This window comes from Triticum urartu, chromosome 3 (genome assembly GCF_003073215.2).
Source record: "Triticum urartu cultivar G1812 chromosome 3, Tu2.1, whole genome shotgun sequence".
Taxonomy (NCBI): Eukaryota; Viridiplantae; Streptophyta; class Magnoliopsida; order Poales; family Poaceae; genus Triticum; species Triticum urartu.
Window position 1 is genome coordinate 400,539,343 of NC_053024.1, and position 72,089 is coordinate 400,611,431.

Sequence of the window (72,089 nt, forward strand, 5' to 3'; positions counted from 1 at the left end):
TGCGCTGCTATTTCGTCTGTAGCGACGACTGCTACTGCCGCACCGTGCACCCTCCCCTGGTCACCGCTCACCGACCGAGCCTGCTCGCGCCCGCCTGCTGTCGCTAATGCCACCAGCTGTTGCTCCGCCGCTATGCTTCTACTGCTGCTTTCGCGGCCGCCGCACGACTCGTCTTGGCCATCGTCTCCGGCCAGCCCACGAACCCCACGGGCTTCCCTAGATGCGAGCGAGCAAGGGCAACCATCTGGTGCCCTTGACTCGTCCCACTACTGCCTCCAGCACTGCTCCAGCGAGCCTCTACCGCACATGGTGGCCGCCGCCGTTTAGCCGCCGACTAATCTACTGATTAGCCACTAATAACATTGCTAATTACCCCCTCGTCCTATGACATATGGGCCCACCGTACAGAACGTTTCAGAAAAAAGAGGATTTAAAAAACAAATAAATAAATAACAAAATTAATTAACTTAATTAATTGTGTTTAATTAACCTAATTAATCTAATTAACTAATGTTAATTAATGACATGCGGGACCCACACGTGAGTGACCCAGTCAACGCCCTGTTGACTGCTGACATCATCATGATGTCAACATACACTATTCTGGATAATGTTGATTTAAAATAATTAAATAAATTCTAAAAATGATTAAATCTTTTAAAATTAATATAAAATAAACCGTAGCTCGGACGGAAAAACTTTGTACATGAAAGTTGCTCAGAATGACGAGACGGATCCGAATACGCAGCCCGTTCATCCACCACCCATCCGTAGCATAGCAAACACGCAACTTTGCCCCTCCGGTTCATCTGTCCAAAAATGCGAAACACCAGGGATACTTTCCCGGATGTTTCCTCCCTTCACCGGTATCACCTCCTACCATGTTAGGGCACGCCTAACACCGTTCGCTGTCATGTCATGCATCTGTTTGCATTATATTCATTATTTCTTCCCCCCTCTTCTCTCCGCTAGACTACGAGACTGACGCCGCTGCTAGTGCCCCGATCGACTACGTTGTTGACGACCCCTCCTTGCCAGAGCAACCAGGCAAGCCCCCCTTGATCACCAAATATCGTCTATTCTTCTCTTTACTGCTTGCATTAGAGTAGTGTAGCATGTTACTGCTTTCCATTTATCCTATCCTGATGCATAGCATGTCCTTGCTACTACTGTTGTTACCTTTACCTGCAATCCTAAATGCTTAGTATAGGATGGTAGTTTACCATCAGTGGCCTTACACTCTTGTCTGTCTGCCATGCTATACTACTGGGCCATGATTACTTTGGGAGGTGATCAAGGGTACATATACTATATACTTTTACATACTTATGTTACTGTTCGGAGATGGGGGCTGAAGGGGCAGGTGGTTCCATCCAGGTAGTGATGGGCCTGGGTTCCCAACAGCCCCCTGATGGTTACTTTGTGGTGGAGGGACAGGACAGGTTGAGACCACCTAGGAGAGAGGTGGGCCTGGCCCTGGTCGGTGTCCGTGGTTAATTCAATTAACACGCTTAAAACGATCTTGGTATTCGATATGAGTCTGGCCATTGGCCTATACGCACTAACCAACTACGCAGGAACAGTTATGGGCACTCGACGTCGTGGTATCAGCCGAAGCCTTCGTGATGTCAGCGACTGAGCGGCGTGCGCCGGATAGGACTTGAACGCCTGCTCTTGTATTAGGGAGGCTAGGTCTGTTTCCGGCTGCCCTCACAACGTGTAGGTGTGCAATGGGCATGGGCCCAGACCCCTGTGCCGTAGGATTTAGACCGGCGTGCTGACCTCTGTTGTGCCTAGGTAGGGCTGTGACGTGTTGATCTTCCGAGGCTGGGATGACCTAGGAAAGTGTGTCCGACCAAAGGGGATCGAGCATGTTGGGAAATGTGGTGCACCCCTACAAGGAAGTTTATATATTCGAATAGCCATGTCCCTCGGTAAAAGGTCGACCCGGATTTGTACCTTGACCTTATGACAACTAGAACCGGATACTTAATAAAATTCACCCTTCCAAGTGCCAGATACAACCCGGTGATCGCTCTCTCACAGGGCGACGAGGGGAGGATCGCCGGGTAGGATTATGCTATGCGATGATACTTGGTGAACTTACCATCTACTCTCTTCTACATGCTACAAGATGGAGGCTGTCATAAGCGTAGTCTTCGACAGAACTAGCTATCCCCCTCTTATTCTGGCATTCTGCAGTTTAGTCCACATGTACTACCGCTTTCATTGATACCAATGCATATGTAGTGTATCTCCTTGCTTGCGAGTACTTTGGATGAGTACTCATGGTTGCTTTGCTCCCCCTTTTTTCCCCTTTCTATACTCGGTTGTTGCGACCAGGCGTTGGAGTCTAGGATCCAAACGCCACCGTCAACGATGACTCCTACTACACTGGAGGTGCCTACTACTACGTGCAGGCCACTGACGACAACCATGAGTAGTTTAGGAGGATCCCAGGCAGGAGGCATGCGCCTCTTTCGATCTGTATCCCAGTTTCTGCTAGCCATGTTATGGCAACTTGTTTAACTTATGTCGGTACTCAGATATTGTTGCTTCCGCTGACTCGTCTATGATCGAGTTCTTGTATTCGAGCCCTCGAGGCCCCTGGCTTGTAATATGATGCTTGTATGACTTATTTTATTTATAGAGTTGTGTTGTGATATCTTCCTGTGAGTCCATGATCTTGATCGTACACGTTTGCGTGTATGATTAGTGTACGGTCAAATTGGGGCGTCACAATCACGGAAGTGTCTTTTCTTGTAGTGATGCAAGTTCTTTTAATAAAGCATGCATGACTATTTATGGAATACATGCCTACATTATATCGATGAACTGGAGCTAGTGCCGTATCTCCCTAGGTTATAACTGTCTCATGATGAATATCATCCAACAAGTCACCAATCCAATGCCTACGAACTTTTCCATATTGTTTCTGCTAAGTTACTACTGCTATCATCACTGTTACACTTGCTACAAAATTACTGCTATCACTGTTACTGTTACTATTGTTGTTGTCACTACTATAAAAAGTATCAAACTACTTTGCTACTGATCACTTTGCTGCAGATAATTAATCTCCAGCTGTGGTTGAATTGACAACTCAACTGCTAATACCTTCAAATATTCTTTGGCTCCCCTTGTGTTGAATCTATAAATTTGGGTTGAATACTCTACCCTCGAAAACTGTTGCGATCCCCTATACTTGTGGGTTATCAGAGTCCGACCAGGTCGCTACGGTGTTCATTACCCCATACGGGTCTTTCATAACCCACAAGTATAGGGGGTCGCAACAGCTTTCGAGGGTAGAGTATTCAACCCAAATTTATTGATTCGACACAAGGGGAGTCAAAGAATATTCTCAAGTATTAGCAGCTGAGTTGTCAATTCAACCACACCTGGAAACTTAGTATCTACAGCAAAGTGTTTAGTAGCAAAGTAATATGATAGTGGTGGTAACAGTAATAAAAGAGTAATGAAAGCAAAGTAATATTTTTGGTATTATGTAGTGATTGTAACAATAGCAACGGGAAAGTAAATAAGCGTAAACCAGTATATGGAAAGCTCGTAGGCATCGGATCAGTGATGGATAATTATGCCGGATGTGGTTCATCATGTAACAGTCATAACATAGGGTGACACAGAACTAGCTCCAGTTCATTGATGTAATGTAGGCATGTATTCCGAATATAGTCATACGTGCTTATGGAAAAGAACTTGTAATGTAGGCATGTATTCCGTGGCAGTGGGGTCCTAATGGAAACTAAGGGATATTAAGGCCTCCTTTTAATAGAGAACCAGAACAAAGCATTAGCACATAGTGAATACATGAAGTCCTCAAACTACGGTCATCATCGGTAAGTATCCCGATTATTGTCATTTCGGGGTTAATGGATCATAACACATAATAGGTGACTATAGACTGGCAAGATAGGATCAAGAACTCTCATATATTGATGAAAACATAATAGGTTCAGATCTGAAATCATGGCACTCGGGCCCTAGTGACAAGCATTAAGCATAGCAAATTCATAGCAACATCAATCTCAGAACATAGTGGATACTAGGGATCAAACCCTAACAAAACTAACTCGATTACATGGTAAATCTCATCCAACCCATCACCGTCCAGCAAGCCTACGCTGGAATTACTCATGCACGGCGGTGAGCATCATGAAATTGGTGATGGAGGATGGTTGATGACGACGACGGCGACGAATCCCCCTCTCCGGAGCCCCGAATAGACTCCAGATCAGCCCTCCCGAGAGGTTTTAGGGCTTGGCGGTGGCTCCGTGTCGTAAAACGCGATGAAATCTTCTCTTTTATTTTTTTCTCCCTGAAAGCAGATATATAGAGTTGGAGTTGGAGTCGGGAGGTCTCTAGGGGGCCCACGAGGTAGGGGGCGCACCCTAGGTGGGCGCCCCCACCCTCGTGGACAGGGTGTGGGCCCCCTGGTCTTCATCTTTGACGAGAATTTTTTGTTATTTATTTTAATATATTCTGTGGAGTTTCAGGTCATTCCGAGAACTTTTGTTTTCTGCACATAAAACAACATCATGGCAATTCTGCTAAAAACAGCGTCAGTCCGGGTTAGTTCCATTCAAATCATACAAGTTAGAGTCCAAAACAAGGGCAAAAGTGTTTGGAAAAGTAGATATGATGGAGACGTATCAACTCCCCCAAGCTTAACCCCTTGCTTGTTCGCAAGCAATTCAGTTGACAAACTGAAAGAAATAAAGAAAAACTTTTACAAACTCTGTTTGCTCTTGTTGTTATAAATATGTCAAGCTAGCATTCAAGTTTTCAGCAAAGATTATAACTAACCACATTTGCAATAACGCATAGGTCTCAAGTTTACTCATATCAATAGCATAATCAACTAGTGAGCCATAATAATAAATCTCGGGTGACAACACTTTCTCAAAACAATCATAATATGATATAACAAGATGGTATCTCGCTAGCCCTTTCTGAGACCGCAAAACATAAATGCAGAGCACCTTTAAAGATCAAGAACTGACTAGACATTGTAATTCTGGTAAAAGAGATCCAATCATAGTCACACCCAATATAAATTAACAGTAATGAATGCAAATGACAGCTGCGCTCTCCAGCTAGTGCTTTTAATAAGAGGGTGATGACTCAACATAAAAGTAAATAGATAGGCCCTTCGCAGAGGGAAGCAGGGATTTGTAGAGGTGCCAGAGCTCGTTTTTGAAATAGAGGTGACTAATATTTTGAGCGGTATACTTTCATTGTAAACATAACAAACAAGAGATGGCGATATCTTCCATGCTACACACATTATAGGCGGTTCCCAAACATAATGGTAAAGTTTATACTCCCTCCTTCCGAAAACTGACTGTCACAATAAGCGTAAACTGGTCAGCGATCCTATGACTGTGTTAAATGACGGGCCATTCATAACATTGGCCGAAGTGTTTACGGCTTGACCTCGACTGTCGTCGAACACTACCAAGGGCTAGTAACTGGCCTCCCAAACTAAATCCTCAATATTTTTCTCTTACATTAGGGCTGAGGTTTCATGATCATGCTTAGCATGACAACCCAAAGAAAGGAACCAATAGCGGGACTATTTTCTATGGAAGACATTTCTTATGTTAAACAGTAATATAACATATCTCTCTGCGTACCTTTGTTTATAAAACCGTATGGCCAGATTGCCTTGTTTGTCGTAAATCTTTGCCCTCATAAAGGATTTAAAAAGTAGGACAAACACTCCTCGGCTACTGGCCGAGGAGGTGGAAGCCGATGGTCGGTCACCAAAGTTTTTGTACAATGCGGATCCGAGCGTTAATGACGAAAAGTCATTACACATAATTTGTGATTTTACTATGGATATCGATCCTTAATTCGGCCACCCGTGCCCGCATTAAGGCCCGGAGGCTACTGGGCTTCGGGCTTATTATTTACAAATATTAAAGGGGCACATCGATCCCCTGATCTGGTGTTGCCACCCGACCAGTGTCTCGGGGGCTACTGCATTGCCTATCCAATGCAGAAAATTTTAAGTACAGTAAAGTTTCTGAGGAGATTATGATCCTCAGGTTGGTCGGCCGCACCCAACCTGAGTCTCGAGGACTGAGCACACCGCCTTTTGTGTCCCGAAGTATTCTGCCAAGCTAGGACTTGATCCTCAGGCCGATTTTGCAAATCAACCTGAGTCTCAGCGGCTACTGGGATCAGCGGTCTTACGTCATCCTTCAAGTGCATCTTGGGTTTTAAACCGATACACGCCTTGAGGGCTACTGGCTATATATGTCGGCAGAGAATAAATTGCACCAATCAAAAATATTGACAAAAATTGGCCCATAGTCGGGGTGGTGCACCACCTCGGAAGCAGTCCGGCATAAAGCTCGAGCGCTAGTGGCTGGCTCCATAGAGGGTATTTCCAGCATTAAGCTCGCCTAAACTCCTTCAACTTTTTTGAACCAAGGTGATATGACACCTCGGATATAGTCCGACGTTGGAGCCCAGATACAGTCCGGCGTTGGAGTTTGGACATAGTCCGGCGTTGGAGCTCGGATACATTCCGGCGCTGGAGCTCGGAAAGCGGTTCGGCGTTGGTGCTCGGCTGCAAAAGATACCTCGAATGCAGTCCGGCGTTAGAGCTCGGACGCAAGAGGACACTGCCTCCTGGGAATAACTTCAAACTCGAGGTGTGGCATAAAAATAACAAGGCATTGATAAAGGCCGGAAACTTAAAGGGGCTCCTCGGATACCCAACGTCTAAACTCGTCGAATGCATTTCGGTGATCCTCAAGATCGAAGATGAGAAGATTTGTTGAACCAGTTTTCAAGACCGACAACCGAAGATGAAAAACAGTTCGGAAGAATCAAGGAGCGTCCCTAACTTGAAGACCGGTTCAGGGGGCTACTGACGGTGTCCTAGACTAGGGGGTACTCACCACATCGTCTCCCGATCTGTTAGATTGGGCCGAGGACCCCCGTGGCCGTATACTCATGGGCCAGTTCGGACAGCGGCCGCATACATGGAAGATTCCACAAGACTTAGTGATCAAGACAATGACTCCTCCCCACTGGCGTATTCGGCTAGGACTGTTGTTATCCTAGGCCTCTGGTGCATTATATAAACCAAAGCCAGGCTAGTCGATAGATATATATATACAACAATCATACCATAGGCTAGCTTCTAGGGTTTTAGCCTCTACGATCTCGTGGTAGATCAACTCTTGTAATACTCATATCATCAATATCAATCAAGCAGGACGTAGGGTATTACCTCCATCAAGAGGGCCCGAACCTGGGTAAACATCGTGTCCCCTGCCTCCTGTTACCATCGATCCTAAACGCACAGTTCGGGACCCCCTACCCGAGATCCGCCGGTTTTGACACCGACACTCCCCCTCCACCAACAAACATCAATCCATGGCTTGCTCGAAACAACGAGTGCCTCCAACTAACAATAGTCCTAGGGGGAGTTTTGTTTTGCAATTATTTTGATTTAGTTTGCATAAAGCATGGGACTGGGCATCCCGAAGACCAGCCATTTTCTCGTGAGTGAGGAGCGGAGTCCACTCCTCTTGAGAATAACCCGCCTAACATGGAAGATACGGACAGCCCTAGTTGATACATGAGCTATTCGAGCATACAAAACAGGATGATTATTTGAAGGTTTAGAGTTTGGCACATACAAATTTACTTGGAACGGAAGGTAGATGCCGCATATAGGAAGGTATAGTGGACTCATCTGGAATAACTTTGGGGTTTAAGGGATTGGATGCACAAGCAGTATTCCCGCTTAGTACAGGTGAAGGCTAGCAAAAGACTGGGAAGCGACCAACTAGAGAGCGACAACAGCCATGTACATGCATTAAAATCAATAAACATTGGATGCAAGCATGAGTAGGATATAATCCACCATGAACATAAATATCGTGAAGGCTATGTTGATTTGTTTCAACTACATGCATGAACATGTGCCAAGTCAAGTCACTTAAATCATTCAGAGGAGGATACCACCCTATCATACCACATCATAACCATTTTAATAGCATGTTGGCACGCAAGGTAAACCATTATAACTCATAGATAATAAAGCATGGCACAAGCAACTATGATCTCTAATTGTCATTGCAAACATGTTTATTCATAACAAGCTGAATCAAGAACGATGAACTCATCTTATTTACAGAAATAAAAGAGGTCGAGTTCATACCAGCTTTTCTCATCTCAGTCAGTCCATCAGATTGCCTTTCACTTGCACGACCGAATGATGTGAATAATAATAAGAGTGCACGTGCATTGGACTAAGCTAGAATATGCGAGCATTCAATAAACAGGAGAGGACAAAGCAATATGGGCTCTTGGTTAAATCAACAATAAAGCATATAAGAGCCACTTCAACAATTTAATCATGGTCTTCTCCTACTGACCCCCCAAAAAAGAAACAAAACTATTTACACGGGAAAGCTCCCAACAGGCAAAAGAAGAACGGGAAATATTTTTGGGTTTTCTTTTTAATTATTACTGCAGCAAGAAAAGTAAACTACTACTAATTTTTTTGGTTTTTCTTAAGGTTTATCAAACACACAAGAAGAAAGCATAAAAGGAAATAAACTAGCATGGATGATACAATGAAAAAGTATGAGCACCGACATCTAGCAATGAGTGTGTGTGAACATAAATGTAATGTCGGTGAGAAATACGTACTCCACCAAGCTTAGGCTTTTGGCCTAAGTTGGTCTATGGCCACAGCTGGCCTGGCTGATATCCATAATAATAGTTGTTAGGGTCATACTGTGATGCAGCGGCTATCGCCTCCTAAGCTGCAGTGTGGCGACGAGCGGCCTCCGCCCTCCTCTCGTACTAATCTGCCTCCTCTCTGGTAATAGTATATCCTCCTCTTGCCTGATAATCAAAGAAGGCAGGAGCAGGGAGAGTAATACGGACAGCACGGCATCTGTCAAAGATTAGTCGATACTGGAGAGGTGATTCGTTCCTCTCGACAAACTGGTGGTGAACCGTAGCATTAAAATCTAGATAGGCAGGAGGTAATTCAATATCATCTTCGCGCACATCTATACCAAGAAAATTAGCTACGCGGGTTGCATAAATTCCACCAAAGAAATCTCCATTGCGTCTATTAAGATGCAACCTACATGCAACAATGGCTCCCAAATTATATGACTTGTCTCCTAACACATCACTCCTAAGAATACTAAGACCAGGGACACACATGTGACATGCCTCATCTTTACCATTTATGCATCTACCTATAAATAGAGCAAAATAATGTATAGCAGGAAAGTGGATGCTCCCTATGGTAGCTTGTGTAATATCTCTAGATTCTCCCATAGTTATATTAGCAAGAAAATCTCTAAATTCAGATTTGCGAGGATCCCTTATACTACCCCATTGTGGAAGTTTGCATGCAGTGGTAAAATCCTCTAAGTCCATGGTATAAGATTTATCATAAAGATCAAACAGGACAGTTGGAGAATTACGTGAAGTGGAAAATTCAAACCTCCTCACAAAGGAACTAGTGAGGTTATGATACTGACTGCACTTCTCTTCCTCGAAGCTCACAAGATCAGCATTACGCAAATATGCATTGAATTCTTCTTTTATTCCCGCTCGATCCATAAAATTTTCAGAAGGCCACTCACAAGGACGCACTGGAGCGTCTCTTGGTGGCTCTTCGTTAGCATCACACATTGCAAGCCTGGGTCCTTACTTCTTTGAAGAACCACCTTGGAACATCTTCCTAAGCATTTTCTTCCTCTGAAAAATTCTGAAATTTTTAGTAACTTCAAAATAAAAGTAAACCAAACTCAATAATATTGATAGTAACTACTCCTACAAGTGCCTAGAGCCTATATCATGCATCAAAACTACTTTTGACCATATAAATTTGACATGCAAGCTCAAGAACAGGGTCACCTAAGCAGCAAAGATTTGCAATGAGTAAAGCACTAGAACAAAAACTAATGGGACCAATGGAGGAGTCACATACCAAGGAACAATCTCCCCAAGCAGTTTTGTGAGAGGTGCTTTGAGCAAGGAGATCGAAAATGGCAGCAAAGAGGGCTGGAACTTGTGCTTGAGTTGGGTTTTCGTGTTTGTGGGAGGAAGAAGAAGAGGATGGGTGCAGGAATAAGTGGAGGAGGGCCACCGTGGGCCCACGAGGGAGGGGGTGCGCCCTAGAGGGGTAGGCGCGCCCTCCACCCTCATGGCAAGGTGGCTGGCCCCCCTAGTGTGTTCTTTGTTCCATAAATCCTCAAATATTCTAGAAAAAATCATATTTAGTTTTCAGGGCATTTGAGAACTTTTATTTTCGAGGTATTTTTATATTGCACGGATAATCAGATAACAGACAGAAAATTATTTGTTTTTACTTTATTTCAACTAAATAACAGAAAGTATAGAGAGGGTACAGAAGGTTGTACTTCTAGTTTCATCCATCTCATGATCATCAAAAGGAATCCACTAACAAGGTTGATCAATTCTTGTTAACAAACTCATTCCGATTAACATGAAACCGGAGAAATTTCGAATAACACTAGGTTCCCTCAATGGGGATATGCACATCCCCAATAATAAGTATATCATATTTCTTCTTGACAGTAGGAAGAGGAAATTCAAAACCTCCAAATATAATCGATGGAATTTTTCCGATAGAATTGATACTATGAACTTGAGGTTGTTTCCTCGGAAAATGTATCGTATGCTCATTACCATTAACATGAAAAGTGACATTGCCTTTAGTGCAATCAATAACAGCCCCTACAGTATTCAGAAAAGGTCTTCCAAGAATAATAGACATACTATCGTCCTCGGGAATATCAAGAATAACAAAGTTCGTTAAAATAGTAACGTTTGCAACCACAACAGGCACATCCTCACAAATACCGACAGGTATAGCAGTTGATTTATCAGCCATTTGCAAAGATATTTCAGTAGGTGTCAACTTATTCAAGTCAAGTCTATGATATAAAGAAAGAGGCATAACACTAACACCGGCTCCAAGATCACATAAAGCAGTTTTACCATAGTTTCCTTTAATGGAGCATGGTATAGTAGGTACTGCTGGATCTCCAAGTTTCTTTGGTATTCCACCCTTAATAGTATAATTAGCAGGCATGGTCGAAATTTCTGCTTCTGGTATCTTTCTTTTATTTGTAACAATATCTTCCATGCACTTAGCATAAGGATTCATTTTGAGCATATCAGTCAATCGCATACGCAAAAAGATAGGTCTAATCATTTCAGCAAAGCGCTCAAAATCCTCATCATCCTTTTTCTTGGATGGTTTGGGAGGAAAAGGCATGGGTTTCTGAACCCAAGGCTCTATTTCTTTACCATGTTTCCTAGCAACAAAGTCTTTCTTATCATAACGTTGATTGTTTGATTGTGGGTTATCAAGATCAACAGCAGGTTCAATTTCTACATCATTATCATTACTAGGTTGAGCATCATTATGAACATCATCATTAACTTTTTCATTAGGTTCATGTTTAGTGTCAGATTGTGTTTCAGCATCACACATAGAGATATCATTTGGATTATCAGGTGGTTCAGCAATAGGTTCACTAGAAGTTTGCACAGTTCTATCATTTTTCTTTTTCTTATTTTTAGAAGAACTAGGTGCATCAATTTTATTTCACTGAGAATCTTGCTCAATTCTCTTAGGGTGGCCTTCAGGATACAAAGGTTCCTGAGTCATTCTACCAGTTCTAGTCGCCACTTTAACATCATAATTATTTTTCTTAATATTCATCTCATTGAGCAATTCCTTTTGAGGTTTAAGTACTTGTTCTACTTGAGTGGTAACCATAGAAGCATGTTTGCTAACAAGTTTAAGTTCACCTCTAATATTAGCCATATAATCACCCAAGTATTTAATCATATCAGCATCTTGTTTTAATTGTCAACCAAAATAAGCATTGAAGTCTTCTTGCTTAAACATAAAATTATCAAACTCATCCAAGCACTGACTAGCAATTCTAGTAGGAGGGATTTCAGCTTTATCGTATCTATAGAGAGAATTTACCTTTACTACCTGTGTTGGGTTATTAAGGTCTGGAGGTTCTTCAATAAATAAAGGATTAAGATCATATGTTTCTTCAATAGGCGGTAAATTAAGACCATGTATTTCTTCAATAGGAGGTAAATTCTTAACATCTTCAGCTTTAATACCTTTTTCTTTCATAGATTTCTTTGCCTCTTGCATATCTTCGGGACTGAGAAATAGAACACCTCTCTTCTTCGGAGTTGGTTTAGGAATAGGATCATTAATTGGAGCAGGAGCTGGCTCAGGAGGTGCCCAATTATTTTCATTTGTCAACATATTATTCAATAAGATTTCAGCTTCATCCGGTGTTCTTTCCATGAAAAGAGAACCAACACAACTATCCAGGTAATCTTTGGAAGCATCGGTTAGTCCATTATAAAAGATATCAAGTATTTCGTTTTTCTTAAGAGGATGATCAAGCAAAGCATTAAGTAACTTGAGAAGCCTCCCCCAAGCTTGTGGGAGACTCTCTTCTTTAATTTGCACAAAGTTGTATATTTCCTTTAAAGCAGCTTGTTTCTTATGAGCAGGGAAATATTTAGCAGAGGAGTAGTAAATCATATATTGGGGGCTACGCACACAACCAGGATCAAGAGAATTAAACCATATCTTAGCATCACCCTTTAATGAGAATGGAAATATTTTAAGGATATAAAAGTAGCGAGATCTCTCATCATTAGTGAACATGGTGGCTATATCATTTAATTTAGTAAGATGTGCCACAACAGTTTCAGATTCATAGCCATGAAAAGGATCAGATTCAACCAAAGTAATTATATCAGGATCAACAGAGAATTCATAATCCTTATCAGTAACACAGATAGGTGAAGTAGCAAAAGTAGGGTCAGGTTTCATCCTGGCATTTGGAGATTGTTTATTCCATTTAGCTAATAATCTTTTGAGTTCATATCTATCTTTGCAAGCTAAAATAGCTAAAGAAGCTTCTTGATCTAATAAATAACCCTCAGGAATAAGAAGTGATTCTTCATTGTCACTTTCATCATCATAATCAGATTCAATATTTTCAATCTCTCTAGCCGTAGCAAGTCGTTCCTCAAGAAAATCACTAAGTGGCATAGTAGTATCAGGCATAGAGGTAGTTTCATCATAAGTATCATGTATAGCAGAAGTAGCATCATCAATAACATGCGACATATCAGAACGAATAGCAGAAGCAGGTTTAGGTGTCGCAAGCTCACTCATAACAGAAGGTGAATCAAGTGCAGAGCTAGATGGAAGTTCCTTACCTCCCCTCGTAGTTGAGGGATAGATTGTTGTCTTAGCGTCTTTCAAATTCTTCATAGTGTCCAGCAGATATAAATCCCAAGTGACTCAAAGAATAGAGCTATGCTCCCCGGCAACGGTGCCAGAAATTGGTCTTGATAACCCACAAGTATAGGGGATCGCAACAGCTTTCGAGGGTAGAGTATTCAACCCAAATTTATTGATTCGACACAAGGGGAGCCAAAGAATATTCTCAAGTATTAGCAGCTGAGTTGTCAATTCCACCACACATGGAAACTTAGTATCTGCAGCAAAGTGTTTAGTAGCAAAGTAATATGATAGTGGTGGTAATGGTAATAAAAGAGTAATGAAAGCAAAGTAATATTTTTGGTATTATGTAGTGATTGTAACAATAGCAATGGGAAAGTAAATAAGCGTAAACCAGTATATGGAAAGCTCATAGGCATCGGATTAGTGATGGATAATTATGCCGGATGTGGTTCATCATGTAACAGTCATAACATAGGGTGACACAGAACTAGCTCCAGTTCACTGATGTAATGTAGGCATGTATTCTGAATATGGTCATACGTGCTTATGGAAAAGAACTTGCATGACATCTTTTGTCCTACCCTCCCGTGGCAGCGGGGTTGTCGTGCTTTTGTCACGGCAGATGTCCTAGAGAAAGGACTTAGTCGTGGAGCCATCGCGACGGGTTAGCTTGAAGGGGTTAAAGCGGACACAAGGACACAAGAGAGTTTATACTAGTTCGGCCCCTTCGATGAAGGTAAAAGCCTACGTCTAGTTGTGATGGAATTGATGGGTGTTTCGATGACTAGGGAGCAAACAAGCTTCGCCTATATCTCGAGTTGTTGTCTGTTGTTTTTTGAACCGCCGCCGGGTCATCCCCTTATATACATGGGTGACGCCCGTCGGTTTACAGAGTCCCAACACCGGCTCATAGATGTGTCCGGTTTGGTCTCTACTTATTCCTAACTTACAATACAAGTTACATATTGACGCCGGTTTACGGCTACAGGCTCTCAACCGATTATGGGTCTTGAGCCCTCATCTATCTTCATGGGCTTTAACATACTTAACTACTGATGAAGTTAACCCGGCCCAGATAGGCCGGTTTACGCCCAGTAGTAATATCCCCAACATTAGGCCCCAGATTGATTTGAACAGGTTCATGTCAATCCTTAGCAAAAACTTCATCTTCAACATCTTCTTGTAGTTTGGTGAACCGCCGTGATGTCATCTTCTCTGATTGCTGTAAACCGGCGTGACGTCATCTGTCATAAAGAAACTATCCATGATACCTTCTTGTTTAATAGATCTGCGATAATCGAGGCAACAGCTCTGTTTCCAAACTTGCAGCCCCTTGATTTTCGCGCCTGACCCATGTCCCTTGCTTTATAAATAGGACCGAAGGGTCATTCCTTTTTCCCCTTCGTGCCCTTCTGCTTCGTCTTCCTCGCATCGCCCCGCCTCGGAGCTCCGCCGCCGCCGTCGACCTCTGCACCAACTTTGGCCGCTGCATCAACCTGAGCATACTAGAGCACCGCGGTGACCTTCCGCTCCTTCCTCAGCTCCGGTAAGTCTTCTATCCTTTTCGTCATAGATCTGTTCTAGGGTTTCCATGTTCTCTAGCGTTCATCGCTTGCTTCTTGTTCATATGATAGATCCTTAGACGAGTCTGTGAATCTTCGCTCTGTGTAGCAGTAGTGTTTATCCTCCGTTTTCACTTTCGCATATTAAGGCCATAGATCTTATCCATACCTCTGCTTATTGATTCGGCACTGCTCCTTTTGGTCCTTGAATATTTATCTCCTTTATGAACATGTTCCAGATCCAAAGCTGTAGTATAATCTTGTGAAATCTGTTTTTGCATACTTACTCATCTGCAGTCTTGATTGTTCAATGCTTAGATCAGGCGGTTTAACTTTGTAGAAAAATTTGACAAACCGGTATATACCATTAGTCCCCTTGTTGAACCACCAGATGTTGGTTGCTTCATGAAACTCCGGTTCAGATAGTTCTATCTCCGGTTTAATAGTGCCCATACCAACGTACCTTGATCAAATGCATTTTTGAACCAGGATCTTCTACCTTGTAGATTCCATCATGGCCAAGCAAGTATATGAGTGCAATTGGGTCCCTTCTCGCGTCACAGAGGATCAACTAGACGATTTAGTCCTGATCGGCGCCTTGGGCAGCAAAGATACCATCCATTGGAGGGCTCCTGGCAAAGAATGCCCCCCAAACCTCGAGAAGGAGAGGTTGTTGTTTTCGTAGATCACTTAGCCCGGGGCTTTAAGCCACCCGGTTCTAAATTTTACCGGGTTGTTTTAGCCGATTTCCAACTCCATCCGCAAGACACTGGCCCCAACTCTGTTACAAATATGTGCCACTTCCAAGTGCTCTGTGAGGTGTTCTTTCAAGAGGAGCCCATAATGGAATTATTCAGAGATCTTTTCCATCTAAACCGCCGTACTGAGTTTACTGATGGCTCTAATACGGAGTTGGGTGGCATGGCGATTCAAAAAAGGAAAGAGGTCACATACCCTCACGCCAAGCTGCACAGTCATCCCAAGGAGTGGAATCAGACATGGTTCTACTGCAAAGACACCTCCCCTGCTGGCGAGAATCCCTTGCCTGGCTTTCGTCCGGAGCGGCTCAGCAACACACACCCTTTTCCTCAAATATTGACTGCCCAGGAGAGAAGCAAATATGCTCCCCAGCTGTCAAAGCTCAGAGCCTTTATGGCCAATGGTTTAACAGGGGTTGATCTCGCTCACTGTTGGATATCATGGAGCATACTGCCCCTTAGTCAACACTCCGGTTTGATGTGCGAGTATACTGATAGCGTTGATGACCCACTGCGACATTCAAAACTCCAGCTCTCCGGTGAAGAAATCACAGAGGCTGTGCGTAAGATACTGAATGAACCGGAACACGTCTGCGCTAGAACCAGCCTGCTTCCCTTCTGTGCCACCAACAAACCGCCAGCTGTAAGACTTTGATTTTTCTCTTTACTGACTCTGTTATTGATATGTCTGGTCATTGTTTTTAATATCAATGTCTGCATAATCAGGGCGATGATCCGTTTTGGAGAAAAAAGCTGCCGCAGGAGAAACCAGAGAAAACAGACAAACTGGAAAGAGCAACCCGGCAAAAGACTAAAGTTGTGAAGAAGACTGCCCATTGGAAAAGAACCACTGCATCTTCTAATCTGGCCCCTGATGGTGAGGTGGATAATCCGGACTTTGAAGTAGAGCTTGACTCACTTGGCTTATTTTTCATGCGTCTTATTGATGATGATATTTGTCAGGATGATGCCGAAGCCAGCCACGCGGATGTTGCAGAGGTAATTATTCTCTCTTCCGATTCAGAAACTTTGCCTTCACAAAAAATCCGTCAGGCAAACCGGAAAGTTAAATTTTCTCATCCTCTTGCTTATTTGGATCCTAAACTTCTTATGAAGACTCAACAACACGAAGCTCGCCGCACCACCCGGCACAGCGGCCAGGTAGTTACCTCCGCCGGTTTACCGAACAGTCCGGTTCAGAAACGTCATTCCGAGGTCTCTAATTTGCTTGTCAGTGCTTGTCCTAAAGCGGGCTGCTTTCGTCAACCTCTTAATCCGTCTGACTCCGATTACCAGGTTATTTCCCACTCATCTTCTGGCGAGTCATCGGCTACTCAGCTCCCACCGCTCAAAATGGTGCTTGGGTAAGCTATCTTTATTGTGATGTTTGCAGTACATTGCCTTAGAGCATATGTTGTATTTAATTTTGTTATTCTTCTCAGGGCCAAACCTAGGCCAAGCAAGAAGGCCCGCCTGGACAAAGCGGCCGAAGAAGATGTCATTCTTGAACCAGGCAAGACACCCAATCTTGAAGCGGCTATCTCTGAGGATATTCCCAACAATCCACCGCAGCCAGATGATGATCTTATTGCTGAAGAGAGACCTACTGATACCTCAGGTCCTATCCATCAGCCCACAGGTTCCATCCGGATTGAAAGCTCCACCGGTCCAGCAAAACCTACTGACAAGCCAACACCTCCAGTGCAAACCGGCGGTACCAAGGATGATGAGGTTGTCATTACTGGCACTGGCCATACTGAGCCAAGCAATCCTGTCGCTTTATCCAAACATTCTGCCAAGGAAGAATTTGCTGCTTTTGGCAAAGGCAAGTGGAATGCTGATCTGACGACTTACGCTGCTCTGAACGCCCAAGATATCCATTCCGGCTATCTGAACCGGCTGTATACCAGCCATGACTACGAAGCCGGTCTGGTTAATATGATGAAAGATAAATATGAGGTAACTTCCATATGCTCCTTCCTGCTTGTATGCTTCCATTCTTGCTGACTCTCCTAGCCCCCAAGGGCCGGTTTGAACTATTCTTTCAAACCGGGACTTAATAATATAAATCTTGATGCTTTGAAATTTGCTGATGTAGCCCCCAAGGGCCGGTTCAACTTAGCGTAGTTAAACCGGTACTTTAAGTAATTGAAACTGCCACATCAGAATCCATATGATCAAATAGCCATTAGCCCCCAAGTGCCAAGTTGAATGCTTGTATTGATCTTGGGACTTTGTAAACAATTGAAAGATGAAAATCAAATACGCATTAGCCCCCAAGTGCTAAGCGCATAACTTGTTATGTGGTTGGTACTTGAATCCTTCTCCCGATTTGTTGAAACATATATCTGTATGCCTGCAGGCGGAGCTGAAGGCGAAAGAAAACCAAGTCGTCGATCTTCAAGAAAACTTGAAAACCCAACAGGCTGAAACCTCCAAAGCAAAAGAGGAATTGGCCAGTGCCTTAAGTGCCATGGAACAACTTAAGGAGAACTTCAAGAAGAAACGGGCAGATTGGGCCACTGAAAAGTCCGCTTTGATCAAACGAGCAGAGGATGCCGAGGCTGCACTAAAACCAGTAACAGATGAACTGACCAGCATAAAGTGGCACGTTCATGCCATGACCACTGCTATCTTTGGTAAGCCAGCTTGCCTTCTGAATTGGTTCTGCCTTCTTAAAGAATCGCCGGTTTATTAACCCTTTATGGTATTTCAGGGACACGCATTGGTCACTTGGGGTCAGATGTGCGGAAGAAATTGAAAGCCGCCTATACATTGGTTGAACAATTGTATACTGGTGCCCAGCGGCTCATCTGTACCACGTCTCATAACAAACCGGCGCCCACTTTGATTCAAGATACTCTGATGAAACTGTCAGTGCTTCCTGCCCGGGTTGAAGAGCTGAAGAAATCTGCTGCTCGAACCGGTGCAATCAATGCTTTAATCCGAGCAAAAGCCTGGGTGCCGGATTTTGATCCTATTGAAGCGGCTCAGGGCTATCCCAGCTTGAAGGAAGACGGGTTAGAATTTGGTGAAGCCTAGCTTCTCAACTGGCTGAGGAAGTAGACTTGTCTCATTATCAAGCCCAATATGACAGTCAGAACAAGCGAATAGCTGCACCAATCCATGAATCGAAAAATCTGATTCCTCCAATCTGTAAGCATACTTACTCTCCCGATATTGACCCGTCATTGCTAATCCATGATGAGGTTGTTTTTCAAGCATTAATGGGAATCGACTGGACAACTGTGGATTTCCAGCCACTTGGTAGAGAAACGAAAGCTGAAGCGGCGCAAGATGACCCACAACCATCCGGCCAGGCTGGTGGCCAAGCTTAAACCGGAAGCCGGTTTAAAAACTGCCTCTCCTTTGTGAAAAACAATTATGTTATTATGGGCACCATGTTGCCTTGTAATAGGCTAGCTGATACCTTTGATGTTGATATGCCTTCGTGCATAACTTGTTCTTCCTGCAGTAATGAACTTTCCAAAACACTTTCTGAAATAAGAAATTTGTGAAGTGCCACCGCGGTTGTACCGTCAGGCGGAGTATGATGTCTGTATATATAAAATCAAAACATCCAAAACAAAATTTTAAGTATATGATCAAATTTTTGAGATACATAATACCTGCCATCGTTGAGTGTGAAGTTGGCTTGGCCAACCTTGAAGCGGAGTTTTGCAAACCCACACTGTTGGAGGAAATAACAACTCCTGTATATGACGCTATTTATCATGTAAACCGTGCCGGGTTATAATAAACACCGTGTTACTCCATAAGAGGATGTTAACAACAAGGATCAAACCGGACAAATAGTCTCCGGATTGACGTGGACTGTGTTCCATCAATTGATTGGTTTAAAAAACTTTGTCGGTTTAAAAACACAATGAAAAGCAAAAAAACCCCTTCAAAGAAAAGTATGATGCAAAAGCAACGACAAAAACGTTTGCCAAAAAAGATCTATTTAAGTTGATCAAATGGTGTTACCATGGCCAAACACGACCAAGCTCCCGTTAGGTGTAACTATGGTTCTAGTCAGCCAGGTCCCCAAGTGATTCTGTGGCATTTATGCCGACCAAATGGCGTGGTCATGGTTCGGGTTCGACCAAGCCCCCAAGTGATTCTGTGGCCTTAGGCCGATCAAGAGGCATGACTGGTTCAGACATGACCAAGTCCCCAAGTGATCTGGTGGCTCTCGCCTATCAAGAGGCATGGTATTGGTTCGGACACGACCAATCCTCCAAGTGATATAACACGATGCTTTTAGCAAAGCGAACTCAAGGGGTAAACCGGAGGCCGCTTTAGAGCAACTCCGTGTAACCTCACATGATGTAAAAGAACAGATACCCCGCTTTAGCTGAGGTTCCGGTTTATTATATTTAATCATAATGTATACATTGTCGTAATATGTACATAAGTATAGCCAATGGCTCAGGTATAGTAAGGCCGAAGATGAGCTATATTCCGCGGCCTGTTAGTCTCCTCTTCTGATGTACGTGAGTCCTTATGCTCTCGAATATCGATCAGATAGTACGACCCGTTGTGCAGATTCTTGCTGACCACGAAAGGCCCCTCCCAAGGTGGGGATAGCTTATGCATATCAGTCTGATCTTGGATGAGCCGAAGCACCAAATCTCCTTCCTGAAAGGCTCTGGTTGTGACTCGGCGACTGTGATAACGAAGAAGATCCTGCTGGTAAATCGCCGATCGGGCGGCTGCGATGTCACGCTCTTCATCCAACCGGTCCAAAGCATCTTGCCGTGTTGTCTCGTTGTCCGCTTCAATATAAGCCATGACACGAGGTGAATCATGACGGATATCACTGGGGAGAACCGCCTCCGCTCCATAAACCATGAAGAACGGTGTGCATCCTGTTGATCTGTTGGGTGTCGTATTGATGCTCCATAACACAGATGGTAATTCTTCTACCCAACAACCCGGCGTTCTCTGCAAAGGAACCATGAGCCGGGTCTTGATGCCTCTCAAGATCTCTTGATTAGCTCTTTCTGCTTGACCATTGGAAACTGTGGATGTGCCACTGATGAAACGTCGAGCCGGATGTGCTCCCGTTCGCAGAACTCCTTCATAGCACCTTTGGACAAATTGGTACCATTATCTGTGATAATACTGTGCGGAAAGCCAAACCGGAAAATCACCTTTTTGATGAACTGAACCGCCGTAGCCGCATCACACTTGCTAACAGGTTCTGCCTCCACCCACTTTGTAAACTTGTCAACCGCCACCAGGAGGTGGGTCTTCTTATCTTTGGACCTTTTGAAAGGCCCAACCATATCCAGCCCCCAAGTCACAAACGGCCAAGTAATTGGAATCATTCTCAATTCTTGAGCCGGTACATGAGCACGTCTTGAAAACCTTTGGCAACCATCACATCATCTGACCAGATCCTCTGCATCAGCATGAGCAGTTAACCAATAGAAACCATGGCGAAACGCTTTAGCCACCAGAGACTTTGAACCGGCGTGGTGACCACAATCTCCTTCGTGGATCTCACGCAAAATTTCACGGCCTTCTTCAGGAGACACGCAACGTTGAAAAGCTCCTGATACACTGCAATGATGCAACTCACTGTTGATGACAGCCATGGATTTGGATCGCCGGATTATCTGCCGGGCCAGAATCTCATCTTCTGGCAACTCGCCCCGGTTCTTGTATGCCAGGTAAGGAAGCGTCCAATCCAGAATAATATGAAGAACTGCAACCAATTGAGCCTCCGGATCAGGAATAGCCAAATCCTCTTCACCAAGGATCTTCACCGACGGGTTGTGCAGCACATCCAGAAAAACATTGGGCGGGACCGGTTTGCGCTGAGAGCCCAGCCGGCTTAAAGCGTCCGCCGCTTCATTTTTCCGCCGGTCCACATGGTCCACCTGATAGCCTATGAAATGACTTGCAACAATATCCACCTCACGACGATATGCTGCCATAAGTGGGTCCTTGGAGTCCCAAGTGCCAGACACTTGCTGAGCCACAAGGCCCGAGTCACCAAAGCACTTAACTCGACTTAGATTCATCTCCTTAGCCATCCGGAGACCATGGAGCAAGGCTTCATACTCAGCTGCATTGTTAGTACAAGGGAACATTAAACGGAGAACATAACAAAACTTATCACCTCGTGGGGAAGTTAATACGACTCCAGCCCCCGAGCCTTCCAACTGCCTGGATCCGTCAAAATGGATGGTCCAATACGTATGATCCGGCTTTTCTTCAGGTGCTTGCATTTTCGTCCAATCATTGATGAAATCAACAAGTGGTTGAGACTTAACCGCTGTCCGAGGCACATACTTCAAACCGTACGGCCCCAGCTCTATGGCCCACTTTGCAATCCGGCCAGTTGCTTCCCGGTTCTGGATGATATCTCCCAAAGGAGCAGAACTGACTACCGTAATTGAGTGTCCTTGGAAATATTGTTTAAGCTTCCGGCTTGCCATAAAAACTCCATACACCAGCTTCTGCCAATGCGGATACCTTTTCTTGGACTCAATGAGCACCTCGCTGATATAATAGACCGGACGTTGAACCGGATGCTCTTTACCTGCCTCTTTTCGCTCCACCACAATAGCTACGCTGACCGCCCGAACATTAGCAGCAACATATAGCAGTAACGACTCCTTGTCAACGGGAGCGGCGAGCACAGGCGGATTGGCCAATTGCCGCTTTAAGTCCTCAAATGCTTCATCAGCAGCAGAACTCCAGATAAACTGATCCGTCTTTTTCAACATCTGATACAAAGGGATTGCCTTCTCACCCAGGCGACTGATAAACCGGCTTAGCGCAGCAATCCGTCCTGCCAGGCGTTGAACATCGTTGATACACTTCGGTTTAGCCAGGGAGGTGATAGCCGTGATCTTCTCCGGATTAGCCTCAATTCCCCTGTTGGACACTAGAAAACCCAATAGCTTGCCCGCCGGTACACCAAAGACACACTTGTCCGGATTAAGCATCATCTTGTATGTTCTCAGGTTATCAAAGGTTTCTCTCAAATCATCAATCAGAGTCTCCATCTCCCTGGATTTAACCACGATATCATCCATGTAAGCATGTACATTACGGCCAATCTGCTTGTGAAGACAATTTTGTACACACCGTTGGTAAGTTGACTGGGCACTCTTGAGCCCGAAGGGCATCGACACATAGCAGAAGGCTCCAAAGGGAGTTATAAATGCTGTCTTTTCCTGGTCCTTAACTGCCATTTTGATCTGATGGTAGCCAGAATACGCATCCAAAAAACTTAAACGCTCACAACCCGCCGTGGCATCAATAATTTGATCAATACGGGGGAGGGCAAAAGGATCTGCTGGACAAGCTTTATTGAGATCTGTGTAATCCACACACATGCGCCAGGTGCCGTTTTTCTTGAGGACCAGCACCGGATTGGCTAGCCACTCGGGGTGAAAAACTTCAACAATAAAGTCAGCTGCTAAGAGCCTGGCTACCTCTTCTCCAATCGCCTTGCGTCTTTCTTTGTGAAACCGGCGGAGGAACTGTTTCACCGGTTTATATTTAGGATCCACATTAAGTGTGTGCTCAGCGAGTTGCCTCGGTACACCTGGCATGTCGGATGGCTTCCATGCAAAAATGTCCCATTTCTCACGGATGAACTCGATGAGCGTGCTTTCCTATTTCAGATCCAAGTTGGCACTGATGCTAAACTGCTTGGACGAATCACCAGGTACGAAGTCAACAAGCTTAGTTTATGCTACCGATTTGAACTTCAGCGCCGGATCATGCTCCGTAGTTGGCTTCTTCAACGGAGTCATGTCCGCTGGATCAACATTGTCTTTATAGTACTTCAACTCCTCGGTGGCACAAACCGACTCTGCATAAGCCACATCTCCTTCCTCGCATTCCAAAGCGATTTTGTGGCTTCCGTGAACCGTTATTGTCCCTTTGTGACCCGGCATCTTGAGCTGCAAATACACATAACGGGGCCGAGCCATAAACTTGGCGTATGCCGGTCGCCCAAACAGGGCATGATATGGACTTTGGATTTTCACCACTTCAAACGTCAATGTCTCTGACCTGGAATAATGATCATCCCCAAACGCCACTTCGAGAGCTATCTTACCAACGGGATATGCTGATCTGCCAGGCACTACACCGTGGAATACTGTATTAGACGGTTTGAGATTCTTATCTGTTAGTCCCATGCGACGGAAGGTCTCATAGTACAGGATGTTAATGCTGCTCCCTCCATCCATGAGCACCTTGGTGAACTTATAACCTCCCACCTAAGGCGCCACCACCAAAGCCAACTGACCCGGATTATCGACCTGGGGTGGGTGATCCTCTCTGCTCCATATGATTGGCTGTTCAGACCAACGTAGATAACGGGGTATGGCCGGTTCAACAGAGTTGACTGCCCGCCTCTGAACCTTCCGGTCTCGCTTGTCCAATCTAGTGGTGAAGACATCGTAGTGCCCACTACTCAACTGCTTTGGGTTGCTCTAGTAACCTGACTGTTGCTGCTGTTGGTTGTAACCACCCTGGTTGTTCTGACTATTTTGACCATTATGTCCGCCCGGATTACCATTAAATCCTGAACCGGAACTTCCTCCACCATAACCCGGCCTGGACCCTGAGCCACCGCCAGATCCGTGATCATACCGGAAATTATTAGAATTCTTGAACTCCTTCATAATAAAGCAATCTTTCCAAAGGTGGTTTGCTGGCTCCTCCTTCGTCCCATGTCTTGGACAGGGCTGGCTTAGCAAATAGTTCAGGCGGTTTGGGTGCTCCACTACGATTTTTCGGCCTACCCTTGCGTCGCTGGCCATTGTCCTGTGCGTTAGTATTAGCCACAAAATCCATGTTACCATCCGCTTTACGCTTGCCTCCTCTGCCATTGCCTACCCAGTGATGCAGCTGACCTTTGGAGCTGCTGTTCTTCTTCCCTTTCCCTTTCTTGTCATCATCAGATTCAGGATCCTTGGTACTATCAGAATCAGCATATTTTACCAAAGCGGCCATGAGGGTCCCCATGTCGGTGCAATGACGCTTCATCCGCCCCAATTTCAACTTCAGGGGCCCAAACCGGCAGTTGCCTTCTAGGGTTAATACTGCGGTGTCAGCGTTGATGCGGTCTGAGGAGTGCAACACTTGTGAAACCCGACGCACCCAATGAGTCGTTGATTCTCCTTCCTCCTGGACACATGCAGCTAAGTCCACTATCGACATAGGCTGTTTACAGGTATCCTTGAAATTGTTGATAAACCGGGCTCGTAATTGGGCCCATGAACTGATAGAATTAGCTGGCAAGCTTTTTAACCAAGTACGGGCCGTTCCTTCAAGCATCATGGTGAAGTATTTTGCACACGCCGTGTCATCCACATCTAGCATCTCCATGGCCATCTCATAGCTCTCCACCCATGTCTCTGGAGGTTGATCCGCCGTGTAATTTGGTACCTTGCGCGGGCCTTTGAAATCCTTGGGCAGGCGCACGTTGCGTAAAGTGGGGATAAGGCAAGGCACCCCCAAAGAACTAGAAGTAACACCAGGTTCGATCGAGATGGTTGGACGAACCGGCGTGAGCTGCCGAGCCTGATGCTGTGCGGCTAACTCGGCCTCCCTGCGCGCTCGGGCCTGGTTCACCACTTCCTGAGCGTCATCAGCACCACCCGTCGGGTTGTTGCCACGGGGTGCTCCACATCGTTCTTTACTCGACACTGCTGGCTCATCCATATGTCTGCTATAGCTCCGGCTTGGACGGGGGGTCGAGTGGATCCGATCGCGGCTGTACGAGTACGCTTCCTATTGGGCCAAAGCTGTCCTCAGAAGTTCCTTGACCCGTCGCGTCTCTACTGCCTGCGGCGAGTCACCTTCAATTGGAATGGCCTCCAGTCATGTAGCAGCGGCAACAAGATTGTCCATTGGGTTGGAGTAGTGACCCGGAGGTGTTAAAGCAACATGAGGTATAACGGTGTTTTGACGAGGCGGGTCCATCTGACGGGGCTGAACCGGTGCACCGGTCCCAAGGGCTTCTGCCCGGTTCACCTCCAGCGGATTGCCGGCTCTTGGTCCTGGAGTGTTGAAAAGGTCTCTGGCCTCGAAAACCAGAGGTAAGCGGGATCGGTGCTTCCTCCTCATGACTTCATGCGACGCGCTCTGGTCTAACATAAGCCTGTAGGCCTGTGCATCTAAAGCGGCCCGATCTGCGGCCATCCTGGTATCCTCAGCTGCCAGATCCTTCTTGGCCTGAGTGATTTGCTCCTTTACCTTTGCAATCTCTGTGTTGTGAACGTCCTGATCTGGCGGATTAACTTCCGCCATAAGCACAGCCAACGCATCAAATAGTTCTGATAGAACCTGAGCCGGCGGGCGCACAGGGCCTCCTGCCCCGGCAGCCGTTGCCGCTGCTGAACCGGAGATCGTTGCCACGGCTGTCGAAGAATAAAGCGCTGCTTGTGTTCCGGTCATGAATATTCCAACCCGGTTAGGCAGATCGGAGGGGTCCGGAATACTATCGCCATCGGAACAGCTCTCAATCCGGCCATCTTGTAGCTGATAAAGAGATTCGGTTTCTCCGGTCGAAGATTCGTCACCGGAACAAACGACAGTCGCCCCGCGAAGCTCTGATCTGTCCTCATAACTTCCTCCATGGATCACTCCCACGAAGGTATGCTTCATGGCCGGTTTAACCCCGGCGGATTGCGCACGCTGAGCCGTCTCGACGAGGTCGGTGCAGATGTCCGGCTCAGGGCCCGGTTCTCCGATCTTGCCAATGAAAACGTGATTGCTACCAAAGGGGACCCGGTGCCCGTACTCAATTGAGCCAGCCTCGGGGCCCCAGCCTGCGTCGTCGATGTAGAGCTTGCCGCGATGACTCTTAGTTATCCGGCCTACAGCGTAGCCCTCGAGTCCTTCAAAGCGGCCCTCCAAGAACCGGAAACCATCATGCGATAGCCCCACGGTGGGCGCCAACTGTCGTGGTTTTGTCACGGCAGATGTCCTAGAGAAAGGACTTAGTCATGGAGCCATCGCGACGGGTTAGCTTGAAGGGGTTAAAGCGGACACAAGGACACAAGAGAGTTTATACTAGTTCGGCCCCTTCGATGAAGGTAAAAGCCTACGTCTAGTTGTGATGGAATTGATGGGTGTTTCGATGACTAGGGAGCAAACAAGCTTCGCCTATGTCTCGAGTTGTTGTCTGTTGTTTTTTGAACCGCCGCCCGGTCGTCCCCTTATATACATGGGTGACGCCCGTCGGTTTACAGAGTCCCAACACCGGCTCATAGATGTGTCCGGTTTGGTCTCTACTTATTCCTAACTTACAATACAAGTTACATATTGACGCCGGTTTACGGCTACAGGCTCTCAACCGATTATGGGTCTTGAGCCCTCATCTATCTTCATGGGCTTTAACATACTTAACTACTGATGAAGTTAACCCGGCCCAGATAGGCCGGTTTACGCCCAGTAGTAATATCCCCAACAGGGGTCCTAATGGAAACTAAGGGATATTAAGGCCTCCTTTTAATAGAGAACCGGAACAAAGCATTAGCACATAGTGAATACATGAACTCCTCAAACTATGGTCATCACCGGTAAGTATCCCGATTATTGTCACTTCGGGGTTAACGGATCATAACACATAATAGGTGACTATAGACTTGCAAGATAGGATCAAGAACTCTCATATATTGATGGAAACATAATAGATTCAGATCTGAAATCATGGCACTCGGGCCCTAGTGACAAGCATTAAGCATAGCAAAGTCATAGCAACATCAATCTCAGAACATAGTGGATACTAGGGATCAAACCCTAACAAAACTAACTCGATTACATTGTAAATCTCATCCAACCATCACCGTCCACCAAGCCTACGATGGAATTACTCACGCACGGCGGTGAGCATCATGAAATTGGTGATGGAGGATGGTTGATGACGACGACGTCGACGAATCCCCCTCTCCGGAGCCCCGAACGGACTCCAGATCAGCCCTCCCGAGAGGTTTTACGGCTTGGCGGCGGCTCCGTATCGTAAAACGCGATGAAATCTTCTCTTTTATTTTTTTCTCCCCGAAAGCAGATATATAGAGTTCGAGTTGGAGTCGGGAGGTCTCTAGGGGGCCCACAAGGTAGGGGGATTCAAACATGTTTGGAAAAACAAATCGGCAAGACAGTGGAAGCATATGTGGACGACATGGTCATCAAGACTAAACCGTTTGAATCATTGGTGGAAGATCTCCACCTCACACTAGACAACCTCCGAGCATATAACATATCGCTCAATCCGGAAAAATGTGTTTTCGGCGTTCCAGCCAGAAAGCTACTAGGGTTCATTGTCTCCAATAGACGAATTGAAGCAAACCCAGCCAAAATCCAAGCCTTGTCGCAACTAGCCATACCAACAAACTTAAAGCATGTCCAAAAACTAGCAGAGTGAGTGGCAGCTTTGAGCCGCTTCATCTCTAGATTAGGAGAAAAATCATTTCCACTTTATAGACTACTTAGACGCACCGACAACTTTGAGTGGACAGATACGGCTACAATCGGATTGGAAGAAATAAAAACCTTATCAGGCAACCCAATCCTAGCCGCCCCAAGTATTGGCGAGCCTATGTTGCTTTATATATCCGCAACTCACCAGGTAGTGAGTGTTGTACTTGTCGTCGAGCGAGGGGAAGAGGGACATAAATTCCCCATCTAGAAACCAGTGTATTATGTATCGGATGTCCTTACCCCATGCATATCTCAATACACGCACTACCAAAAGATAGCGTACGCGGTCTTTACGGCATCCCGAAAACTCTGACAATATTTTCAAGAGTATTCGGTCACGGTGGCATCCGAAGTACCACTTAACGACATAATTAATAACAGGGATGCCACTGGCTGCATAGCCAAATGGGTGATTGAGCTCTTACCATTTGAAATAACATACAAGATGCGCCAAGCTATTAAATCTTAGGTGCTAGCCAACTTCGTCATCGACTGGACGGAAGTCGAGCTCCCCAAAGAGTACAATTCATACTCCAACTGGATCATGTACTTCGACAGCTCTAAAATGCTAGCCGGACTAGGGGCTGACATCATATTGACATCCCCTATGGGGGACACAGTCTGCTACATGTTGCAGATCATGTATACGGACTCCAATAACATAGTCGAATACGAGGCACTTCTACATGGCCTCCGCATGGCTGTCTCCATCGGCATACAACGCCTAGAGGTGAGAGGGACTCAAACCTCACAATATCTCAGGTAAATGGAGAATTCTATGCAAAAGATACAAAAATGGCAGCATATCAAAATGTCATATTAAAAATATCGGCTCTGTTCGAGGGGCTTGAATTTCATCACATCGCTCAAGACAGTAATCAGGCAGCAGCATACTCGCTCGAATGGGCACCAAGCGCAACCCCGTACTGCCTGATACCTTTATGAAAAGGCTCTTCTAGCCATCCGTGGTATGGCAGGACAAGAGCGGAGACGCCAGTGCGGACCTGATCACGCCCCCATCAGCCGAACACAATACAGATATCATCAGGGGTTCGGAAACTGAATTAACACCCTCTGCTCATGAGATCATGGTTGTTATTGCTCCATGGACCAAACCCTTCTTGTCCTACCTTAAAAGTAAGGAGCTTCCTGATGATCAAAATGAGGCCCGCTGATAACCCACAACTATAGGGGATAGCAACAGTTTTCGAGGGTAGAGTATTTAACCAAATTTTATTGGTTCGGCACAAGGGGAGCCAAACAATATTCTCAGGTATTAGCAACTGAGTTGTCAATTCAACCACACCTGGAAACTTAATATATGCGGCAAAGTAATATGATAGTAGTGGTAACGGTAGCAAAAGTAATATTTTTGGTTTTATAGTGATTGTAACAGTAGCAACGGAAAAGTAAATAAGCGAAGAACAATATATGAAAAGCTCGTAGGCAATCGATCAGTGGTGGATAATTATGTCGGATGCGATTCCTCGTGCAATAGTTATAACATAGGGTGACACAGAACTAGCTCCAGTTCATCTATGTAATGTAGGCATGTATTTCGAATATAGTCATACGTGCTTATGGAAAATAACTTGCATGACATCTTTTGTCCTACCCTCCCATGGCAGCGAGGTCCTATTGGAAACTAAGGGATATTAAGGCCTCCTTTTAATAGAGTACCGGACCAAAGCATTAACACATACTGAATACATGAACTCCTCAAACTACGGTCATCACCGGTAAGTATCCCGATTATTGTCACTTCGGGGTTAACGGATCATAACACATAATAGGTGACTATAGACTTGCAAGATAGGATCAAGAACTCACATATATTCATGAAAACATAATAGGTTCAGATCTGAAATCATGCCACTCGGGCCCTAGTGACAAGCATTAAGCATAGTAAAGTCACAGCAACATCAATCTCAGAACATAATGGATACTAGGGATCAAACCCTAACAAAACTAACTCGATTACATGATAAATCTGATCCAATCCATCACCGTTGTAACACCCACAATGCGGCTATATCTCCCACGTGTCGGGGCACAACTTAGAGGCATGGCCGCATGGTAGGCTTGTCGCAAGAGGGGTAATCTTCACACATCCCATGTACTGAATAAGAAAGCGATAAAGAGTTGGCTTACAATTGCCACTTCACACAATACATAAATAATCCATACATCATCCAAGGTACAATCAAAGGTCCGACTACGGAACCAAAATAAAAGAAGACAACCCCAAATGCTAGATCCCCGATCGTCCCAAGTGGGCTCCACTACTGATCATTAGGAAAAGAAACATAGTAACGGCCCGAATCCTCGTCAAAATCCCACTTGAGTTCGGTAGCGTCCCCTGCACTGGCATCATCGGCACCTGCATCCGTTTGGAAGTAACCGTGAGTCACGAGGACTCAGCAATCTCACACCCACGAGATCAAGACTATTTAAGCTTAAGGATAGGAAAGGGTAGTGAGGTGGAGCTGCAGCAAGCACTAAGCATATATGGTGGCTAACATACACAAATAAGAGCGAGAAGAGAATCAACGCACGGTCAAGAAGCTATAAGTGATCAAGAAGTGATCCTGAAGCTACTTACGTTCAAGCATAACACGAGACCATGTTCTCTTCCCGGACTCCGCCGAAAGAGACCATCATGGCTACACACGCGGTTGATTCATTTTAATTAAGTAAAGTGTCAAGTTCTCTGCAACCAGATAATAACAAATTCCCATCTGCCACATAACCACGGGCACGGCTCTCGAAAGTTTATACCCAGCAGGGGTGTCCCAACTTAGCCCATCACAAGCTCTCACGGCCAACGAAGCATATTCCTTCTCCCAAAAAGACACGATCAGTCTTGGAATCCCGGTTACAAGACATTTCGACAATGGTAAAAGAAGACCAACAAATCCGCCCGATGTGCCGACAAATCCAGATAGGAGTCACACATATCTCGTTCTCAGGGCACACCGGATAGGTCAAGCTACGAGTAAAACCAACCCTCAAGTTGCCCTGATGTGGCCCCGCAGGTTGCCCGTTTCGGACCAACACTCAGAGGAGCACTGGCCCGGGGGGGGTTAAAAGAAAGACGACCCTTGAGTCTGCAGAACCCAAGGGAAAGGTATATGGTGGTAGGTAGGGAAATGGTAAAACCAAGGATGGGCCTTGCTGGAGGAGTTTTATTCAAGGCAAACTATCAAGGGGTTCCCATAACACCCAACCGCGTAAGGAATGCAAAATCAAGGAACATAACACTGGTATAACGGAAACTAAGGCGGCAAGAGTGGAAAAAAACACCAGGCATAAGGCCGAGCCTTCCACCCTTTACCAAGTATATAGATGCATTAAAGTAAATAAGAAATAATAATGATATCCCAACAAATATGCATATTCCAACAGGGAACAAACTTCATCTTCACCTAAAACTAGCAACGCTATAAGAGGGGCTGAGCGAAAGCGATAACATAGCCAACCAACGGTTTGCTAGGAAAGGTGGGTTAGAGGCTTGACATGGCAATATGGGAGGCATGATAAACAAGTGGTAGGTAGCGCGACATAGCAATAGAGCAAACAACTAGCAAGAAAAGATAGAAGTGATTTAGAGGTATGGTCATCTTGCCCGCAAAGTTCTCAGAGTTGTTGAAAGCTTGATCCTCATAAGTGTACTCAACAGGTTCCTCGTTCACGTACTCGTCACCCGGCTCTACCCAAAGCAAGAACACAAGCAAAGGACCAACAATCAATCACGGTGCAATGCACAAGCAACATGATGCAATACATGGCATGATATGCGAGATGTGATATACAATGCATATGCGTGCTCCGAAAGGAAAAGAGAGATCAAGGCGTCAACTTGGCAAACCAATTATTCCACTGGAAAGATGAGATGGTTTCGGTTTAAATCGATATAAAGATCACCAGAAATGGATGCACGGTTTGCAAATGGCAAGCAAAACAAGAATGGTACTATTCTGCGATTAACAGCATGATGCTACTTAGAATGCAGCAAGAAACTAAGCTACTGCACCCCAACATAACAACAAAGCATATGGCAGTGATGTACACGAGATGCTTGACAAAACATGAACACTGAGCTACGGCCAAATCACACAAGAACAGGTTCAAAGAAGCATGGCAAAAGTGCAAAAGATATCAGCTTCACAAACTTAGTGAAAATACTAACACGTCAAAAACAACATCAGGAAGCAATGTTTAGAGCAAGCAAACATCATGCTACAGGAACATAACATAGAAAACCAAGGCATTGAATGATTATACTAAAATCATAGATCAAAAGTCCCTTACTGGTCATGAGCCAAAAAGGCACAGAAGATATGATGGCACCCATGTAAACATAGCAAGTTTTATTAACAGTTTCAGACTTAGCAGAAAAAACAGAGCATGTCACAAACAGAATTATGATAGCAACTTTGCGAGCTCAAACCAGTCACCACAAAGCATTTCATGACAAAATAAGCATACCAACAGCAAGATGACAAGTTCATGAAGCTAACCATGGAGAGAGCAAGTTCATGGTATGCACGGATCACTAGCAACAACCATGGCAAAATTGATTAACATGTTAACATTCTGCCAGGAACATTTTATAGCAAAAGTAGAGAAATAACAAGACAAGCTAAAGCACTCCATAATTACAAACAATAGCATGGATGGATAGAGCATAACCGCATGTTCAAAACATCCTTACTGAAGTATCCCAAAATAAGCATGGATATCACTGTAGCATTAAGTTTACATGGCATCAAAATAACATCAGGAAATGGACTTAGCAAAATCCTAAGTACCTGAAAACAGCAATATTGTGGAGGTTACTTTGAATGCTTGTGCTAGTCACCACATAGATCACAAAAATACAAGACAAGCACCCCTGTAAATAAGGCATGTTGTAGACCAAAACACATGTAGACCTCATACTCATATGATGCACACATCAAATGCAACAAAATTGACAAAACCTCATGATCCGATAAGTACCAACAGTTAACATTTTATAGCACTCTTGCATCAATGAAAATGGCATCATAAAGGGTAGCAACATGCATGGAAATGCTTCTATCATGGAGAGCTCAATGAGATGAACAATTCGACATATCATATGCATTATTCGGAGCTACGGTCACCGAGATATGATGCAATGAACATGGCATAGAAATGTTAGGGATTTTCGGGACTTCGAAGAATTTCATCACCTCCCAGAAAATTGATCTAGGGTTCGGGGCGCGTGGATCGAGGTTCGCCGGAGATGGAGCGGGGAGGCGGCCGGAGGTGAGGAGAGGCTCGCCGGAGCGAGGGGGTGCCGGCGAGGTCGGGCCGGGCCGGATCCGGCCGGACCTGACGCAGGCGACGGCGGACGCACGGCGGGGCGGCGGCGAGCGTGGTCAGTGGCAGCAGAACCGAGGCACGGGCGGCGGGGAGCGGGAGGATAGACGGCGGCGAGGCGCGGCCCGGTCGGCGCGCGGGAGGGCCGGCCGCGGGCCAGCGGGCCGGCACGGTGGGAGGTGGCGGTGGCCATGTGGCAGCACGCCAGTGGCTGCGGGGCGGCGGCGACCTCGTCCGGTGTGGCCGGACGTGTCCAGTGGCGACGGGGAATGTTTCTAGGGTTTCGGGACCCGGGATTTCGGAGGGAGACACACATTTATAGGTGGAGGGAGTTTGGGGTGTCCAAATGAGGTGTAGTTTTCCCCCACACAATCGTGATCCAACGACGGAGGACATGGAAGTGGTTTAGATGGGTTATTGGGCTGTTTTGGAGGGGTGTTGGGCTGCAACACACAAGGGGCTTTTGCGGTCACCTGGTTAACCGTTTGAGCATCAAACGGACTCCAAATGGAACGAAATTTGACAAACGGTCTACCGGTGGTGTACCAAGGCCACTTGGCAAATGTCGGTCCATTCCGAGAATGTTTAACACCCTCTCATGAAAATAGACAAGAGGGGTGCGCTGGTGCACGTGGGAGTGTTGGATTGCGAAACAGACAACGAGGAAAATTGTAACACCCCGGATGTAACTTTCCCTATTTGTACTCCAACTCTTGCCGTTTCCGGTGTTAAGTTATATTTATTTCTCGGGTTCAGGTCTTTGCCTCCGTGTGTTGTTATCATTGTCATGCATCTCATATCATGTCATCATGTGCATTGCATTTGCATACGTTTTCATCTCATGCATTCGAGTATTTTCCCCGTTGTCCGTTTTGCATTCCGGCGCTTCGTTCTTCTCCGGTGGTCATTTCTAGCTTTCTTTCGTGTGTGGGGATTAAACATTTCCGGATTGGACCGAGACTTGCCATGCGGCCTTGGTTTACTACCGGTAGACCGCCTGTCAAGTTTCGTACCATTTGGACTTCGTTTGGTACTCCAACGGTTAACCGAGGAACCGAAAAGGCCTCATGTGTGTTGCAGCCCAACACCCCTCCAATTTGGCCCAAAACCCACCAAACTCAGCTCCATCATCTAGAGCGTTCGATCATGATCGCGTGGCCAAAAACCGCACCTCATTTGGACTCTCCTAGCTCCACTTATGCCTATAAATAGCCCCCCCCCCGTTTTTCGGATCTCTCTCCCCCTCGAAACCCTAATTTTTCCAAATCCGCCGCTCCCCCCGCCGACGGACACGTCCGAATCGGGCCGGACGTGTCCGCCCCGCCGCGCCCAGCCATCCGCCGCCTGCCACGTGTTGCCCTCCGCCGCCTCCGCCGCCGCGGCCCGGGAGGCCCAAGCCGGGCCCCCGCGAGCCCGAGCGCCCCCGCGCCCCGCGCCTCCACCTCGCCGCCGCCTCTCCCACCTCCGGCGACCGGCACCGCCGCGGGCCGCCTCTCCGACACCGCGGGCCGCCTCCCCGCCGCCCGACCGGCCGCCCCTCGCCGCCTCCTCGCCGCCCCGGGCCGGCGCCGCCCCGCCGCCTCCACGCCGACGAACTCCGGCCGGATCCGGCTACCCCAGCGAGCCCCGGCCTCTCCTTCCTCTCCGGCGACGTCGAGCACTCCGGCGAGCTACAGTGTTTTGGGTCAACCTCGGGATCCGTGCCGCCAGATCCAGATCCAAAATACCCTAGCCGGTTGACTTTTCCCCTCTCCCCCTAAAATTTTGTGCATACTTTGACCGGCCGTATCTCCGCATCTGTAGCTCCGATTTGGGCATATAGTATATCAAAATGTTCGTCTCGACGAGTACATCATTTCATTCCATTGCATCATTTTCATTTGAGCTCATCTTGATGCCTGAAATGCTGTTAGAAAAGGGCTTCGTGAGTTAATTATCAGATCTGCTAGTTCATCGTAGACTTTTGTCATTTTTGCCATGATTAACGTGTGCATGATATGCCTGTGAGTCCTTCATATGTTTTGTTAAGGATTTTGTCATCTATCCAGAGGTGCAACCCATGCATTTTTAGGATGTGTGTGGTGACTTGTGCAAGCTTGCAAAGTGAGGCACCCGGTAAATCTGTTTTCAGGGACTTAGTAGTTTTCACTAAGTCTGGGATTATTTAGTTCATGATGCCATATGTTCAGCTTGTTTCCTAGTGATCCGTGCCTCTTTTGAGGATGATCAGTAAAGGAGTTTTGTTAATAATGTTATGCTATATCCATCCATGTCTTTTTTTGCAATTATGGAGCACCCTAGCTTGAGTCAATCGAGCTCTACTTTTGCTTCGTTGTGAATCTGGGCAGATCGCCAACTCGTTTGCGATTTTGCCGGCGTTGTTGTAGTTGATCCGTGCATGCTATGCCATTGTTCTTGCCATTTATAGCTTGTATTTTGTGCCTTCTTAATTGATGTATGCTTGCCTTGCCATGACTTTCACCGTAGTGAGTCCATCGAGCTCGTTTACATGCCTTCGTGAGTTATATTTCAGCATGTCTCAGTTTTCACTAAGTCTGAAAACTGATTGTGTTTTAGCTATGTTCGTGTGCCCGTTAGTATATATTGTGAACCATTTTGGCCCCAGGTCACTTTGGGTCTTTTGTTAAGCTTGTTGAGTATCTGCATCCCATGTTCTTACTTGTCTTAATCAGGTCATGTATCATGTTTTTTTGTTGCTCCGAAGAGGGCTTCATGGTCTGAAATTTCAGACAAGTGTTAATTTCACTAAGTCTGAGATCTGTTTTGCATTTGCGTTTTTGCCATGCTTGTTTGAACCTCATAATGGATGATTTGGCCGTAGCTCAGTGGTAGACTTTTGTTAAGCATCTTGTGTGCATCCCTGCCATGTATTTTGTTGTCATGTTTGGTGGCTGTAGCATGTTCATCTCATTGCATTTAGATGCCTACTTGCTGTAAATTGCAGACCGGTGTCATTTTTGAAACGCTTGCCATTTCCAAACCGTAACTCCGATTCCGGCGTTCTTTATATCGTTTTCAAGCGATTTCATCTCATCTTTCCAGTGGCTCCCTTGGAATTCCAAGTTGAGGCCAGGTTCATGCATTTCCTTTCATATCTTGCATTTTGCATCCCGCATCGCATCCCGCATAGCATATCATCATTTCATCATATTGCTTGGTATTGCACGTGGTTGATTGTATCCTTGTTGCTTGTTTGTCTTGTTGGGTAGAGCCGGGAGACGAGTTCGCTAACGAGGAGCCCGTTGAGTTTACTTGTGAGGATCCAGTCAACTCTGACAACTGTGCAGACAAGATGATCATACCCTCGAAATCACTACTATCTTTGCTATGCTAGTTTGCTCGCTCTTGCTATGCCAATGCTACGATGCCTACCTTTTGCTTGTCAGCCTCCAAAATTGCCATGTCAAACCTCTAACCCACCATTTTCCTAGGAAACCGTTGATTGGCTATGTTACCGCTTTGCTCAGCCCCTCTTATAGCGTTGCTAGTTGCAGGTGAAGATTGGAGCCGTTCCTTGTTGGGACATTTATTTACTTGTTGGGATATCATTAAATTGCTATGTTATCTTAATGCATCTATATACTTGGTAAAGGGTGGAAGGCTCGGCCTCTCGCCTAGTGTTTTGTTCCACTCTTGCCGCCCTAGTTTCCGTCATATCGGTGTTATGTTCCTGGATTTTTTGCGTTCCTTACGCGGTTGGGTTATAATGGGAACCCCTTGATAGTTCGCCTTGATTAAAGCTTTTCCAGCAATGCCCAACCTTGGTTTTACCATTTTCCACCTAGCCCTTTTTCCCTTGGGTTTCCGGAGCCCGAGGATCATCTTATTTTAAACCCCCCTGGGCCAGTGCTCCTCTGAGTGTTGGTCCACCTCGTCAGCCGCCGGTGGCCACCAGGGGCAACTCTGGGCTGGCCTACCGAAAGTTTGGACAATCTGAGTGTGCCCTGAGAACGAGATATGTGTAGCTCCTATCGGGATTTGTCGGCACATTCGGGCGGGGTTGCTGGTCTTGTTTTAACCTGTCGAAGTGTCTTGAGTTACCGAGATACCGAGTCTGATCGGAACGTCTTGGGAGGAGGTCTATTCCTTCGTTGACCGTGAGAGCTTGTCATGGGCTAAGTTGGGACTCCCCTGCAGGGATTGAACTTTCGAAAGCCGTGCCCGCTGTTATGGGCAGATGGGAATTTGTTAATGTCCGGTTGTAGATAACTTGAACCTTAATTAATTAAAATGAACCAACTGAGTGTGTTACCGTGATGGCCTCTTCTCGGCGGAGTCCGGGAAGTGGACACGGTGTTGGAGTAATGTTTGCGCAGGTAGCTCTCTAGTTTCTCGCTCGCGCTTTGCCTCCTCTTCTCGCTCTCCTTTGCGAATAAGTTAGCCACCATACTTGCTAGTCGCTTGCTGCAGCTCCACATATATTTGCCTTTCCTTCCTATAAGCTTAAATAGTCTTGATCGCGAGGGTGCGAGATAGCTGAGTCCCTGTGGCTCACATATACTATAAATCCAGATGCAGGTCCAGGTGATTCTGCTCCAGGTGACGAGTACGAGCTCAAGTGGGAGTTCGACGAGGACTCTCAGCGTTACTATGTTTCTTTTCCCGACGATCAGTAGTGGTGCCTAGTTGGGGGTGATTGGGACCGTTGTCGCATGTTGGGTTTTCTTCTATTTTGGCGCCGTAGTCGGGCTATGAGTGTTTTTGGATGATGTAATGTTATTTATGTACTTGATTGACGTGGCGAGTGTAATCCAACTATGTTCTCCCCTTTATTATTCATATTACATGGGATGTTGTGAAGATTGCCTAACTTGCGACATATGCCTTCAATGCGATTATGTCTCTAAGTCGTGCCTCGACACGTGGGAGCTATAGTCGCATCGAGGGTGTTACAAAAATGCTTGGATGCATGAGATGAACACGTATGCAAATGCGATGCACAAGATGACATGATATGAAATGCATGACATGAACAAAATGCAAAACGAAGAAAAAAACAAACCACAAAGGGAATCTCATAAATTAAAGCCGAAAATGGCTAGAGTCGGAGTTACAAATATGGCAAGTTACATTCGGGGTGTTACAACACTCCACCACTACGAGAGGATCTCGTCCCAAGATCTAGGACCGAAAGAATTCCGGATATTCGGAACGGAGGTGATCCTCGCGTTCCCAGGTGGCTTCTCGGTCAGAATGGTGTGACCACTTCACTTTCAGGAACTTGATTGATTTGTTGCGAGTCTTCGCTCGGTTTCTTCAAGAATAGCAATGGGATGCTCACGATAAGACAAATCTTCTTGAAGATCAATCTCTTCAAAGTTGATGGTGCGCTCAGGAGTCTTGAAGCACTTGTGAAGCTGTGACATGTAAAACACATCATGCACATTTGCGAAGTTGGACGGAAGCTCAAGTTGATAGGCGAGATCGCCTCTTTTGCCAATGATCTTGAAAGGACCCACGTATCTAGGGGCAAGCTTCCCTTTGATACCGAAGCGACGAGTGCCTTTCGTTGGAGAGACGCGGAGGTAGACATGGTCTCCTATCTCGAAAGCTAAGTCACGGTGCTTGCTATCATAGTAACTCTTCTGGCATGATTGCGCGGCTTTGAGATTTTCATGGATGACTTTACACATTTCTTCAGCTTCTATGATTAAGTCGTTGCCAAGAAGTTGGCGTTCACCAATCTCTAACCAATTGAGAGGAGTACGACACTTTCTGCCATAGAGAATCTCGAATGGGGCCTTGCCCGAACTCGCTTGGAAGTTGTTGTTGTAGGAGAACTCGGCATATGGAAGACAATCTTCCCACTTCGTACCGATGGAATGACACAAGCCCTGAGCATCTCTTCAAGGATTTGATTGACTCGCTCGACTTGGCCACTAGTTTGAGGATGGAAAGCTGTGCTAAAGCGAATGTTGGTGCCCATGGCCTTCTGGTAGGAGTCCCAAAACTTAGAAGTGAAGATGCTTCCATGATCTGAAGATATCAATTGTGGAATGCCATGCAAAGAGATAATCCTGGAGGTGTATAGCTCTGCCAACTGAGCTACGGTGATAGATTCTTTGATTAGAAGGAAATGAGCCACTTTAGTAAGCTTGTCGATGGCAACAAAGATTGCATCATTTCCGCACTTGGACTTGGGGAATCCATTCATGAAGTCCATTTCAATATGGTCAAACTTCCATTGTGGAATAGCAAGAGGTTGGAGGAGACCAGCTGGCCCTTGGTGTTCTGCTTTCACCCTTCTGCAGACATCACATTCATTCACGAATTGAGCAATTTCTCGCTTCATTCGAGTCCACAAATACGACTGCTGAGGTCATGGTACATCTTCGTACTTCCAGGATGAATGGATAGAAGGGAATTGTGCGCCTCGTTCATAATGAATTTCCTTAGACCGCCTTTTGTAACCACAATTCGATCCTCGAAGAATAGAGTGCTTTTCATCAATGCGATAGCACTTGTATTTGGGTTGGCTCTTAGCAATCCCATGTTTCACCTTCTTCACCATGGAATCCAGGAGTTGTGCCTCACGAATTTGATCTTCCAAAGTAGGGGAGACTTGAATATTGGCAAGAAAGCCTTGAGGAACAACTTGGAGATTCAGTTTGCGGAAAGCTTCACAAAGGTCCGGTTGGAAGGGCTTGAGAATTAAGCTGTTGCAGTAAGCCTTCCTGCTCAAAGCATCTGCAATGACATTGGCCTTGCCTGGAGTATATTCAATACTCGGATTGTATCCCTGAATCATTTCGACCCATCGAGTCTGCCTGAGGTTGAGGTTGGGTTGAGTGAAGATGTACTTGAGGCTCTTATGATCTGTGAAGATGTCCACTTTCCTTCCCAACAAGAGATGTTTCCACGTTAATAATGCATGGACAACTGCCGCCAACTCAAGATCATGAGTGGGGTAGTTCCTTTCGTTGGGCTTCAACTGACAAGAGGTATAGGCCACAACTTTCTTCTCTTGCATTAACACAGCACCGGGACCTTGCAGGGAGGCATCACAGAAAACTTCAAATGACTTGGATTCATCAAGAGGAGTCAAGACAGGAGCTGTGACTAACTTCTCTTTGAGGGTGTTGAAAGCAAGGTCACATTCAGGCATCCAGACATACTTGACATGCTTCTAGAGGAGGTTGGAAAGAGGCTTTGCAATCTTAGAGAAATTCTCAATGAATCTTCGACAATAGCTTGCAAGCCCAAGAAAACTGCGGAGCTGCTTGACATTCTGAGGAGGTTCCCAATTCACAATTGCATACATCTTCTCAGGATTAACAGCGATGCCCTTGGCGGAGATGATATGACCAAGGTAGAGAACCTCATCAAGCCAAAACTCACACTTTGAAAACTTCGCATAGAATTTATGCTCTCTGAGTTTGTCGAGCACCAATCTCAAATGCTTGGCATGCTCCTCCTTATTCTTGGAAAAGACCAAGATATCATTGAGATACACCATGACGAAATCATTTGTGTAGGGGTTGAAGATGAAGTTCATCATGCGAGAGAACGTTGGAGGAGCATTGACAAGGCCGAAAGACATGACAGTATATTCATAAGAACCATAGCTTATTCTGAATGTTGTCTTGGGGATATCTTGCTCATGAATGCGAATCTGATGATAACCCATACGGAGGTCAAGCTTGGAGAATACTTTAGCACCTTTAAGTTGCTCGAATAGCTCATTGATGTTGGGAAGTGGATACTTGTTCTTTATTGTCTTCTTGTTCAATGGGCGGTAGTCGACACAAAGTCGGTCCATGCCATCCTTCTTCTGGACAAAAAGAACACCACAACCCCATGGAGATGAACTCGGTCTGGTCAGACCCAGACGCTCTTGTTCATCGAGCTATTTCTTCAATTCCTTTGGTCCAAGCTTGTAAGGACGCTTGCAAACGGGTTCCGTGCCAGGCTCAAGATCGATAACGAATTCAACTGGCCGGTGAGGAGGCATTCCCGAAAACTCTTCTGGAAAGACGTCTTGATATTCACAAACGACTGGAATCTGAGAGATGGAATTCAACTCGCCCTTCTCATTGAGAGAAAACAGCCTGGTTTCGTCACGAGCGGCATAGATGATCACATCCTTAGACGAGTGTGTCAATTGAATCTGCCTGGCAGCATAATCAAGCTGAGCCTTGTGCTTAGAAAGCCAGTCCATCCCGAGAATTAGATCAATATCCGAGTCACCAAGAATAATTGGAGAAGACAGAAATTTATAGTTTCCCATCTCGATTGACACATCAAGAGCTATCAAACTAGAGCTCAAACGTTTACCAGGAGAAATGACAGCCATGGGTTTAACCAAAAGTGAAGTAGTGAAGTCATGCTTGGCAAAAAAAGGTCTTGACATGAAACAATGCGATGCACCAGTGTCAAAAAGAACTTTTGCAGGAATAGAGTTAACTGGAAGGTTACCCATGATCACTTATGAAGAATCCTCTGCCTGAGTCGTGTTCATCATGTTGACCTTAGCATGCTTGGGATTATGCTTGACCACTTCATTGCTTGAAGATCTCACGAGAGGAGGAGGCGGAAGGCGCCTTTGGTTGAAGCATTTGTTTGCATAGTGCCCTTTATGTTGACACTTGTTGCAAGTAACCTCTGAGAGCGGACGATGATAAGGACCACTTGACCTTGGAGCTTGAGGCTGACCTTTGTTCTGATAGACTGGGTTGGGTGGGTGGGAAGATCCATTGCCACCTTTGCTCTTCTGCTGGTAGGGCTGATGAAACGGAGGAGGAGGAGGCAACCAGAACTTCTTTTGCTTAGCTACCACTTGTGATGAAGAAGAAGATTGAACTGCGTCCCTGACTCTCTTCTTAGATGCCTCACACTTGAGCTGAGCAGCTTCTTGCTTTAGTGCCATGTTATAGAATTGATCGAACTTGGTTGGCTCAAGAAGCACGAGAGCTAAATGCAGATCTTCTCTAAGGCCACCTCTGAATTGATAGATCATACTCTTTTCATCAGGATCGTCTTGTTTAGCGAAGCGAGCAAGTTTCTGAAACTGGATATTGTATTGATACACGGACATGCTGCCTTGCTTGAGATTGCGGAACTCCTCACGCTTGCTCTCAGACACAACTGGTGGAATGTGATGAGCTTTGAAGTCTCGATGGAAATCATCATAGGTAATCAAACGACCTCCTCTGGAATCTCTATATTGTTGATACCACTCGGCAGCTTGATCCTTGAGTTGAAACGAAGCAAACTTGACAAAGTCCTCAGGCCTGACATTGCTACATTCAAAATGTTTGCAAATTTCCACGAGCCAATCGTCGGCGTCTGTGGCCTCGGCACACTTGTTGAAGGACTTCGGCTGGTTTGCGAGGAACTGGTTGAGGGTAGCAAACTGAGGCTGGTTGTTGCCTTGGCCTTGATTTCCTTGGTTGCCTTGCCCTTGGTTGCGCTCTTGCAAGAGTTGCAAAAGCATCTGAGTGTTGGCGTTGGTGGCTGCCATGACAGCTTGCCATGCCTCAGGAGGTGGAGGTGGTGGCGGAGGGTTCGACTGATCCCCATCATTGTGGTCCGGATTCTGGCGCGTTGGAGTTGCCATCTTGAACAGGGTGACATCCGTTAGCATCTTGAAAGCCAGATATTCAAGCTGAATCAATGGATCGAAATTGCAACATAAAGTCTTAACATTCAACATTCGAACAAGGATGAATGAATGAATTCCAAAGTAAATCATCACACGTCCATTAAGTTGAGAAGCCACTTTGATAAGGTAGATGAATAAAGCAACAAGTTATGGATATGAACAAATAAGAGGTAAGGATTACCCAATCACAAACCAAATATCAGCGGGAAGAAATACTAGAGCTACTTGAATTCCCACCTATAAAACTCCCAAAACTTTCTGGTTATGCAATCAGGTGTTGGGGATACAGGGGAAGCATAATATCTCACCCAAACTAGCAAATCCTACATTTAGCTGTATCCATCCTTCAACACATAACCAAGAAACCTTCGGAAATCATGTACCTCGACCTTCGAAAAGCATTCGTTATACGAGTTATGGCAATACTCCCGAGCTCCCGCCCCAGTACTGGGTGGCGTCAAGGTTATCTCACCAACAACTGCATAAAAGAGATTTTCGATGTCAGTGAACTCAGGTATTCCAGAACTGCAACGATAAAATTTTGACGACAACACCTCGGAGCTCAACTCCCCGGGACACTACCACAACCCCTAAATGTCAGGAGGCACCAAGAACAATGTTCTCGTCACAAGACTATCGGAACGATTCCAAGATAACTACGTGATCCTAAAAACAATTCGTGAAATTTTAGGAGAGAAGAGTCAAAACTTCTACATCAGGAGGCCTCACCAGAGTGATGAAGGGACAGAGGAGTAAAAAGAATCCAACTCTCTGATATATATAATCCTAAGACTCAAAACATTTTGTTCTAGACTCAACAACGTCATCGATTCGATCAAGCAGGGGGGCTCCTAAGTCGAGGATGGCTCTAATTACCAACTTGTAACACCCATGATGTGGCTATATCTCCCACAGGTCGGGGCACGACTTAGAGGCATAGCCGCATGGTAGGCTTGTCGCAAGAGGGGTAATCTTCACACATCCCATGTACTGAATAAGAAAGGGATAAAGAGTTAGCTTACAATCGCCACTTCACACAATACATAAATAATCCATACATCATCCAAGGTACAATCAAAGGTCCGACTAGGGAACCAAAATAAAAGAAGACAACCCCAAATGCTAGATCCCCGATCATCCCAAGTGGGCTCCACTACTGATCATCACGAAAAGAAACATAGTAACGGCCCAAATCCTCGTCGAACTCCCACTTGAGTTCGGTAGCGTCCCCTGCACTGGCATCATGGGCACCTGCATCTGTTTGGAAGTAACCGTGAGTCACGAGGACTCAGCAATATCACACCCGCGAGATCAAGACTATTTAAGCTTAAGGGTAGGAAAGGGTAGTGAGGTGGAGCTGCAGCAAGCACTAAGCATATATGGTGGCTAATATACACAAATAAGAGCGAGAAGAGAAGCAACGCACGGTCGAGAAGCTATAAGTGATCAAGAAGTGATCCTGAAGCTACTTACGTTCAAGCATAACACGAGACCGTGTTCTCTTCCTGGACTCCGCCGAAAAGAGACCATCACGACTACACACGCGGTTGATTCATTTTAATTAAGTTAAGTGTCAAGTTCTCTACAACCGGATATTAACAAATTCCCATCTGCCACATAACCGCGGGCACGGCTCTCGAAAGGTTATACCCTGCAGGGGTGTCCCAACTTAGCCCATCACAAGCTCTCACGGCCATCGAAGGATATTCCTTCTCCCGGAAAGACCCAATCAGTCTTGGAATCCCAGTTACAAGACATTTCGACAATGGTAAAAGAAGACCAACAAATCCGCCCGATGTGCCGACAAATCCCGATAGGAGTCACACATATCTCGTTCTCAGGGCACACCGGATAGGTCAAGCTACGAGTAAAACCAACCCTCAAGTTACCCCGAGGTGGCCCCGCAGGTTGCCCATTTCGGACCAATACTCAGAGGAGCACTGGCCCGGGGGGGTTTAAAAGAAAGATGACCCTTGGGTCTGTAGAACCCAAGGGAAAGGTATATGGTGGTAGGTAGGCAAATGGTGAAACCAAGGTTGGGCCTTGCTGGAGGAGTTTTATTCAAGGCAAACTGTCAAGGGATTCCCATAACACCCAACCGCGTAAGGAACGGAAAATCAAGGAACATAACACTGGTATGACGGAAACTAAGGCGACAAGAGTGGAACAAAACACCAGGCATAAGGCCGAGCCTTCCACCCTTTACCAAGTATATAGATGCATTAAAGTAAATAAGATATAATAATGATATCCCAACAAATATGCATGTTCCAACAGGGAACAAACTTCATCTTCACCTGCAACTAGCAACACTATAAGAGGGGCTGAGCAAAAGTGATAACATAGCCAAACAATGGTTTGCTAGGAAAGGTGGGTTAGAGGCTTGACATGGAAATATGGGAGGCATGATAAGGAAGTGGTAGGTAGCACGACATAGCAATAGAGCGAACAACTAGCAAGCAAAGATAGAAGTGATTTCGAGGGTATGGTCATCTTGCCTACAAAGTTCTCAGAGTTGTCGAAATCTTGATCCTCGTAAGCGTACTCAACAGGTTCCTTGTTCACGTACTCGTCTCCCGGCTCTACCCAAAGCAAGAACACAAGCACAGGACCAACAATCAATCACAGTGCAATGCACAAGCAACATGATGCAATACATGGCATGATATGCGAGATGTGATATACAATGCATATGCATGCTCCGAAAGGAAAAGAAATATCAAGGTATCAACTTGGCAAACCAAGTATGCCGCTGGAAAGATGAGATGATTTTGGTCGAAATCGATATAAAGATCACCGGAAACGGATGCACGGTTTGCAAATGGCAAGCAAAATAAGAATGGTGATATTCTACGATTAACAACATGATGCTACTTAGAATGCAACAACAAACTAAGCTACTGCACACCAACATAACAACAAAGCATATGGCAGTGATGTAGACGAGATGCTTGACAAAACATGAACACTGAGCTACGGCCAAATCACACTAGAACAGGTTCAAACAAGCATGGCAAAAGTGCAAAAGATATCAGCTTCACAGACTTAGTGAAAATACTAACATGTCAAAAACAACATCAGGAAACAATGTTTAGAGAAAGCAAACATCATGCTACAGGAACATAACATAGCAAACCAAGGCATTGAATGATTCTACTAAAATCATATATCAAAAGTCCCTTACTGATCATGAGCCAAAAAGGCACAGAAGAAATGATGTCACCCATGTAAACATAGCAAGTTTTATTAACAGTTTCAGACTTAGCAGAAAAAACAGAGCATGTCAAAAACAGAATTATGATAGCAACTTTGCGAGCTCAAACCACTCACCACAAAGCATTGCATGACAAAACAATCATACCAACAGTAAGATGACAAGTTCATGAAGCTAACCATGGCAAGAGCAAGTTCATGGGATGCACGGATCACTAGCAACAACCATGGCAAAATTGATTAACATGTTAACATTCTGCCAAGAGCATTTTATAGCAAAAGTATAGCAATAACAAGACATGCTAGAGCACTCCATAATTGCAAACAGGGGCATGGATGGATAGAGCATAACCGCATGTTCCAAACATCCTAAAGTATCCCAAAATAAGCATGGATATCATTGTAGCATCAAGTTTACATGGCATCAAAATAACATCAGGAAAAGGACCTAGCAAAATCCTAAGTACCAGAAAACAGCAATATTGCGGAGGCTACTTTGCATGCTTGTGCTAGTCACCACATAGATCACAAAATACAAGACAAGCACCCCTGTAAATATGGCATGTTGTAGACCAAAACACATGTAGACCTCATACTCATATGATGCACACATCAAATACAACAAAAATGACAAAACCTCATGATCTGATAAGTACCAATAGTTAACATTTTATAGCACTCTTGCATCAATGGAAATGGCATCATAAAGGGCAGCAACACGCATGGAAATGCTTCTATCATGAAGAGCTCAACGAGACGAACAATTCGACATATCATATGCATGATTCGGAGCTACGGTCACCGAGATATGATGCAATGAACATGGCATAGAAATGTTAGGGATTTTTGGGACTTAGAAGAATTTCATCACTTCCCAGAAAATAGATCTAGGGTCCGGGGCACGTGGATCGAGGTTTGTTGGGGAGCTCGCCGGATCTTCGCCGGAGATGGAGCAGGGAGGCGGCCGGAGGTGAGGAGAGGCTCGCCGGAGCGCGGTGGGGCGCCGGCGAGGTCGGGCCGGGCTGGATCCGGCCGGACCTGGCGCATGCAACGGCGGGCGCGGTAGGCGGCAGCGGGCGCGGTCGGCGGCAGCGGAACCGAGGCGCGGGCGGTGGGGCGCGGGAGGAGAGGCGGCGGCGAGGCGCGGCCTGGTCGGCGCGCGGGAGGGCTGGCCGCGGGCCAGGCGGGCCGGTGTGGTGGGAGGTAGCGGCGGCCACATGGCAGCACGCCAGTGGCTGTCCAGTGTGGCCGGACGTGTCCGGTGGCGACGGGGGATGTTTCTAGGGTTTCGGGACCCGGGATTTCGGAGGGAGACACACATTTATAGGTGGAGGGAGTTTGGAATGTCCAAATGAGGTGTAGTTTTCGCCCACACGATCGTGATCCGACGAGGGAGGAGATGGAAGTGGTTTAGATGGGTTATTGGGCTGTTTTGGAGGGGTGTTGGGCTGCAACACACAAGGGGCTTTTGCGGTCACCCGGTTATCCATTGCAGCATCAAACGGACTCCAAATGGAACGAAATTTGACAGACGGTCTACCGGTGGTGTACCAAGGCCACTTGGCAAATCTCGGTCCATTCCGAGAACATTTAACACCCGCTCACGAAAAGAGACAAGAGGGGTGCGCCGGTGCACGTGGGAGTGTCGGATTGCGAAACAGACAACGGGGAAAATGCTCGGATGCATGAGACGAACACGTATGCAAATGTGATGCACAAGATGACATGATATGAAATGCATGACATGAACAAAATACAAAACAAAGATAAAAACCCAACCACGAAGGGAATCTCATAACTTAAGGCCGAAAATGGCAAGAGTCGGAGTTACAAATATGGCAAGTTACATCCGGGGTGTTACAACCGTCCAGCAAGCCTACGATGGAATTACTCACACACGGAGGTGGGCATCATGAAATTGGTGATGGAGGAAGGTTGATGATGACGATGGAGATGGATTCCCCTCTCCGGAGCCCCGAACATACTCCAGATCAGCCCTCCCGAGAGAGATTAGGGCTTGGCGGCGGCTCTATATCATAAAACACGATGAATCCTTCTCTCTGGTTTTTTCTCCCCGAGCGTGAATATATGGAGTTGGAGTTGAGGTCGGTGGAGCGTCAGGGGGCCCACGAGGCAGGGGGCGTGCCCAAGGGGGTAGGCGCGCCCCCACCCTCATGGATAGGGTGTGGGCCCCTGATGTAGATTCTTTCGTCAGTATTTTTTATATATTCCAAAAATATTCTCCGTTGATTTTCAGGTCATTCCGATAACTTTTATTTCTGCAAAAAATAATACCATGGCAATTCTGCTGAAAACAACGTCAATCCGGGTTAGTTCCATTGAAATCATGCAAGTTAGAGTCCAAAACAAGGGCAAAAGTGTTTGGAAAAGTAGATACGTTAGAGACGTATCAACTCTCCCAAGCTTAAACCTTTGCTTCTCCTCAAGCAATTCAGTTGATAAACTGAAAGTGATAAAGAAAAACTTTTACAAACTCTGTTTGCTCTTGTTGTTGTAAATATGTAAAGCCAGCATTCAAGTTTTCAGCCAAGATTATGAACTAACCATATTCACAATAACATTTAGGTCTCATGTTTACTCATATCAATGGCATAATCAACTAGCGAGTAATAATAATAAATCTCGGATGACAACACTTTCTCAAAACAATCATAATATGATATAACAAGATGGTATCTCGCTAGACCTTTCTGAGACCGCAAAATATAAATGCAGAGCACCCCTGAAGATCAAGGGCTGACTGGAAATTGTAATTCATGATAAAAGAGATCCAGTCAAGTCATACTCAATGTAAAGTAATAATAATACATGCAAATGACAGCGGTCCTCTCCAACTGGTGCTTTTTAACAAGAGGATGATGACTCAGCATATAAGTAAATAGATAGGCCCTTCGCAGAGGGAAGCAGGGATTTGTAGAGGTGCCAGAGCTCGATTTTGAAAAAGAGAACAATAATATTTTGAGTGGTATACTTTCATTGTAAACATAACAACCGAGAGATCTCGATATCTTCCATGCTACACACATTATAGGCGGTTCCCAAGCAGAATGGTAAAGTTTATACTCCCCCACCACCAACAAGCATCAATCCATGGCTTTCCTGAAACAACGGGTGCCTCCAACTAACAACAATCCTGGGGGAGTTTTGTTTGCAATTATTTGATTTGATTTGAGCATGGGACTGGGCATCCCGGTGATCAGCCATTTTCTCGTGAGTGAGGAGCGGAGTCCACTCCTCTTGAGAATAACCCGCCTAGCATGGAAGATACAAACAGCCCTAGTTGATACATGAGCTATTCGAGCATACAAAATAGAATTTTTATTCGAAGGTTTAGAGTTTGGCACATACAAATTTACTTAGAATGGCAGGTAGATACCGTATATAGGAAGGTATGGTGGACTCATATGAAATAACTTTGGGGTTTATGGAGTTGGATGCACAAGCAGTATTCTCGCTTAGTACAAGTGAAGGCTAGGAAGATACTGGGAAGCGACCAGCTAGAGAGCGACAACAGTCATGAACATGCATTAAAATTAATCAACACTAAATGCAAGCATGAGTACGATATAATTCACCATGAACATAAATATCATGGAGGCTATGTTGATTTTATTTCAACTACATGCATGAACATGTGCCAAGTCAAGCCACTCGAATCGTTCAAAGGAGGATACCACCCTATCATACCGCATCACAACCATTTTAATAGCATGTTGGCACGCAAGGTAAACCATTATAAACTCCTAGCAAATTAAGCATGGCATGAGTGATGTCTACTACACAACCTTCTTCTTGTAGATGTTGTTGGGCCTCCAAGTGCAGAGTTTTGTAGGACAGTAGCAAATTTCCCTCAAGTGGATGACCTAAGATTTATCAATCCGTGGGAGGCGTAGGATGAAGATGGTCTCTCTCAAACAACCCTGCAACCAAATAGCAAAGAGTCTCTTGTGTCCCCAACACACCCAATACAATGGTAAATTGTATAGGTGCACTAGTTCGGCTAAGAGATGGTGATACAAGTGCAGTATGGATAGTAGATAATGGTTTTTGTAATCTGAAAATATAAAAGCAGCAAGGTAACTAATGATAAAAGTGAGCACAAACGGTATTGCAATGTGTTGAAACAAGGCCTAGGGTTCATACTTTCACTAGTGCAAGTTCTCTCAACAATAATAACATAGTTGGATCATATAACTATCCCTCAACATGCAACGAAGAGTCACTCCAAAGTCACTAATAGCGGAGAACAAACGAAGAGATTATGGTAGGGTACGAAACCACCTCAAAGTTATCATTTCTGGTCGATCTATCATAGAGTTCGTACTAGAATAACACCTTAAGACACAAATCAACCAAAACCCTAATGTCACCTAGATACTTCAATGTCACCTCAAGTATCCGTGGGTATGATTATAAGATATGCATCACACAATCTCAGATTCATCTATTCAACCAACACAAAGACCTTCAAAGAGTGCCCCAAAGATTCTACCGGATAGTCAAGACGAAAACGTGAGCCAACCCCTATGCATAAGTTCACGAGCTCACAGAACTCGCAACTTGATCACCAAAACATACATCAAGTGGATCACGTGATATCCCATTGTCACCACAGATAAGCACATGCAAGACATACATCAAGTGTTCTCAAATCCTTAAAGACTCAATCCGATAAGATAACTTCAAAGGGAAAACTCAGTTCATCACAAGAGACTAGAGGGGTAGAAACATCATAAGATCCAAATATAATAGAAAAGCTCACGATACATCAAGACCATTTCGAATCAAGAACGCGAGAGAGAAAGAGATCAAACACATAGCTACTGGTACATACCCTCAGCCCCGAGGGTGAACTACTCCCTCCTCGTCATGGGGAGTGCCGGGATGATGAAGATGGCCACCAGAGAGGGATTCCCCCCCTTCGGCGGGGTGCCGGAACGGGTCTAGATTGGTTTTCGGTGGCTACGGAGGCTTCTGGCGGAACTCCCGATCTAGGTTATTTTTTGGAAGTTTTGGGTTATATAAGAGGTGTTGGAGTCGGGAACAAGTCAGGGGGGTCTCCGGGCTGTCCACGAGGCAGGGAGGTGCACCTAGGGGAGGTGGGCACGCCCCCCACCCTCGTGGGCAGCCTGAGACTCTTCTGGCCCAATTCTTTTACTTCCTGGCCTTCTTCTGGTCCAAAAATAAGTTTTGTGAAGTTTCAGGTCAATTGGACTCCGTTTGGTTTTCCTTTTCTGCGATACTCAAAAACAACGAAAAAACAGAAACTCACACTGGGCTCTAGGTTAATAGGTTAATCCCAAAAATCATATAAATAGCATATAAATGCATATAAAACATCCAAGGTTGATAATATAATAGCATGGAACAATCAAAAATTATAGATATGTTGGAAGCGTATCAATGAGCAACTATAATCTCTAATTTTCATTGCAAACATGTTTCATTCATAACAGGCTGAATCGGGAACGATGAACTAATCATATTTACAAAAAAAAGAGGTCGAGTTCATACCAGCTTTTTTCATCTCAATCAGTTCATCATATATCGTCATTATTGCCTTTCACTTGCACGACTGAATGGTGTGGATAATAATAATAGTGTGTGTGCATTGGACTAAGCTGGAATCTGCAAGCATTCAATTAAAGGGAGAAGACAAGTAATATGGGCTCTTGGTTAGATCAACAATAATGCGTAAGAGAGCCACTCAACATTTTCATCATGGTCTTCTCCTCTCGATCCCAAAGAAAAAGAAAAGAAACAAAACTATTTACACGGGAAAGCTCCCAACAAGCAAAAGGAGAACGAGAAATCTTTTTGGGTTTTCTTTGTAATTACTACTACTAAGCATGGAAAGTAAACTAGCTAAAAGCTACAACAATTTTTTTTTGGTTTTTCTTAAGTTTTTTCAAACACACAAAAAGAAAGCTTAAAAATAAAATAAACTAGCATGGATGATACAATGAAAAAGTATGAGCACCGACAACTGGCATGAGTGTGTGAACATGAATGTAATGTTGGTGAGAAATACGTACTCCCACGAGCTTAGTCTTTTGGCCTAAGTTGGTCTATGACCATGGATCAAAGTTGTAGCTGGGGTCGTACTGAGAAGGGTCTTCGGGGTGCCACTGGTTGGCGATCTCCTCTGAATCCCACTGATAAACAAACTAAGAGTGAGGATCAGATAGTGGCTCCGGCTCTGGAGCTGATGTCAGGCTCTGGTATGCTTGAACGGCCTCCGGCAAAACAAGGTATGTGCCTCGTTTCCCCTATAGCAATCGTATCAATAAATCCCTCCACATCATTACGATGTGGTTCCTCTATGCTGCCCTCAAAGGGTATCCTACGAACCCGACAAAAATCATAAAGTGACATCTCCTTATGCTCATCATATAAATAAAATTCCACTGAAGGTGGTGATCCCCTAGCATGGAAATGAAAATTTTGCACAAAAATATTGGTGAGTAAGAGATACTATTCGCACTGGTCATGGAGGAAGTCGGTGAGGCTTGCATTCTCAGCAAAATAATAAAAATCTTCATAAATCTCAGCTTCTCTCAAGAACTCATCACAAGTCTCTCTTACCATAACGTTGATTCTTTGATTGTGGGTCATCAAGATCAACAGCAGGTTCAATCTCTACATCATTATCATTGCTAGGTTGAACATCAACATGAACATCATCATTGACATTACCACTAGGTTCATGTTCATTACCAGATTGTGTTTCAGCATCAGAAATAGAAATATATTGGGATTCTCAGGTGTGTCAACAACAGGTTCACTAGAAGCATGCAAAGTCCTATCATTTTTCTTTTTCTTCTTCTTAGAAGAACTAGGTGCATCAACATTAATTCTCTGAGAATCTTGCTCAATTCTCTTAGGGTGGCATTCAGGATACAAAGGTTCCTGAGTCATTTTACCCCCTCTAGTCATGACTCTAACAGCATTATCATTCTTCTTATTATTGAATTCATTGAGCAAATCATTCTGAGCCTTAAGTACTTGTTCTACTTGAGTGGTAACCATAGAAGCATGTTTACTAATAAGTTTAAGTTCACCTTTAACTCTAGACATATAATCGCTCAAGTGTTCAAGCATATCAGCATTGCATTTCAATTGTCTACCAACATAAGCATTGAAGTTTTCTTGTTTAACAATAAAATTATCAAACTCATCTAAGCATTGGCTAGCAGACTTATTACGAGGAATATCACCTTTATCAAATCTATAGAGAGAATTTACCTTTACTACATGTGTCGGGTTATCAAGACCATGTATTTCTTCAATAGGTGGTAAATTCTTAACATCTACAGCTTTAATACCTTTTTCTTTCATAGATTTCTTTGCCTCTTACATATCTTCAGGACTGAGAAATAGAATACCCCTTTTCTTCGGAGTTGGCTTAGGAGTTGGTTCAGGAAGTTTCCAATCATTTTCATTACTCAACATATTATTCAATACCAATTCAGCTTGATCAACAGTTCTTTCCTGAAAACACAACCAGCACAACTATCCAGGTAGTCTCTGGAAGCATCGGTTAGTCCATTATAAAAGATATCAAATATTTCATTTTTCTTGAGAGGATGATCATGCAAAGCATTAAGTAATTGGAGAAGCCTCCCCCAAGCTTGTGGGAGACTCTCTTCTTCAATTTGCACAAAATTATATATTTCCCTTAAGGCAGCTTGTTTCTTATGAGTGGGCAAATATTTAGCAGAGAAGTAATAAATCATATCCTGGGGACTATGCACACACCCATGATCAAGAGAATTAAACCATGTTTTAGCATCACCCTTTAATGAGAACGGAAACAACTTAAGCATAAAGTAATAGCGAGTTTTCTCATCATGAGTAAACAGGGTGGCTACATCATTTAATTTAGTAAGATGTGCCACAACAGTTTCAGATTCATAGCCATAGAAAGCATCAGATTCAACCAAAGTAATTAACTCAGGATCGACAGAGAAATCATAATCCTTATCAGTAATAAAGATAGGTGAAGTAGCAAAAGTGGGGTCATATTTCATTCTAGCATTCCAAGACTTTTCTTTAAGCTTAGCTAATAATTTCTTAAGATTAGATCTATCATTGCAAGCTAAGAAGTCTCTAGCAGTTTCTTCATCCATAACATAACCCTCAGGCACAATAGGCAATTCATATCTAGGGGGAGAATCTTCATCATCACTTTCATCAATATTATCAGTTTCAATAATTTCATTCTCTCTAACCCTAGCAAGTTGTTCATGAAGAAATTCACCTAATGGCACAGTATTATCAAGCACAGAAGTAGTTTCATCATAAGTATCATGCAAAGCAGAAGTGGCATCATCAATAACATGCGACATATTAGAATGAATAGCAGGGGTAGGTGTCGCAAGTTTACTCAAAACAGAAATTGAATCAAGTGCAGAGCTAGATGGCAGTTCCTTACCTCCCCTCGTAGTTGAGGGAAAATTCTTGGTTCTTTGATCTTTCAAATTCTTCATAGTGATCAACAGATATAAATCCCAAGTGACTCAAAGATAGAGCTATGCTCCCCGGCAACGGCTCCAGAAAATAGTCTTGATAACCCACAAGTATAGGGGATCGAAACAGTTTTCGAGGGTCGAGTATTCAACCCAAATTTATTGATTCGACACCAGGGGAGCCAAAGAATGTCTCAAGTATTAGCAGCTGAGTTGTCAATTCAACCACACCTAGAAACTTAATATCTGCTGTAAAGTATTTAGTAGCAAAGTAATATGATAGTAGTGGTAATAGTAGCAAAAGTAATATTTTTGGTTTTATAGTGATTGTTACAGTAGCAACGGAAAAGTAAATAAGCGAAGAACAATATATGAAAAGCTCGTAGGCAATGGATCAGTGATGGATAATTATGTCGAATGCGATTCCTCATGCAATATTATAACATACGGTGACACAAAACTAGCTCCAGTTCATCTATGTAACGTAGGCATGCATTTCGAATATAGTCATACGTGCTTATGGAAAAGAACTTGCATGACATCTTTTGTCCTACCCTCCCATGGCAGCGAGGTCCTATTGGAAACTAAGGGATATTAAGGCCTCCTTTTAATAGAGTACCGGACCAAAGCATTAACACATACTGAATACATGAACTCCTCAAACTACGGTCATCACCGGTAAGTATCCCGATTATTGTCACTTCGGGGTTAACGGATCATAACACATAATAGGTGACTATTGACTTGCAAGATAGGATCAATAACTCACATATATTCATGAAAACATAATAGGTTCAGATCTGAAATCATGCCACTCGGGCCCTAGTGACAAGCATTAAGCATAGAAAAGTCATAGCAACATCAATATCAGAACATAATGGATACTAGGGATCAAACCCTAACAAAACTAACTCGATTACATGATAAATCTCATCCAACCCATCACCATCCAGCAAGCCTATGATGGAATTACTCACGCACGGCGGTGAGCATCATGAAATTGGTGATGGAGGAAGGTTGATGATGACGATGGCGACGGATTCCCCTCTCCGGGGCCCCGAACGGACTCCAGGTCAGCCCTCCCGAGAGAGATTAGGGCTTGGCGGCGGCTCCGTATCGTAAAACACGATGAATCCTTCTCTCTGGTATTTTCTCCCCGAATGTGAATATATGGAGTTGGAGTTGAGGTCGGTGGAGCGTTAGGGGGCCCACAAGGCAGGGGGCGCGCCCCCCACCGTCGTGGACAGGGTGTGGGCCCCTGACGTGGATTCTTTCGCCAATATTTTTATATATTCCAAAAATATTCTCCATTGATTTTCAGGTCATTCCGAGAACTTTTATTTCTGCACAAAAATAACACCATGGCAATTCTGCTGAAAACAGCGTCAGTCCGGGTTTATTCCATTTAAATCATGCAAGTTAGAGTCCAAAACAAGGGCAAAAGTGTTTGGAAAAGTAGATACATTGGAGACGTATCACACGCCGCATTGTTCAGCGCTCTAAAGCCTACAAAGTTCATGAGGGTGAAATATACAAGAAAAGCACTACAGGAGTCTGATGTCTACCACGCAACTTTATCCTTGTAGACGTTGTTGGGCCTCCAAGAGCAGAGTTTTGTAGGATAGTAGCAATTTTCCCTCAAGTGGATGACCTAAGATTTATCAATCTGTGGGAGGCGTAGGATGAAGATGGTCTCTATCAAACAACCCTGCAACCAAATAACAAAGAGTCTCTTGTGTCCCCAACACACCCAATACAAAGGTAAATTGTATAGGTGCACTAGTTCGGTGAAGAGATGGTGATACAAGCGTAATATGGATGGTAGATATAGGTTTTTGTAATCTGAAAATATAAAAACAGCAAGGTAACAAGTGGTAAAAGTGAGCAAAACGGTATTGCAATGCTTCGAAACAAGGCCTAGGGTTCATACTTTCACTAGTGCAAGTTCTCTCAACAATGATAACATAATTAGGTCATATAACAATCCCTCAACATGCAACAAAGAGTCACTCCAAAGTTACTAATAGCGGAGAACAAACGAAGAGATTATTGTAGGGTACGAAACCACCTCAAAGTTATTCTTTCTGATCGATCTATTGGGCTATTCCTATAAGTGTCACAAACAGCCCTAGAGTTCGTACTAAAATAACACCTTAAGACACACATCAACCAAAACCCTAATGTCACCTAGATACTGCAATGTCACCACAAGTATCCATGGGTTTGATTATACGATATGAATCACACAATCTCAGATTCATCACTTCAAACGAACACAAAGAACTTCAAAGAGTGCCCCAAAGTTTCTACCGAAGAGTCAAGACGAAAACATGTGCCAACCCCCATGCATAAGTTCACAAGGTCACAGAACCCGCAAGTTGATCACCAAAACATACATCAAGTAGATCATGTGAATATCCCATTGTCACCACAGATAAGCACATGCAAGACATACATCAAATGTTCTCAAATTCTTAAAGACTCAATCCGATAAGATGACTTCAAAGGGAAAACCCAATCCATTACAACAAGGTAGTGGGGGAGAAACATCATAAGATCCAACTGTAATAGCAAAGCTCGCGGTACATCAAGATCGTGCCATATCTAGAACACAAGAGAGAGAGAGAGAGAGATCAAACACATAGCTACTGGTACATACCCCCAGCCCCAAGGGTGAACTACTCCCTCCTCGTCATAGAGAGCGACGAGATGAGGAAGATGGCCACCAGTGATGATTTCCCCCCTCCGGCAGGGTGCTGGAACAGGGTCCCGATTGGTTTTTGGTGGCTACAGAGGTTTGCGATGGCGGGATTTCTGGGGTTTCTGGGGTTTCTGGGATTTATAAGAGGCGTTGGCGTCGGGAACAAGACAAGGGGGCCCACGAGGAGCCCACAAGGACGGAGGGCGCGCCCTAGGGGGGTCGCGCCCTCCACCCTTATGGACGCCTCATGGCTCTTCTCCGATATCTTTTTGTTCCGGTATTTTTTATATTTTCCAAAAATAATCTCCGTAAATTTTCAGGTCAATTGGACTCCGTTTGATATTCCTTTTCTGTGAAACTCAAAAACAAGGAAAAACAAAAACTGGCACTGGGCTCTAGGTTAATAGGTTAGTCCCAAAAATCATATAAAATAGCATATAAAACATCCAAGATGGATAGTACAATAGCATGGAATAATAAAAAATTATAGATACGTTGGAGATGTATCAAGCATCCCCAAGCTTAATTCCTGCTCGTCCTCGAGTAGGTAAATGATAAAAACAGAATTTTTGATGTGGAATGCTACCTAACATATTTATCAATGTAATCTTCTTTATTGTGGCAAGAATATTCAGATCCATAAGATTTGAAACAAAATTTAATATTGACATAAAAAACAATAATACTTCAAGCATGGTAACAAGGCAATTATGTCTTCTCAAAATAACATGGCCAAAGAAAGCTTATCCCTACAAAATCATATAGTCTGACTATGCTCCATCTTCATCACACAAAATATTCAAATCATGCACAACCCCGATGACAAGCCAAGCAATTATTTCATACTTTTGATGTTCTCAAACCTTTTCAACTTTCACACAATACATGAGCGTGAGCCATGGACATGGCACAATACATGGAATAGAATATGGTGGTTGTAGAGAAGACAAAAAGAGGGAGATAGTCTCGCATCAACTAGACGTATTAACGGTCTATGGAGATGCCCATCAATAGATATCAATGTGAATGAGTAGGGATTTCCATGCAATGGATGCACTAGAGCTATAAGTGTATGAAAGCTCAAAAAGAAACTAAGTGGGTGTGCATCCAACTCGCTTGCTCACGAAGACCTAGGGAAATTTGAGGAAGCCCATCATTGGAATATACAAGCCATGTTCTATAATGAAATATTCCCACTAGTATAAGAAAGTGACAACATAGGAGACTCTCTATCATGAAGATCATGGTGCTACTTTGAATCACAAGTGTGGTAAAAGGATAGTAGCATTGCCCTTCTCTCTTTTTATCTCATTTTTTGTTTTTTGTTTTTTGGGCCTTCTCTTTTTTTGGCCTCCTTTTTATTTTTATTTTTTGTCTGGAGTATCATCCCGACTTGCGGGGGAATCATAGTCTCCATCATCCTTTCCTCATTGGGACAATGCTCTAATAATGATGATCATCACACTTTTATTTACTTACAACTCAAGGATTGCAACTCGATACTAGAACAAAATATGATTCTATATGAATGCCTCCGGCGGTGTACCCGGATGTGCAATGAATCAAGAGTGACATGTATGAAAGAATTATGAACGGTGGCTTTGACACAAATACAATGTCAACTACATGATCATGCAAAGCAATATGACAATGATGGAACATGTCATAATAAACGGAACGGTGGAAAGTTGCATGGCAATACATCTCAGAATGGCTATGGAAATGCCATAGTAGGTAGATATGGTGGCTGTTTTGAGGAAGGTATATGGTGGGTTTATGGTACTGGCGAAAGTTGCATGGTACTAGAGAGGCTAGCAATGGTGGAAGGGTGAGAGTGCGTATAATCCATGGACTCAACATTTGTCGTGGTTTTGTCATGGCAGATGTCCTAGAGAAAGGACTTAGTCGTGGAGCCATCGCGACGGGTTAGCTTGAAGGGGTTAAAGCGGACACAAGGACGCAAGAGAGTTTATACTAGTTCGGCCCCTTCAATGAAGGTAAAAGCCTACGTCTAGTTGTGATGGAATTGATGGGGTTTCGATGACTAGGGAGCAAACAAGCTTCGCCTATGTCTCGAGTTGTTGTCTGTTGTCCTTGAACCGCCGCCGGGTCGTCCCCTTATATACACGGGTGACTCCCGTCGGCTTACGGAGTCCAAATACCGGCTCATAGATGTGTCCGGTTTGGTCCCTACTTATTCCTAACTTACAATACAAGTTAATTACTAACGCCGGTTTACGGCTACAGGCCTTGAACCGACCATGGGCCTTGAGCCCTCCTCTGTCTTCTTGGGCTTTAACATACTTAACTACTGACGAAGTTAACCCAGCCCAGATAGGCTGGTTTACGCCCAGTAGTAATATCCCCAACATTAGGCCCCAGATTGATTTGAACGGGTTCATGTCAATCCTTTAACAAAAGCTTCATCTTCAACATCTTCTCGTAAATTGGTAAACCGCCATGATGTCATTTTCTCTGATTGTTGTAAACCGGAGTGACGTCACCTGTCATAACGAAGCTATCCATTATGCTACTTTGTTTAATAGATCGGCGGAAATCAAGGCGACAGCTCCGTTTCGTGGCCCCTTGATTGTCGTGCCTGACACATGTTCTTTCGCCTTATAAATAGGACCGAAGGGTCATTTCTTTTCTCCTTCCATGCCTTCTTCGTCTTCCTTGCGTCGCCAGCCTCGGAGCTCCACCGCCGCCGTCGACCTCTGCCTCAACCTTGGCCGCTGCATCAACCTGAGCGCACCAAAGCATCGTGGCAACCTTCCGCATCTTCCTCAGCTCCGGTAAATCTTCCATCCTATCCCCTGCAGATCTGACCTAGGGTTTCGCAGTTCTTCAGTGTTCATCGCCTGCCTCTTGCTCATACGGTAGATCTTTAGATGGCTCCGCAAATCTTTATTCTGTGTAATGGTAGCTGTTTATCCTTCGCCTTCGCTTGCACATCTCAAAACCATAGATCTGTATGTGCGTCTTGTTCATTGATTCGGTACTGCTCCGTTTGGACCTCTGAATATTTATCTTTTTTCTGAACTTGCTTCAGATCCATCGCTGTAGAGAAATCTTACGAAATCTGTTTCTGTAAACTTACTCCTCCGCTTCAATGTTTAAACCCGGCGGTTTAACCTTGTAGGAAAAAATTGCCAAACCGGTTTATACCATTAGTCCCCTTGTTGAACCGCCAGATGTTGTTGCTTCATAAAACTCCGGTTCAGATATATCTGTCTCCGGTTTAACATTGCACATACCAATATACCTTGATCAAATGTATTTTTGAACCGATATCTTCTACCTTGTAGATTCCATCATGGCCAAGCAAGTATATGAATGCAATTGGGTTCCTTCTCGCGTCACAGAGGCTCAGCTGGATGATCTAGTCTTGATCGGCGCTTTAGGCAGCAAAGATACCATTCATTGGAGGGCTCCTGGCAAAGAATGCCCTCCCACTCCTCAAGAAGGAGAAGTTGTTGTTTTTGTAGATCACTTAGCTCGGGGCTTTAAACCACCCGGTTCTAAATTTTACCGAGATGTTTTGGCCAATTTCCAACTCCATCCTCAAGATACTGGCCCTAATTCTGTTACAAATATGTGTCACTTCCAAGTGCTCTGTGAAGCGTTCTTTCAAGAGGAGCCCACAGTGGAATTGTTCCGAGACCTTTTCCATCTAAACCGCCGTACTGAGTTTACTGACGGCTCCAATACGGAGTTGGGTGGCGTGGCGATCCAGAAAAGAAAAGAGGTCACATACCCTCATGCCAAACTACACAGCCACCCCAAAGAGTGGAATCATACATGGTTCTACTGCAAAGATACCTCCCCTGCTGGTGAGAATCCCTTGCCCGGCTTTCGTCCGGAACTGCTCAGAAATACACACCCTTTTCTGCAAAGATTGACTGCCCAGGAGAGAAGCAAATATGCTCCTCAACTGTCGAAGCTTAGAGCCTTTATGGCCAACGGTTTAACAGGGGTTGATCTCGCTCGCTGTTGGATATCATGGAGCATACTGCCCATTAGTCAGCGCTTCGGTTTGATGTGTGAATATACCGGCAGTGTTGATGACCCACTGCGACATTCCAGAATCCAGCTCACCGATGAAGAAATCACAGAAGCTGTGAATAAGATGCTGAATGAACCGGAACATATCTGTGCTAAAAACGGCCTGCTTCCCTTCTGTGCCACCAACAAACCGCCAGCTGTAAGACCTTGATTTTTCCTTTTGCTGAATCTATTGTTGATATATCTGGTCATCGTTTAATATCAGTGTCTGTGTAATCAGGGCAATGATCCATTTTGGAGCAAGAAATTGCCGCAGGAGAAACCGGAAAAACCAGACAAACTGGAACGAGCAACCCGGCAAAAGACTAAAGCTGTAAAGAAGACTGCCCACAGGAAAAGAACTACTGCATCTTCTAATCCGGCCCCTGATGATGATGTGGATAATCCGGACCTTGAGGTAGATCTTGACTCACTTGGCTTATTTTTCATGCGTCTTATTGATGATGATATTTGTCAGGATGATGCCGAAGCCAGCCACGTTGATGCTGCAGAGGTAATTATTCTCTCTTCCGATTCAGAACCTTTGCATTCGCTAAAAATCCGTCAGGCAAACCGAAAAGTTAAATTTTCTCATCCTCTTGCTTATTTGGATCCCAAATTTCTTATGAAGACCCAACAACACGAGGCTCGTCGCACAACCCGGCACAGCGGCCAGGTAGTTACCTCCGCCGGTTTACCGAACATTCCGGTTCGGAAACGCCGTTCAGAGGTCTCTAATTTTCTTGTCAGTGATTGTCCTAAAGTGGGCTGCTTTCGCCAACCTCTTAATCCATCTGACTCCGATTACCAGGTTACTTCCCACTCATCCTCTGGCGAGTCATCGGCTACTCAGCTGCCACCGCTCAAAACGGTGCTTGGGTAAGCTATACTTATTATGATACTTACAGTACATTGCCTTAGAACATATGCTGTATTTGATTTTGTTATTCTTTCCAGGGCCAAACCTAGACCAAGCAAGAAGGCCCGCCTGGACAAAGCGGCCGAAGAAGATGTCGATCTTGAAGCGGCTATTCCTGAGGATATACCCAATGATCCACCGCAGCAAGACGACGATCTTATTGCTGAAGAGAGACCTACTGATGCCTCAGGTCCTGTCAATCAGCCCACAGGCTCCATTCGGATTGAGAGATCCACCGGTCCAGCAAAACCTACTGACAAGCCAATAGCCCCAGTGCAAACCGGCGATACTCAGGAGGATGAGGTTGTCATTACTAGCACTGGCCATACCGAGCCAAGCAATGTTGTTGCTTTGTCCAAACATTCTGCCAAGGAAGAATTTGCTCCCTTTGGTAAAGGCAAGTGGAATGCTGATCTGGCAACTTATGCTGCTCTGAACGCCCAAGATATCCATTCCGGCTACCTGAACCGGCTGTATGCCAGCCGTGACTATGAAGCCAGTCTGATTAATATGATGAAGGATAAATATGAGGTAACTTCCATACGCTCTTTCTTGCTTGTACGCTTCAATATTTACTGACTCTCCTTAGCCCCCAAGGGCCGGTTTGTAATCTTCTTTCAAACCGAGACTTACTAACATAAATCTTAATACTTTGAACTTTTGCCGATGTAGCCCCCAAGGGCCGGTTCAACTTAGCATAGTTAAACCGGTACTTTAAGTAATTGAGATTGCCGCATCAGAATAGACATACGAGCAAATAGCCATTAGCCCCCAAGTGCCAAGTTGAATACTTGTATTGATCTTGGGACTTTGCAAGCAATTGAAAGATGAAGATCGAATATGCATTAGCCCCCAAGTGCTAAGTGCATAACTTGTTATGTGATTGGTACTTGAATCCTTATACCGATTTGCTGAAGCATATATCTGTATGCATGCAGGCGGAGCTGAAGACGAAAGAAAACCAAGTCACCGATATCCAAGAAAACCTGAAAACCCAACAGGCTGAAACCTCCAAAGCAAAAGAGGAATTGGCCAGCGCTTTAAGCGCCATGGAACAGCTTAAGGAGAGCTTCAAGAAGAAGCGGGCGGATTGGGCCACTGAAAAGTCCGCTTTGATCAAACGAGCAGAGGATGCTGAGGCTGCACTAAAACCAGTAGCGGATGAACTAACCAGCATAAAGCGGCACGTGCATGCCATGACTACTGCTATCTTTGGTAAGCCACTTTGCCTTCTGAATTGGCGCTGCCTCCTTACAGAGTCGCCGGTTTATTAACCCTTTATGGTATTTCAGGGACACGCATTGGTCACTTGAGGTCAGATGTGCGGAAGAAACTGAAAGCCGCCTATACATTGGTTGAACAATTGTATACTGGTGCCCAGCAGATCATCTATACCGCATCTCATAACAAACCGGCGCCCACTTTGATTCAAGATACTCTGATGAAACTATCGGTGCTTCTTGCCCGGGTTGAAGAACTGAAGAAATCTGCTGCTCGAACCGGTGCAATCAATGCCTTAATCCGGGCAAAAGCCTGGGTGCCAGATTTTGATCCTATTGAAGCGGCTCAGGGCTATCCCAGCTTGAAGGAAGACGGGTCAGAATTTGGTGAAGCGGATCTGCGAGCAATAAACCGGGAGGTACGTCTGCTAGCTTGTCAATTGGCTGAGGAAGCAGACTTGTCTCATTATCAAGCCCAATATGACAGTCAGAACAAGCGAATAGCTGCACCAATCCATGAATCGGAAAATCTGATCCCTCCAATCCGTAAGCATACTTACGCTCCCGATATTGACCCGTCATTGCTGATCCATGATGAAGCTGTTTTTCAAGCATTAATGGGAATCGACTGGACAACTGTGGATTTCCAGCCACTGGGTAGAGAAACGGAGGCTGAAGCGGCGCAGGATGACCCACAACTATCAGGTCAGGCTGGTGACCAAGCTTGAATCGGAAGCCGGTTTTAAAACTGCCTCTCCTTTGCGAAAAACAATTATATTATTATGGGCACCATGTTGCCTTGTAATAGGCTAGCTGATACCTTTGATGTTGATATGCCTTCGTGCATAATTTGTTCTTCCTGTGGTAATGAACTTTCCAAAACACTTTCTGAAATGAAAAATTCGTCAAGTGCCACCGCGGTTGTACCGTCAGGCGGAATATGATGTCTGCATATATGAAATCAAAACATCCAAAACAAAATTTTAAGTATATGATCAAATTTTTGAGATACATAATACCTGCCATCGTTGAGCGTGAAGTTGGCTTGGCCAATCTTGAAGCGGAGTTTTGCAAACCCACACTGTTGGAGGAGATAACAGCTCCTGTATATATATGACGCTAGTTTACCATGTAAACCGTGCCGGGTTATAATAAACACCGTGTTACTCCATAAGAGGATGTTAACAATAAGGATCAAACCGGGCAAATAGTCCCCAGATGAACGTGAACTATGTTCTGTCAATTGATTTGTTAAAAAACTTTGTCAGTTTAAAAAACACAATAAAAAGCAAAAAAAAACCTTCAATGGAAAGTGTAAATCAAGTGCAATGACAAAACGTTGCAAAAAAAGGTTTATTTGAGCTGATCAGATGGTGTTACCATGGCCGAACACGACCAAGCTCCCGTTAGGTGTAACTATGGTTCTAGTCAGCCAGGTCCCTAAATGAAACCGTGGCATTTATGCCGATCAAGTGGCATGGTCATGGTTCGGGTTCGACCAAGCCCCCAAGTGATTCTGTGGCCTTAAGCCGATCAAGAGGCATGACTGGTTCAGACATGACCAAGTCCCCAAGTGATCTGGTGGCTCTCGCCTATCAAGAGGCATGGTATTGGTTCGGACACGACCAATCCTCCAAGTGATATAACACGATGCTTTTAGCAAAGCGAACTCAAGGGGTAAACCGGAAGCCGCTTTAGAATAACTCTGTGTAACCACACATGATGTAAAAGAACAGATACCCCGCTTTAGCTAAGGTTCCGTTTATTATAGTTAATATATACATCATTGTAATATGTACATAAGTAGAACCAATGGCTCAGGTATAATAAGGCCGAAGATGAGCTATGTTCCACGGCCTGTTGGTCTCCTCCTCTGATGTACGTGAGTCCTTATGTTCTCGAATATCGATCAGATAGTATGACCCATTGTGCAGATTCTTGCTGACCACGAAAGGCCCCTCCCAAGGTGGGGATAACTTATGCATATCAGTCTGATCTTGGATGAGACGAAGCACCAAATCTCCTTCCTGAAAGGTTCTGGTTCTGACTCGGCGACTGTGATAACGACGAAGATCCTGCTGGTAAATCACCGATCGGGCAGCTGCGATATCACGCTCTTCATCCAACCGGTCCAAAGCATCTTGCCGTGATGTCTCGTTGTCCGCTTCAATATAAGTCGTTACACGAGGTGAATCATGACGGATATCACTGGGGAGAACTGCCTCCGCTCCATAAACCATGAAGAACGGTGTGTATCATGTTGATCTGTTGGGCATTGTATTGATGCTCCATAACACAGATGGTAATTCTTCTACGCAACAACCCGGCGTTCTCTGCAAAGGAACCATGAGCCGGGGCTTGATGCCTCTCAAGATCTCTTGATTAGCTCTTTCTGCTTAACCATTGGACTGTGGATGCGCCACTAATGAAACATCGAGCCGAATGTGCTCCCGTTCGCAGAACTCCTTCATAGCACCTTTGGACAAATTGGTACCATTATCTGTGATGATACTGTGTGGAAAGCCAAACCGGAAAATCAATTCTTTAATGAACTGAACCGCCGTGGCCGCATCACACTTGCTAACAGGTTCTGCCTCCACCCACTTTGTAAACTTGTCAACCGCCACCAGGAGGTGGGTCTTCTTATCTTTGGACCTTTTGAAAGGCCCAACCATATCCAGCCCCCAAGTCGCAAACGGCCAAGTAATTGGAATCATTCTCAATTCTTGAGCCGGTACATGAGCACGTCCTGAAAACCTTTGGCAACCATCACATCGTCTGACCAGATCCTCCGCATCAGCATGAGCAGTTAACCAATAGAAGCCATGGCGAAACGCTTTAGCCACCAGAGACTTTGAACTGGCATGGCGACCACAATCTCCTTCGTGTATCTCACGCAAAATTTCACGGCCTTCTTCAGGAGACACGCAGCATTGAAAAGCTCCTGATACACTACAATGATGCAACTCGCCGTTGATGATAGCCATGGACTTGGATCGCCGGATTATCTGCCGGGCCAGAATCTCATCCTCTGGCAACTCGCCCCGGTTCTTGTACGCCAGGTAAGGAAGCGTCCAATCTGGAATAACATGAAGAGCCGCCACCAATTGAGCCTCCGGATCAGGAATAGCCAAGTCCTCTTCACCAGGGATCTTGACCGATGGGTTGTGCAGCACATCCAGAAAAACATTGGGCGGGACCGGTTTGCACTGAGAGCCCAGCCGGCTTAAAGCGTCCGCCGCTTCATTTTTTCGCCGGTCCACGTGGTCCACCTGATAGCCTTTGAAATAACCTGCAACAGTATCCACCTCCCGACGATACGCTGCCGTGAGTGGGTCCTTGGAGTCCCAAGTGCCAGACACTTGCTGAGCCACAAGGTCTGAGTTACCGAAGCACTTAACTCGACTTAGATTCATCTCCTTAGCCATCTGGAGACCATGGAGCAAGGCTTCATACTCAGCTGCATTGTTAGTACAAGGGAACATTAAGCGGAGAACATAACAAAACTTATCACCTCGTGGGGAAGTTAATACGACTCCAGCCCCCGAGCCTTCCAACTGCCTGGATCCGTCAAAATGGATGGTCCAATACGTGTGATCTGGCTTTTCTTAAGGTGCTTGCATTTCCGTCCAATCGTTGATGAAATCAACAAGTGCTTGAGACTTAACCGCTGTCCGAGGCACATACTTCAAACCGTACGGCCCCAGCTCTATGGCCCACTTTGTAATCCGGCCAGTTGCTTCCTAGTTCTGGATGATATTTCCCAAAGGAGCAGAACAGACCACCGTAATTGGGTGCCCTTGGAAATATTGTTTAAGCTTCCGGCTTGCCATAAAAACTCCATACACCAGCTTCTGCCAATGCGGATACCTTTGCTTGGACTCAATGAGCACCTCGCTGATATAATAGACCGGACGTTGAACTGGATGCTCCTTACCTGCCTCCTTTCGCTCCACCACAATAGCCACGCTGACCGCCCGAGCATTAGCAGCAACATATAGCAGTAACGGCTCCTTGTCAATGGGAGTGGCAAGCACAGGCGGATTGGCCAATTGCCGCTTTAAGTCCTCAAATGCTTCATCAGCAGCAGAACTCCAGACAAACTGATCCATCTTTTTCAACATCTGATACAAAGGGATTGCCTTCTCACCAAGGCGACTGATAAACCGGCTTAGTGCGGCAATCCGTCCTGCCAGGCGTTGAACATCGTTGATACACTTCGGTTTAGCCAGGGAGGTGATAGCCGTGATCTTCTCCGGATTAGCCTCAATTCCCCTGTTGGACACCAGAAAATCCAATAGCTTGCCCGCCGGTACACCAAAGACACACTGGTCCGGATTAAGCATCATCTTGTATGTTCTCAGGTTATCAAAGGTTTCCTTCAAATCATCAATCAGAGTCTCCTTCTTCCTGGACTTAACCACGATATCATCCATGTAAGCATGTACATTACGGCCAATCTGCTTGTGAAGACAATTTTGTACACACCGTTGGTAAGTTGCCTGGGCACTCTTGAGCCCGAAGGGCATCGACACATAGCAGAAGGCTCCAAAGGGAGTTATAAATGCTGTCTTCTCCTGGTCCTTAACTGCCATTTTGATCTGATGATAGCCAGAATACGCATCCAAAAAACTTAAACGCTCACAACCCGCCGTAGCATCAATAATTTGATCAATACGGGGGAGGGCAAAAGGATCTGCTGGACAAGCCTTATTAAGATCTGTGTAATCCACACACATGCGCCAGGTGCCGTTTTTCTTGAGGACCAGCACCGGATTGGCAAGCCACTCCGGGTGAAAAACTTCAACAATAAAGCCAGCTGCTAAGAGCCTGGCTACCTCTTCTCCAATCGCCTTGTGTCTTTCTTCGTTAAACCGGCGGAGGAACTGTTTCACCGGTTTATATTTAGGATCCACATTAAGTGTGTGCTCAGCGAGTTGCCTCGGTACACCTGGCATGTCAGAGGGCTTCCATGCAAAAATGTCCCGATTCTCACGGATGAACTCGATGAGCGCGCTTTCCTATTTCGGATCCAAGTTAGCAATGATGCTGAAATGCTTGGATGAATCGCCAGGTACGAAGTCAACAAGCTTAGTTTCTACTGCCGATTTGAACTTCAGGGCCAAATCATGCTCCGTAGTTGGCTTCTTCAACGGAGTCATGTCCGCCGGATCAACATTGTCTTTATAGTACTTCAACTCCTCGGTGGCACAAACCGACTCTGCATAAGCCGCATCTCCTTCCTCGCATTCCAAAGCGATTTTGTGGCTTCCGTGAACCGTTATTGTCCCCCTGTGACCCAGCATTTTGAGCTGCAAATACACATAACAGGGTCGTGCCATAAACTTGGCGTAAGCCGATCGCCAAACAGGGCGTGATATGGACACTGGATTTTCACCACTTCAAACGTCAATGTCTCCGACCTGGAATCATGGTCATCCCCAAAGGCCACTTCCAGAGCTATCTTACCAACGGGATACGCTGATCTGCCTGGCACTACGCCGTGGAACACTGTATTAGACGGTTTGAGATTTTTATCTGTTAGTCCCATACGACGAAAGGTCTCATAATACAGGATGTTAATGCTACTCCCTCCGTCCATGAGCACCTTGGTGAACTTATAGCCTCCCACCTAAGGCGCCACCACTAAAGCCAACTGACCCGGATTATTGACCTAGGGAGGGTGATCCTCTCTGCTCCATATGATTGGTTGTTCCGACCAACGTAGATAACGGGGTATGGCCGGTTCAACAGAGTTGACCGCCCGCCTCTGAACCTTCCGGTCTTGCTTGTCCAAGCTAGTGGTGAAGACATGGTACTGCCCACTACTCAACTGCTTTGGGTTGCTCTGGTAACCTGACTGTTGCTGCTGTTGGTTGTAACCACCCTGGTTGTTCTGACTATTTTGACCATTATGTCCGCCCGGATTACCATTGAATCCTGAACCGGAACTTCCTCCACCGTAACCCGGCCCGGATCCTGAGCCACCGCCAGATTCGTGATCATACCGGAAATTATTAGAATTCTTGAACTCCTGCATAATAAAGCAATCCTTCCAAAGGTGGTTTGCTGGCGCCTCCTTCGTCCCATGTCTTGGACAGAGCTGGCTTAGCAGATAGTTTAGGCGGTTTGGGTTAGGGTTGGGTGCTCCATTACGATTTTTCGGTCTACCCTTGCGTCGCTGGCCATTGTCCTGTGCGTTGGTATTAGCCACAAAGTCCATGTTACCATCCGCTTTACGCTTGCCTCCACCACCGTTGCCTGCCCAGTGATGCTGCTGACCCTTGGAGTTGTTGTTCCTCTTTCCCTTCCCTATCTTGTCATCCTCAGATTCGGGATCCTTGGTACTATCAGAATCAGCATATTTCACCAAAGCGGCCATGAGGGTCCCCATGTCAGTGCAATGACGCTTCATCCGTCCCAACTTCAGCTTCAGGGGCCCAAACCGGCAGTTGCCTTCTAGGGTTAATACTGCGGTGTCAGCGTTGATTCGGTCTGATGAGTGCAACACTTGTGAAACCCGACGCACCCAATGAGTCATTGATTCTCCTTCCTCCTGGACGCATGCAGCTAAGTCCACTATCGACATAGGCTGTTTACAGGTATCCTTGAAATTGTTGATAAACCAGGCTCGTAATTGGGCCCATGAACTGATAGAATTAGCCGGCAAGCTTTTTAACCAAGTACGGGCCGTTCCTTCAAGCATCATGGTGAAGTATTTCGCACACGCCGCGTCATCCACATCAAGAATCTCCATGGCCATCTCATAGCTCTCCACCCATGTCTCTGGAGGTTGATCCGCCGTGTAATTTGGTACCTTGCGCGGGCCTTTGAAATCCTTGGGCAGGCGCACGTTGCGTAAAGCGGGGATAAGGCAAGGCACCCCCAAAGAACTAGAAGTAACACCATGTTCAGTCAAGGTGGTTGGACAAACCGGCATGAGCTACCGAGCCTGATGCTGTGTGGCTAACTCGGCCTCCCTGCGCGCGCGGGCCCGGTCCACCACTCCCTGAGCGTTATCAGCACCACCCGCCGGGTTGTTGTCACGGGGTGCCCCACGTCGTTCATTACTCGACACTGCTGGTTCATCCATATGTATGCTATAGCTCCGGCTTGGACGGGGGGTCGAGTGGATCCGGTCGTGGCTGTACGAGTACGCTTCTTGTTGGGCCAAAGCTGTCCTCAGAAGTTCCTTAACCCGTCGCGTCTCTACTGCCTGCGGCAAGTCACCTTCAATTGGAATGGCCTCCAGCCGTGCAGCAGCGGCAACAAGATTGTCCATTGGGTTGGAGTAGTGACCCGGAGGTGTTAAATCAACCTGAGGTATAACGGTGTTTTGACGAGGCGGGTCCATCTGACGAGGCTGAACCGGTGCACCGATCCCAGGGGCTTCTGCCCGGTTTCCCCCCAGCAGATTGCCGGCTCTTGGCCCTGGAGTGTTGAAAAGGTCTCTGGCCTCAAACACCGGAGGTAAGAGGGATCGGTGGTTCCTCCTCATGACTTCATGCGACGCACTCTGGTCCAACATAAGCCTGTATGCCTGTGCGTCTAAAGCGGCCCGCTCTGCGGCCATCCTGGTATCCTCCTCAGCCGCCAGATCCGCCTTGGCCTGGGTGATCTGTTCCTTTACCTTTGCAATCTCCGCGTTGTGAACGTCCTGATCCGGCGGATTAACTTCCGCCATAAGCACAACCAACGCATCAAATAGTTCTGACAGAACCTGAGCCGGCGGGCGCACAGGGCCTCCTGCCCCGGCAGCCGTCGCCGCTGCTGAACCAGAGATCGTTGCCGCAGCTGCCGAAGAATGAAGCGCTGCTTGTGTTCCGGCCATGAATATTCCAACCCGGTTGGGCAGATCAGAGGGGTCCGGAATACTGTCGCCATCGGAACAGCTCCCAATCCGGCCATCTTGTAGCTGATAAAGAGATTCGGTTTCTCTGGTCGAAGATTCTTCACCGGAACAAATAACGATCGCGCCGCGAAATTCCGATCCATCCTCATAACTTCCTTCATGGATGACTCCCACGAAGGCACGCTTCATGGCCGGTTTAACCCGGGCGGATTGCGCACGCTGAGCCGTCTCGACGAGGTCGGTGCAGATGTCCGGCTCAAGGCCCGGTTCACCGATCTTGCCAATGAAAACGTGAATGCTACCAAAGGGGACCCGGTACCCGTACTCAATTGAGCCGGCCTCGGGGCCCCAGCCTGCATCGTCGATGTAGAGCTTGCTGCGACAACTCTTAGTCATCCGGCCTACAACATAGCCCTCAAGTCCTTCAAAGCGGCCCTCCAAGAACCGGAAACCATCGTGCGATTGCCCCACGGTGGGCACCAACTGTCGTGGTTTTGTCACGGCAGATGTCCTAGAGAAAGGACTTAGTCATGGAGCCATCGCGACGGGTTAGCTTGAAGGGGTTAAAGCG